Below are 72,089 nucleotides of genomic sequence, written 5' to 3'. Positions count from 1 at the left end.
AAACCAGACCAATCCAAACCAGACCAAACTAGGCCAAACCAGACCAAACCAGACCAAACCAGACCAAACCAAACCAGACCAAACCAGACCAAACCAGACCACACCAAACCAGACCAAACCAGAACAAACCAGACCAAACCAAACCAGACCAGACCAAACCAGACCAAACCAGACCAAACCAAACCAGACCACACCAAACCAGACCAAACCAAACCAAACCAGACCAATCCAGACCAAACCAGACCAAACCAAACCAGACCAAACCAGACCAAACCAAACCAAACCAAACCAAACCAAACCAAACCAAACCAGACCAAACCCTGGGAGATACAAGACAGAAAGACTTTGTTCATCAACTTAAAGAAGCAGAGCTACAAAGAGGTGCCAGTCTTCTAACATCTCTAAGGCCAACCAGAACACTGGACCAGCTGCTCTTAAATATCACATAACAGATGGAACCCTTCTCACTAAAGAGATGACGAGCCAGCACAGGCATAAGCTTACTGTCTATTGAGGTGGCGCCAAGAGGTGCGCCCAACGTGCTAACGTCCAACCTCAAAATATAAATGGAAATACCAAAGCCTGTAACAACATGTAGTCGTGTCTGATATCTTTCACCTCATCTCCCTGTTACTGTTTGTTTAGGTAGTTATAGACAGTGCAGCAACACAAGGCCACATTCCTCTCAGCCCTTCCACTCTCTCACGCTAATGTGTATTTATTAAAAGTAGACTGTTTCTTTCAATCTGTTATTTTCTAAACGTATCTGAGAATGTAGACAGAAAGGCTAAAACGGGCATGATAAATCTGAGTGGAAATCATTGATACATTCAGAAAGTATTTTTGCAACAAGTAGGATATTTATATTATGTAAAGTAGGCTAGGTTATGATATAAAATAGTGGTTTGTTAGTGATATGCAGATGGAGGTCTATACCTCAGCTATAGCCTACATATCCTAGATGACCAGCCTAAACCTGTTCAGATCAGTTCCCATAACGTTATAACAGTAACAGTAGCAGGAGCCTAGTCCTGATACAGATGGAGGTCTATACCTCAGCTATAGCCTACATATCCTAGATGACCAGCCTAAACCTGTTCATATCAGTTCACATAGGCTATCAGTAGCAGGATTGATCACCTACAAATCGTTTTTAAGTCCAAATAACAGGGAATGTAGCCTAGGCCAAATATTCTCACAACATTTCCTAAAGAGACCATCTGGGCCCGGTTTCCCTAAAGCATCTTAAGGCCAAGTTAATCGTTAGAACCTTTGTAGGAGTATTGTTAAATCTACAAGCTGTTTCCAAAACCATTGTTTCTTTATTTTTACTATTTTCTACATTGTAGAATAAGAGTGAAGACATAACAATTATGAATTATGAATATGGAATCATGTAGTAACCCAAAAAGTGTTAAACAAATCAAAATATATGTTGTATTTGAGATTCTTTAAATAGCCACCCTTTGCCTTGATGACAGTATCGTATCTGAAGATTATGCCTTTGTTAAATGTTTTAGATGGAACTGAAAGAATGTTGGTTGTTCAGGCCAGAGGGGGGATGTTTTATGATGTTATTTGAAATGTGCCGCTTGGAGGGTGACGCCCGAGGGGAGACTGGTGATTGGCCAGAAGAGGGGGTAACCCTTATTTTGGTATTGTCTATATAAGAAGGGTTTTAGACAATAAACCCCAGAGCAGCCCCTAGAATGGGAGGACACTGCTCTCCAGACCTCGCGAGTCTGTCACCCATGCTGAAGCTTGTGATCTGAATAAACTTTATGATCAACGTTCGGTATGAGCGGACTCCTTTTGTTCATCAGCAATAATGGCCACCATTCATCATATACGACATAATGGCGCCCAACGTGGGGCTGGGTTTGCGTCTCTTCTGTGTTTCAGTCAACCGCCGGCCTAACTCTCTCTGAAGCATGGCCGAAAAAGGGTGAGTGTCCTTACCGCTTCGGAGTTTGTTGGATTGGATATGACTTGTGTACACTGAAGAGATGTTCCATTTCGACCTGGCCTCGGTGACGTTGTTGCTGGTCGACTGGAGTCTGCTAAAATGTGATTTCATTGGTAACTATAGACAATGATAATTTAGAGTGATACGTTCATATTTCATTGGTAACTATGGGCAACGACAAATTTAGGAAAACGGTAGGAGACATTTATATTTCATTGGTAACTATGGTCAATTGTTGGTAAATTCAGATATGCGCATTCTTTAGAGCATTGCAGGTTTAGATAAGCCCTCGTGACACACGGAACGACCACAGGGTGGGCCAAAATCCTGGACATGCATTATGAGTGTTCAGGTTCAGTCTGGGACTGGGGGTTGGTGGGACATTTCTTGGGGATGGCTTACTCAACTTCTGTTCGACGGGATAGTTGCATTGGGGGGGATCGCTCACTGAAATAGCCATACCCACGGCAGAATAAATTTAGGGCAAACGAAACAGTAATCAATTAAAGACGCAATGCGGGGTTTTGTTACATGTTGTAGGCTGCAGTTAGCTAAAGGCTAATGCTAAAGGCTAATTGCTAAATGCTAATTGTGTTGCGTGCTGCATGCTAACGGATATCCTTAGAGGTCCACTGCGATGGATTCAAGCCTCTTAAACTTGTTTGTATGTGGTGGAACTGAAAGTTCTACGCAAATGTGAGCTCTGTTATGTGTAATTGTGTGAGTATAAGGTATAAAATAGTGACGCTGTAGCGTAATGCTATCGTTCTGTTGTGTGGTAAGCATGGGCTTAGGTGGATGTGCGCATGCGCTTGATTTTACGGGGCTAAAAACTACGACATGAGGCTGGGCTAAGCCTACAAAACAAAATGGTTGGTTAGGGTCATGGGTCCCATCTGGGGGCTGCAGGGAGACGGAGAAACACACAGACAGAGAGATTTTAGCACGAGTATTCTAGTTTAAAGATTGGTTAAAGATGAAATTTGTGGTGTGTCCTATTGAATTGATAAATTAAATATATGTTGGCGAAGAATAATGCATTGAATTAAATGACGGATTAAAATAAAAATGTTTTGTTAAAATAAAATAAAAATGTTTGAGCGATCTATTTAGTTCTGAGTTTAGTCTTAGAGTGAATAAGGTAGAACGAACGAATATTGAATGGTTGGAAATACTCAGTGATGGCATTAACTACTAAAATGTGATTCTGTGTCTCTGTTTTTTTCCTGTCATATGAGTGGAGCGATACGATACGACAGGAGAGAGGAGGGGTTAACGTGTGACTGACGTGCATCACGTGACAAGGTGTGACGAGGCAGAGTCAGACGAGAGGATCAGATCAGGCTAGTGCACAAAATCATCCTAACAAGATATGTGATGTTATGACAATTTTACATAGGCTTGGCAAATACTATTTCATTAAAAGTTGTATTTTGGTGGCTCTGTGTATCACTGGGGTTTGATTACAGATGTGTTGGGAATCCAGGATGGATTGAGGATTCTTCTGTAAATTTATGATAATTAGGGGTTATAGAGCAAGGGGTTAAAGGCTTTGTTTATGGGTATTTTAGTCTGAAGATGACTAACTTGCATTTACTTGCAGTTGATGGGTTGTGGTAATATAGCCACCACTAATTGATAAATTGGTGACATAGAATATAGGAATAAAAGAATTGTTTTAAATTATTCATAATTTTTGATTGAGGTTTTAATTGGTTTTTTATTTTTAATTAAAATGGTTTTTTGAATAAGGTATTTAATTGAATTTTTTAATATTCATATTTTATTTAATTTGATTTTTTGGGGGGTTCTTAGGGTTATATTAATAATTTAAGGGGGGAAGTCATAGCCATAGGCTATACAGTCTAAAATAACATAGGTCACAATAAAGGAATATAAAGGGCTTGATATAGGGGAAAATTGATTAAAATAGTCATTTTTTAATCAAAGTAGGGTTAGAGTAGTGTTAGGAGAGACTAATGGCAGATGTTAGTACACCTTTCTCACATACGGATTCAGCAGAAAGACATCATCCAGCAGGGTGATTATGGCATCAGAGATGAAGACGAATACGAGCAGAAACGACGATGAAAATGAATTCAAAACTCCAGAAGGAAGGAAAACCGGGATGTCTGGGAACTTAAGGAGATGAGGATGATGAAGATGAGAGTGATTGAGAGAGGTCATGGGTGGATATGACTCTGTGATCAGAAGGAAGTTGGCAAGAGAGAAACGAAGAAGGGTACACGAGATTTGATCTCTGATGGAAGTTGAAGATGAAGAAAGCGATGAAGATTTGGAGATTAAAGGTGCTTTATTTTCAAGAGGAGTTTGTCCTACAAGGACTGGCACAGAAGAAAAGTAAGAAGATGATGGAAGATGATATTTCGAGGACAGAACTTAGAACTAAGGTTGAAGAATACTGATATGTCAACGACGAGAAGGAACAGGACTAAGAAAACTGCTGAGAGGATCCCAAGAATTGGAGAAGAAGAAACTCTGAAAACTCAATCATACAACGGGTGGAGAAGATAAGTTTTGGTTATGAAGAATCAGAGTGAACCAAATCAACAATCACTGTTACAGCTTTAACTGAACAATATCCAATGCAATTGTACCAGCCAAGGGGGTACCAGTTGATTCATATCCAAAGCCAGTTTCTGGACAGACACATAATGGCACCTGTTAGTGTCTAGAAGATCTGGAAGGGGGGTGCATTGCTGAGAGCCTCGATTAGAGGAGAAGAGAAAATAGCTAACAGTTGAAACAACCGGCCATTAGAAGTGATAGTGAATAGTGGGAAAATGTATGTGTTCAGCCTAAAGAGGTTAAACATCTCACTATGTAAAATTATTAGGGTAGGATAGGGATTTGATGTAGTAAAACAGTTTAATTACTCTTAGGGAATCAATTGAGCTCTGCTATAAAAGTCAAAGAGGAAGTAAAAGAGACATACTGATATTAGGACAATATACCTATGGCATTGTTGGGAAAGAGATGCATGGTGTAAATTGAAGCGTACAATAAGATGTACACTAGACGACTGACTGTCTGGTAGAATATTTTAAAAAGTAGGGTTTTTGGGAATCATTTGCTTAAAAAGATAATATCATAGGAAGGATGATAATCTATTAGATTGCCTATTAGACAATCTGTCTGGGAAAATAAACTTAATAGGGTGATTATTATTCTGGGTTACATTCTTACACTAAGGGATTTCAGGCTAGGCTAAAAGGTGGTTAGTCGTTTTGCCAAGTCTGTGTGTAATGAGTCAGAAGCAGGTGGGGAACTTTCCCAATCACATATTCTACAAATTTGGTGGTAAGGAATTTTGTGAATAAATCAGTGGAAAAGTTTTTTTTTTAAGAAGGTTATGAGAGAAAAGATTAGATTAAAATAAGTTAGGAGTAGATTAGGGTTGGAAGAACTCTGAGACAGTAAGCTAAGTTTCAAAGTTAGTAGTAAGACAGAGAGAGAACAGTGAGGAAGGACATTTTAAAGTTTAGTGGGAAGATATGGTAGGAGTTTAAATCGGTTAGGAGCAGATGCATTGAGAAAGTATGTGTTGCTGAATCATTTGAGGGTGATTGAGTATCTATATTTACAGTTTCCAGCAGGGAGATCAAGGTCATTATAGGTGTATTTTGTGTAATCAAAAGTTTGAAAGTCAGGGATTTAGAGATAGGACTGAGATTTGGGGAAAAAGTGACACTAGTGGTGATGGATGGAAGTACAAGGAAAGAGTTCAAAGTCTTAGGGGAAAACTGGGGGAAAACTAGGAGTAAATAAGGACATTAACACTTCAGTCTATTAGAACAACAGGGAGAAGCAATTTAACTCTTTCAACATTGATAGGTATTAAAGTCATAAATATATTGCATTTGATTATAAGGGAACCAATACAGCACCAATGTTAGGGGGAAAAAATACTTATTAGGGTTTAGGATGGGGACGTTTCTCCCATATGGAGAGATAATTATGGAGAATAAGTATTGTTATCAGGACCAGGAGTAAAAGGAGGTATAGTTTAGAAGAGGGTTAGGAGTGACTGTTCACTTATGTTGCGTAATGTTACAGAGAAAGGTCAGGGAGAATATATGTGTACTTATTTAGGGCAAGCATTAGAATTTGTTCCGGTTAGGAATTATTGGTTAAAGGGCTATGTAATTCATAAAGTAACGCTTATAATGGAAGAGTTGAGGTCTGTGGTAGCCTCCACAGTCATTGAGGGAGTTCAGGAGGAGTAGAACTGAATGGACAGTAGTCACTCCAACAGTAGATAATACACCGAGGATAATGGGAAACTTTGCACTAGAAGTAATTAGGGTTGATACAGCAGCTAAATCAACTACTTTAATGGTAACTTTGGAAGGGATTAATGATACTATGGCAATAGCAAATATAGGAGTATGATATCGACAACAACTGTTCTGAAATTAAAGGGGGTTAGCAAGAAGGACTCAGGGGGTTATGTTATGGATGGAGAGTGCTGTCAATGATAGTACGAATAGGGTTAAAATAGGAGAACAGAGAGTAGTAGAGAGAATATAGATTCATCATGGAGATACGGGATGAGGTCTTTGATTTTAATGACGGAACAGGGAGAGGTATCTGATCAGTACTGCTCGTTCTTCTGTTGTGGAAATTAGAGATAGATTAACTCATTCTGTAAGATCAGTGAGGAATCTTGAGGGTCCATGTCTGTTGAGAATTCCATCCCAAACATGTTAGACGGTTGCGCAGCCTCTATCAGGTGTGGGTCAGTCTTATGATTTGTCATGACTGAGGTATTGGCAACAGTCATTGACAGATAAAATAATGTAGTTGTCAGAACAGTGGTTTAAGCCTAGGGTTAGGTGGAATTGGGTTAAGTGAATTAATATGGGAATTGTTAAATGGGAAAAGAATATCAGGTAACAATGGAATCCTGAAGTATTCAGGTGAAACATTGAGGGCTAAAAGTTGTTTTTGTTCTAATAAAACATATGAGGTAAGGGGTATGTTTATGGGAAGATCAGAGTGTGATGTTATATGATAAATTTGGATAAGCATGACCTTAAGGGTAGTAATGAGAAATATGTTACTTTTTAGGTATCAGGTAGTAAGAAGAGCAGGACTTTGATGGGTAAAAGATTAGCTGTTGCTTATGACTATGGGGAATTGGAGATATTTGGTGGGTTTGTGATGATAAAATATATATACTTATATTAGGAATGGACAGGATTTGGTTACATGTCAACGTTGAAGCTTCCATATGAGGCTTTTACTATTAAAAGAGGAGTAGCACCGAACACAGATCAATTTGAAATTAGAGTTCAAAATAGGATGAAAAGGGATATGTCATAGGCTTCAAGCCTATCATTGAAGAATAAGTCTAAGGGAGAAGGGGGGACTTTATTCATGGTATGGTGTAACATTTGGGAAGATCATATTGATAAATATTAGTTATACTTTGAGTCCAGATAGTTCAGATAAGATCACTGGGGTTATAGATGCATTATAAGGGATGTGTTTGGGAGATCTGAGAAGATTTGGTTGCAAGATCAATTAGGCCAGTAGGGGCAGTGATTGGTTAATGACAGCTTTGATAACACTGTGATGTTTGTAATGTGTTACTGATCTTTGAGAAAGTTATGATATTGAGATAGGTTGGAGAGTGATTCCTGGAGACAACACTCCGATGCCGGTGTTGACTGTTCCGGATCTGGAGGAAGATGGATGGACTACTGATGGATAAATATCATTTTTTTAATGAGTTGATTATTTAAAAAAAAAAAAAAAAAAATCCAATATTGGGGTGATTTTGATATGATTTATGAATCAAAGGGGGGGATAGGTTTATGTGATTCATACATCATTTATATATCATTTTTTAAAATTCTTAGGTGAAATTGAGGTTTAATTTGAAAGTGGCTGTTTTGCAAAAGATACTGTTTGGTCGTTTCTTTTCTTTTCATTCCAGAGGCATTTGGGAGAACATGGGGAGAGTGGAATATTCAGACAAAGACAATATGAAGGGACAATATGACTGGAGGAGATGAAACAAGGAGGGTGTGGCTGATTCCATCATCAACAAGTCCATTGGAAGAGGACACTACAGGGAGATGAAGTGTAGTGGACTACATTCCAGTGTTTGCAATGAAATATAGACATGTGTAATACATAATTGTGTAATAGTCTCAGGTATTAATTTTTGTAGAATGATGTTTGATGTTATTGAATACATGGGAGGATCTTAGATGTTTTTGTTTATTTCGGTGAATGTTTAGGGACAGAGAGGCTAGGAAGGGAGAGTTTCATTGTCCGGTCCTATGGGTTGACCAGCCGTACAATGGATGTTTATGGATAGGATTTTGTTTGCATGTTTGCAGGGGCTTACATGTGTATTTAATTGCATCATACTTTCAAATGCATTCACATGGTTAATGAGGTTATCTGGAGTACCGACGGTGGTTGCCTGGGGCAGAGGGACCGTGAGAGAATTTTACTGTCTTGATTGATATGGATGGATGGCTGCCAGACAGTTTTTCGCTCTTACACTCCATAGAGATTTCTTCATATGTCATAGTAATGTATTCATACTTCATAAACAGTTGTTCATATGTCATAGTAATGTATTCACACTTCATAAACAGTTGTTCATATGTCATAGTAATGTATTCATACTTCATAAACAGTTGTTCATATTTCATAGTAATGTATTTACACTCCATAGAGATTTCTTCATATGTCATAGTAATGTATTCACACTTCATAAACAGGTATTTCATAGAAAGGTATTTACACTCTAGAGGAGAATGTGTTTGGTTTAATGTTAAAGATACTCAATAAGATAAATGGTTAATAGTCATAATCTTATTCTGTTTGTTTTCGAGACGTTTATTTCGTCTCGAAAGGGGGGAATATCGTATCTGAAGATTATGCCTTTGTTAAATGTTTTAGATGGAACTGAAAGAATGTTGGTTGTTCAGGCCAGAGGGGGGATGTTTTATGATGTTATTTGAAATGTGCCGCTTGGAGGGTGACGCCCGAGGGGAGACTGGTGATTGGCCAGAAGAGGGGGTAACCCTTATTTTGGTATTGTCTATATAAGAAGGGTTTTAGACAATAAACCCCAGAGCAGCCCCTAGAATGGGAGGACACTGCTCTCCAGACCTCGCGAGTCTGTCACCCATGCTGAAGCTTGTGATCTGAATAAACTTTATGATCAACGTTCGGTATGAGCGGACTCCTTTTGTTCATCAGCAATAATGGCCACCATTCATCATATACGACAACAGCTTTGCACACTCTTGGCAATCTCTCAACCAGCTTCATGAGGTAGTCACCTGGAATGCATTTCAATTAACAGGTGTGCCTTCTTTTAATATGCCATTTAGCAGATGTTTTTATCCAAAGCGACTTACAGTCATGTGTGCATAAATGTTTACGTATGGGTGGTCCCGGGGATCGAACCCACTACCCTGGCATTACAAGCGCCATGCTCTACCAATTGAGCTGCAGAGGACCACATTTGTCATGTGTTCTTAAACAGATGAGGATGTCATTTGTTCTTAAAAGTTAATTTGTGGAATTTCTTTCCTTCTTAATGCGTTTGAGCCAATCAGTGCTAGAGGCGTCACTACAGACCCTGGTTCTATTCCAGGCTGTATCACAACCGGCTGTGATTGGGAGTCCCATAGGGCTGCGCACAATTGCCCCAGCGTCGTCCGGGGTAGGCCGTCATTGTAAATAAGAACTTGTTCTTAACTGACTTGTCTACTTAAATAAAGGTTAAATTAGAAAAGGTTGAGTCTCTAGATTCCCTTGCTGCTCTGGATAAATAATGAAATGGTTGTCATAGTGATTTAAACTGGGACTGGTTATCTCCAAAATCTGAGACCATGTCATTTGTTACATTTCACCCAATTGATAAAGGCAGCTAGAAGGCTGAACCCAGAAGACAACTCTAAATCAACACTTACTGATATTATCCTCAAATCCTTTCACTCATATTATAATGTATCTTTGTTCAACGGATGTCGGGAAGCCTATGATATCAATAGTGTAGCAAACAGCGGGTAGGGCGGTAAACCCAGGTCACTGGCGAAAAAGGCAAACACCCTACGCATCACAGCAATGGGAATTGTAACCTGACTCACACTGTCCCCTACAAAAGTCCCGTGCTTCGACTACTCAGACCCCTCACACATCCAGGCCATAAATTCTGATGGCCTCACAGACACCATACCACTTCTGACACCAATGTAGCGAACAGCGGGGCAGGGAAGCGAACCCAGGTTGCATGTGTAAAAGGCAAACAACCTACGCATCACGCCACTGGCGCCAATTGGGTTACTTGGTTGGAATTGTGACGTGGCTCATTTAGCGAGGATCACTACACTATAGTGGAACTATGATACAATTACAGTTATCATATGAAATGTTAAATGTAGAACTATAATATATGAATATATTGAATTTGATTTGCCCACATTCAGTTAGCTCCATTTTGTATGATTAAACTGACACGTACCTGTCTCAGTTGAAGTCGACTGTTAGGTCTGAGTGTTTTACTTCCATTCACTGTACTAAAATTACACCAGAAATTATATTTCTCTACCACTTTATAATAATCCATGGAAAGATTCTCACCTTGTAGCCTGAATTCACAACCAGAACATGTCAAGTCATTGAGATATCTACTGTTCTGCTGAGAGAGCACCTTCCTGATGACTAGCGCTCTGTATATTCTAATGGGTGAAGTCTGATCTGGAACGTGAAGCTAACTGAAATCTAGATAAGCTTTAGAAAACCAGTATATCTAGCTAGCATCATAGTCCACCCCTCAGGCTAAGTTCAGGTTACAGCATCAGGCAGACATCAACAGCCGAGTTGTAGGCTACAACCTAGGTCGTATTCATTAGTTTACTCCGCAGCCAACAGTTTTAAAATGTTGCATAAACAGTTTACTCCAAACGCTGTACAACGTGACATAAACGGTTTCTGTTGCCAAACGTTTTGCTACGGTGGGCACTAATGAACACACACAACCTGTTTTGAGGAACTGTAAGTTGTTGTTAGTCTTTCCACAGTATTTATTTGTCTCTCTTTCTCACGAAATACCTTCCTGAGTGAAAAGAATTAACAGTAGATTAGAAAGAGAAAATGTTGTTGCTTGTTGTGTTTTAAGCCTGTTTTGAGAAGACAAGTCTATAGACCTATGATACAGTACACTCTTAGAAAAAAGAGTTCCAAAAGGGTCCTCTGGCTGTCCCCATAGGAGAACGCTTTTGGGTTCCAGGTAAAACCCTTCTGGCTTCCATGTAGAACCCTCTGTGGAAAGGGTGCTACCTAGTACCAAAAATGGTTCTACAAAGGGTTCTCCTATGAGGACAGCCAAAGAAACCTTTTAGATTCTAGATAGTGTAGGAGCGATCACCCTGGGGCACACAGATGGAAACAGAACGAATTCACCCCACGCATCTAATTTATATCCAAAACATTTTAAGGAGAGTAGGCCTATTATAACACTGTCCACAAAACATATAATCAACTATATGAATACACATAACAATATCATCAACTATATTAATACACATAACAATATTATCAACTATATGAATACACATAACAATATCATCAACTATATTAATACACATAACAATATCATCAACTATATTAATACACATAACAATATCATCAACTATATTAATACACATAACAATATCATCAACTGTATGAATACACATAACAATATCATCAACTATATGAATACACATAACAATATCATCAACTATATTAATGCACATAACAATATCATCAACTATATTAATACACATAACAATATCATCAACTATATTAATAAACATAACAATATCATCAACTATATTAATACACATAACAATATCATCAACTATATTAATACACATAACAATATCATCAACTATATTAATACACATAACAATATAATCAACTATATGAATTCACATAACAATATCATCAACTATATTAATACACATAACAATATCATCAACTATATTAATACACATAACAATATCATCAACTATATTAATACACATAACAATATCATCAACTATATTAATACACATAACAATATCATCAACTATATTAATACACATAACAATATCATCAACTATATTAATACACATAACAATATCATCAACTATATTAATACACATAACAATATTATCAACTATATGAATACACATAACAATATCATCAACTATATTAATACACATAACAATATCATCAACTATATTAATACACATAACAATATCATCAACTATATTAATACACATAACAATATCATCAACTATATGAATACACATAACAATATCATCAACTATATGAATACACATAACAATATCATCAACTATATTATTGCACATAACAATATCATCAACTATATTAATACACATAACAATATCATCAACTATATTAATACACCTAACAATATCATCAACTATATTAATACACATAACAATATCATCAACTATATTAATACACATAACAATATCATCAACTATATTAATACACATAACAATCGTCGTCTTACCTTTTATATGTCTCTCAATAGAAGCAGAGTCTGGAATGATCATTCGGTGGTGGAAAGTTCCTTTAGTTTGTTCTGCTCATTTCCATATCAGGTTCTACCTGTTCTCTCTCCCACTCCCTGTCTCTTTATAGCTCTTACAATGTGCCTTGGCATACATTCTACAAGTGTCTGAAACTCTATTGGAGGGATGTTTAATCATTATTCCAAAATAAATTCCATAATTTTGTGTTTTGTTGATGGTTGTCTTCAATTGGGTTGAGACCTGGTGACTGAGACGGCCGTGGCACATTGTGAAACATCAGCAAGTTCAACAGTTTTCGTCACTGAAGCTCCTGCCAATATGCCCCAACAATCACAAATCATTAAGCTCTTCCCGAGCAGGGTCGCAGTCTCTCCTGGTTGCAGCTCCTCTCTCCCCAGGGGTAACAGCTCCTCTCTCCCCAGGGGTAACAGCTCCTCTCTCCCCAGGGGTAACAGCTCCTCTCTCACCAGGGGTAGCAGCTCCTCTCTCTCCAGGGGTAGCAGCCCCTCTCTCCCCAGGGGTAGCAGCTCCTCTCTCCCCAGGGGTAGTAACTCCTCTCTCCCCAGGGATAGCAGCTCCTCTCTCTCCAGGGGTAGCAGCTCCTCTCTCCCCAGGGGTAACAGCTCCTCTCTCCCCAGGGGTAGCAACTCCTCTCTCCCCAGGGGTAGCAGCTCCTCTCTCCCCAGGGGTAGCAGCTCCTCTCTCCCCAGGGGTAGTAGCTCCTCTTTCCCCAGGGGTAGTAGCTCCTCTCTCTCCAGGGGTAGCAGTTCCTCTCTCCCCAGGAGTAACAGCTCCTCTCTCTCCAGGGGTAACAGCTCCTCTCTCCCCAGGGGTAGCAGCTCCTCTCTCCCCAGGGGTAACAGCTCCTCTCTCCCCAGGGGTAGCAGCTCCTCTCTCCCCAGGGGTAGCAACTTCTCTCTCTCCAGGGGTAGAAGTTCCTCTCTCCCAGAGGTAACAGTAGTGGTAGTCATTGGTGGTGGTTGTAGCTGTGACTGGAGTGAGGCCTGTCCAGGGGCTTTTCTAGGATTTGAAGACAAAGCCAGTATGGGGGTTCAGGGCATTTCAACAGATAAATTCATGATTTTGGTTTACTTTGAGATGAACATTGAGAGATTAGAACATTGAGAGATATTTCTCAGGTAACTTGCACCTTCCCACCTGCCACAGCAGACACTGTCAGTCCTCAATTACAGTCGCTACTGTGGGTCTCTCTACTCTGGACCACTCTCGACTCTGGAACACTCTCTACCATGGAACACTCTCTATTCTGGAACACTCTCTACTCTGGAACACTCTCTGCTCTGGAACACTCTCTACTCTGGAACACTCTCTACTCTGGAACACTGTCTGCTCTGGAACACTCTCTACTCTGGAACACTCTCTACCCTGGAACACTCTCTACTCTGGAACACTCTCTACTCTGGAACACTCTCTACTCTGGAACACTCTCTACTCTGGAACACTCTCTACCATGGAACACTCTCTACTCTGAAACACTCTCTACTCTGGAACACTCTCTACTCTGGAACACTGTCTACCCTGGAACACTCTCTACTCTGGAACACTCTCTATTCTGGAACACACTCTACCCTGGAACACTCTCTACTCTGGAACACTCTCTACTCTGGAACACTCTCTACCCTGGAACACTCTCTACTCTGGAACACTCTCTACTCTGGAACACTCTCTACTCTGGAACACTGTCTACCCTGGAACACTCTCTACTCTGGAACACTCTCTATTCTGGAACACACTCTACCCTGGAACACTCTCTACTCTGGAACACTCTCTACTCTGGAACACTCTCTACTCTGGAACACTCTCTACTCTGGAACACTCTCTACTCAGAAACACTCTCTACTCTGGAACACTCTCTACTCTGGAACACTCTCTACCATGGAACACTCTCTACTCTGGAACACTCTCTACCATTGAACACTCTCTACTCTGGAACACTCTCTACCATGGAACACTCTCTACCCTGGAACACTCTCTACTCTGGAACACTCTCTACTCTGGAACACTCTCTACTCTGGAACACTCTCTACTCTGGAACACTCTCTATTCTGGAACACTCTCTACCCTGGAACACTCTCTACTCTGGAACACTCTCTACCATGGAACACTCTCTACTCTGGAACACTCTCTACCATGGAACACTCTCTACCCTGGAACACTCTCTACTCTGGAACACTCTCTACTCTGGAACACTCTCTACTCTGGAACACTCTCTACTCTGGAACACTCTCTACTCTGGAACAATCTCTAATCTGGAACACTCTCTACTCTAGAACACTCTCTACCATGGAACACTCTCTACTCTGGAACACTCTCTACTCTGTAACACTCGCTACTCTGGAACACTCTCTACCATGGAACACTCTCTACTCTGGAACACTATCTACTCTGGAACACTCTCTACCCTGGAACACTCTCTACTCTGGAACACTCTCTACTCTGGAACACTCTCTACTCTGGAACACTCTCTACCCTGGAACACTGTCTACCCTGGAACACTCTCTATTCTGGAACACTCTCTACCCTGGAACACTCTCTACTCTGGAACACTCTCTACTCTGGAACACTCTCTTTTCTGGAACACTCTCTACCCTGGAACACTCTCTACTCTGGAACACTCTCTACTCTGGAACACTCTCAACCCTGGAACACTCTCTACTCTGGAACACTCTCTACTCTGGAACACTATCTACTCTGGAACACTCTCTACCCTGGAACACTCTCTACTCTGGAACACTCTCTACTCTGGAACACTCGCTACTCTGGAACACTCTCTACCCTGGAACACTCTCTACTCTGGAACACTCTCTACTCTGGAACACTCTTTACTCTGGAACACTGTCTACCCTGGAACACTGTCTACCCTGGAACACTCTCTATTCTGGAACACTCTCTACCCTGGAACACTCTCTACTCTGGAACACTCTCTACTCTGGAACACTCTCTACTCTGGAACACTCTCTACCATGGAACACTCTCTACTCTGGAACACTCTCTACCATGGAACACTCTCTACTCTGGAACACTCTCTACTCTGGAACAATCTCTACTCTGGAATACTCTCTACTCTAGAACACATACATCTACAGTGTATTGCCAAAAACCACTCAAACAACTTCAATAGACTCTGACCTGTCCAATGAGCCAAAATGATTAATGAATCCCACAGTACACCAACTCTCTCTCTCTCTCTCAATTCAATTCAATTCAATTCAATTTAAGGGCTTTATTGGCATGGGAAACGTGTGTTAACATTGCCAAAGCAAGTGAAGTAGATAGTAAACAAAAGTGAAATAAACAATAAATATTAACAGTAAACATTACACTCAGAAGTTTCAAAAGAATAAAGACATTTCAAATGTCATATTATGTATATATACAGTGTTGTAACAATGTGCAAATAGTCAAAGTACAAATGGGAAAATAAATAAACATAAATATGGGTTGTATTTACAATGGTGTTTGTTCTTCACTGGTTGCCCTTTTCTTGTGGCAACAGGTCACAAATCTTGCAGCTGTGATGGCACACTGTGGTTTTTCACCCAGTAGATAAGGGAGTTTATCAAAATTGGGTTTGTTTTCGAATTCTTTGTGGATCGCTGTAATCTGAGGGAAATATGTGTCTCTAATATGGTCATACATTTGGCAGGAGGTTAGGAAGTGCAGCTCAGTTTCCACCTCATTTTGTGGGCAGTGTGCACATAGCCTGTCTTCTCTTGAGAGCCTTGTCTGCCTACGGCGGCCTTTCTCAATAGCAAGGCTATGCTCACTGAGTCTGTACATAGTCAAAGCTTTCCTTAAGTTTGGGTGAGTCACAGTGGTCAAGTATTCTGCCACTGTGTACTCTCTGTTTAGGGCCAAATAGCATTCTAGTTTGCTCTGTTTTTTTGTTTGTTCTTTCCAATGTGTCAAGTAATTCTCTTTTTGTTTTCTCATGATTTGGTTGGGTCTAGTTGTGTTGTTGTTGTTGTTGTCCTGGGGCTGTGTGGGGTCTGTTTGTGTTTGTGAACAGAGCCCCAGGACAAGCTTACTTAGGGGACTCTTCTCCAAGTTCATCTCTCTGTAGGTGATGGCTTTGTTATGGAAGGTTTGGGAATCGCTTCCTTTTAAGTGGTTATAGAATTTAACGGCTCTTTTCTGAATTTTGATAATTAGCGGGTATTGGCCTAATTCTGCTCTGCATGCATTATTTGGTGTTTTACGTTGTACACGGAGGATGTTTTTGCAGAATTCTGCATGCAGAGTCTCAATTTGGTGTTTGTCCCATTTTGTGAATTCTTGGTTGGTGAGCGGACCCCAGACCTCAGAACCATAAAGGGCAATGGGTTCTATAACTGATTCAAGTATTTTTAGCCAGATCCTAATTGGTATGTCAAATTTTATGTTCCTTTTGATGGCATAGAAGGCCCTTCTTGCCTTGTCTCTCAGATCGTTCACAGCTTTGTGGAAGTTACCTGTGGCGCTGATGTTTAGGCCGAGGTATGTATAGTTTTTTGTGTGCTCTAGGGCAACGGTGTCTAGATGGAATTTGTATTTGTGGTCCTGGCAACTGGACCTTTTTTGGAACACCATTATTTTTTGTCTTACTGAGATGTACTGTCAGGGCCCAGGTCTGACAGAATCTGTGCAGAAGATCTAGGTGCTGCCGTAGGCCCTCCTTGGTTGGTGACAGAAGCACCAGATCGTCAGCAAACAGAAGACATTTGACTTCAGATTCTAGTAGGGTGAGGCCGGGTGCTGCAGACTGTTCTAGTGCCCTCGCCAATTCGTTGATATATATGTTGAAGAGGGTGGGGCTTAAACTGCATCCCTGTCTCACCCCACGGCCCTGTGGAAAGAAATGTGTGTGTTTTTTGCCAATTTTAACCGCACACTTGTTGTTTGTGTACATGGATTTTATAATGTCGTATGTTTTTCCCCCAACCCCACTTTCCATCAATTTGTATAGCAGACCCTCATGCCAAATTGAGTCAAAAGCTTTTTTGAAATCAACAAAGCATGAGAAGACTTTGCCTTTGTTTTGGTTTGTTTGTTTGTCAATTAGGGTGTGCAGGGTGAATACGTGGTCTGTCGTACGGTAATTTGGTAAAAAGCCAATTTGACATTTGCTCAGTACATTGTTTTCACTGAGGAAATGAACTAGTCTGCTGTTAATGATAATGCAGAGGATTTTCCCAAGGTTGCTGTTGACGCATATCCCACGGTAGTTATTGGGGTCAAATTTGTCTCCACTTTTGTGGATTGGGGTGATCAGTCCTTGGTTCCAGATGTTGGGGAAGATGCCAGAGCTAAGGATGATGTTAAAGAGTTTAAGTATAGCTAATTGAAATTTGTGGTCTGTATATTTTATCATTTCATTGAGGATACCATCAACACCACAGGACTTTTTGGGTTGGAGGGTTTGTATTTTATCCTGTAGTTCATTCAATGTAATTGGAGAATCCAGTGGGTTCTGGTAGTCTTTAATAGTTGATTCTAAGATTTGCATTTGATCATGTATATTTTTTTGCTGTTTGTTCTCTGTCATAGGGCCAAAAAGATTGGAGAAGTGGTTTACCCATACATCTCCATTTTGGATAGATAGCTCTTCGTGTTGTTGTTTGTTTAGTGTTTTCCAATTTTCCCAGAAGTGGTTAGAGTCTATGGATTCTTCAATTACATTGAGCTGATTTCTGACATGCTGTTCCTTCTTTTTCCGTAGTGTATTTCTGTATTGTTTTAGTGATTCACCATAGTGAAGGCGTAGGCTCAGGTTTTCTGGGTCTCTATGTTTTTGGTTGGATAGGTTTCTCAATTTCTTTCTTAGGTTTTTGCATTCTTCATCAAACCATTTATCACTGTTATTACTTTTCTTTGGTTTTCTGTTAGAGATTTTTAGATTTGATAGGGAAGCTGAGAGGTCAAATATACTGTTTAGGTTTTCTACTGCCAAGTTTACACCTTCACTATTACAGTGGAACGTTTTGTCCAGGAAGTTGTCTAGAATGGATTGAATTTGTTGTTTCCTAATTGTTTTTTGGTAGGTTTCAACACTACTTTCCTTCCATCTATAGCATTTCTTAATATTATTCAGTTCTTTTGGCTTTGATGCCTCATGATTGAGTATTGCTCTGTTCAAGTAGACTGTGATTTTGCTGTGGTCTGATAGGGGTGTCAGTGGGCTGACTGTGAACGCTCTGAGAGACTCTGGGTTGAGGTCAGTGATAAAGTAGTCTACAGTACTACTGCCAAGAGATGAGCTATAGGTGTACCTACCATAGGAGTCCCCTCGAAGCCTACCATTGACTATGTACATACCCAGTGTGCGACAGAGCTGCAGGAGTCGTGACCCATTTTTGTTGGTTATGTTGTCGTAGTTGTGCCTAGGGGGGCATATGGGGGAGGGAATGCTGTCACCTCCAGGTAGGTGTTTGTCCCCCTGTGTGCTGAGGGTGTCAGGTTCTTGTCCAGTTCTGGCATTTAGGTCGCCACAGACTAGTACATGTCCCTGGGTCTGGAAATTATTGATTTCCCCCTCCAGGATGGAGAAACTGTCTTCATTAAAGTATGGGGATTCTAGTGGGGGGATATAGGTAGCACACAGGAGGACATTTTTCTCAGTTGAGATAATTTCCTTTTGAATTTCTAACCAAATGTAAAATGTTCCTGTTTTGATTAATTTAATAGAGTGAGTTAGGTCTGCTCTATACCAAATTAGCATACCCCCTGAGTCCCTTCCCTGTTTCACACCTGGTAGTTTGGTGGATGGGACTACCAGCTCTCTATAACCTAGAGGGCAACCAGTGGGTCCGTCTCCTCTATACCATGTTTCTTGTAGGATGACAATGTCTGTATTTCCGATTTCTTTGGTGAAGTCCAGATTCCTGCTCTTTAGGCCAAAGGCAGATGACCTCAGGCCTTGGATATTCCAGGATGAAATAGTGAAGGCTTTGTGTTCCATAAAGTGTCTAATGTTGTTGGTTGTGTGGTTTGGCCTCAGGCCAGTAATTGTGAGCAGAGCCTGCTGAGCATCTGGTACATGCCATTGGCTTGGGCTAGTGTAAGAGTGGGTGTTGGGCCTGTTTGCCTGCTCACGGCCTGGGCGTATGTGTGACTTCTCTCTCTCTCTCTCTCTCTCTCTCTCTCTCTCTCTCTCTCTCTCTCTCTCACACACACACACACAAACAAAAAAAATCACATCAAATCCCTATTATCAAAACAGCATCGTGCTTTTAAAACTCACATCACTGTGATTGATCCATTAGAAGAAAGAAGTTCAACAGGTTGAAACTGAGTGAAAAACATGGTTGTTGTGGATGTTGTATATTATGTATACACATAGGCTATATATGAGACCAAGCCCGAAAAAAACTAATGATAAAATAATGATTGAACCATTATACAATACATAACCTACTACATATTACGCACGGCAGAAAAACATTAAAAACAGAAAAAGGATTGAAGATGTCTTCGGTACATAATTGGTCTAGCCTTGACTCCAAATTTATACAAATTCTAGTAATGTCCTTTGAGTGATGACTGTATTATTATACATACTGGATGGACTGGTTACCTTATGTTACACTCCACACTTCCTATCCATGAGTCTGGGAGAGAACGTATAGGCCCAGGCCATGCTGTTGGTTCATCGATTGTGCAGGGCAGCTTACAGAGTTAGCCTTCCGGTTTACAGAATTAGATTTTAATATAGTCTAGTAATAGGAAGAAAACTAATATGTTCATAATTAATAGGCAGACATATTACCGTTAGCTACAGAATATCTCAACACCGTGCGTTTCCATCTCCTCCCCTCTATCCTTCATTCATTTTTCATTATAATAATAATTCATTCATTCATTATAATTCAACTGCTATTTTTCAAACTCTCCATGTTGGATCATATATAATTCAACCACTATTTTTCAAACTCTCCATGTTGAATCATATATAATTCAACAGCTATATTTCAAACTCTCCATGTTGAATCATATATAATTCAACCGCTATTTTTCAAACTCTCCATGTTGGATCATATATAATTCAACCGCTATTTTTCAAACTCTCCATGTTGAATCATATATAATTCAACAGCTATATTTCAAACTCTCCATGTTGAATCATATATAATTCAACCGCAATTTTTCAAACTCTCCATGTTGGATCATATATAATTCAACCGCTATTTTTCAAACTCTCCATGTTGAATCATATATAATTCAACAGCTATTTTTCAAACTCTCCATGTTGAATCATATATAATTCAACCGCTATTTTTCAAACTCTCCATGTTGAATCATATATAATTCAACCACTATTTTTCAAACTCTCCATGTTGAATCATTTATAATTCAACCGCTATTTTTCAAACTCTCCATGTTGAATCATATATAATTCAACAGCTATTTTTCAAAGTCTCCATGTTGAATCATATATAATTCAACCGCTATTTTTCAAACTCTCCATGTTGAATCATATATAATTCAACCGCTATTTTTCAAACTCTCCATGTTGAATCATATATAATTCAACCGCTATTTTTCAAACTCTCCATGTTGAATCATTTATAATTCAACCGCTATTTTTCAAACTCTCCATGTTGAATCATATATAATTCAACAGCTATTTTTCAAACTCTCCATGTTGAATCATATATAATTCAACAGCTTGTTTTCCGGAGCAGATCGTTACTAGTCCATATATGGCTATATCCTTTGTGACGTAGTGCTGAAAGAGGAGGCGTTTACTGACATCCGATTGGTTACTGACATTTTAATGGCACTTTCCGGCAACCTGATTGGTTACTGGCATTTAATGGCACTTTCCGGCAACCTGATTGGTTACTGACATTTAATGGCCCTCTCCGGCAACCTGATTGGTTAAAACGCCTCACGTGCCGCACAGCGCTTCCTCATTTGAAAATATCTCCCGCGAGGAATCCACGTAAAGAGAGACAAAATTGGAAAATCCTCGAAGAATATACCTACAGTATGTGAATAAAAAAAGGCGATCTCAGTTAGCCAATGCGAGAAAATCAGTGAATGAAAGAAAACATGAGCCTGATCAGCCGATCCAGGCAGTGGCAGTACAGGTAGAGGAGGAAAAGGAGGAGGCCGGCAGCAGCGCGTCGAGACGCACATTAGTTGAGATGAAGATGACAGCTAGCAGCGATCAACCAGACAGCAGACAGACAGACAGACAGCCAACAGTGGCTTTTATTACACATGTCACAAAAAAACCAACTTGTACATGATTTGATTTGCCCTAAGTGTCTAAACACTGGACTGAAAATCACCATAGACCCCCACCAACCAGGGATTCTGTAATTCTGTCATGATAGAATGTGCAGCCTGAGAAGGTGATCGTGATGCATTTAGGAGGAGTGTTTCCACTTCCTCCAGGCTGCAGGAGGGCTCCAGGGGAGATGTGGCATTTTATAGAAATGTGAGGATGGTTCTTCTAGCACATGAACTTGGACTTGGTTATGCAGCTCTAAAGACAATAAACAAAGTCCTAGGGATTCCTTCCTTGAGTCTCAGCTCATATCAGAGACATGACAGGAGAGTGACAGGTCAATAAAAAGGGAGAGTAGCCCATTATTGTCAGGTGACTTGCTGTGTATAAATAATATTTAGTAGCCAACTGTGATTACTGAGAAATTAGCTTTACATAAAGTAAATGCATGCTGATATGCTAATATGTACATAGGGTAACATGCTGATATGCTAATATGTACATAGGGTAACATGCTGATATGCTAATATGTACATAGGGTAACATGCTGATATGCTAATATGTACATAGGGTAACATGATGATATGCTAATATGTACATAGGGTAACATGCTGATATGCTAATATGTACATAGGGTAACATGCTGATATGCTAATATGTACACAGGGTAACATGCTGATATGCTAATATGTACACAGGGTAACATGCTGATATGCTAATATGTACATAGGGTAACATGCTGATATGCTAATATGTACATAGGGTAACATGCTGATATGCTAATATGTACACAGGGTAACATGCTGATATGCTAATATGTACATAGGGTAACATGCTGATATGCTAATATGTACATAGGGTAACATGCTGATATGCTAATATGTACATAGGGTAACATGCTGATATGCTAATATGTACATAGGGTAACATGCTGATATGCTAATATGTACATAGGGTAACATGCTGATATGCTAATATGTACATAGGGTAACATGCTGATATGCTAATATGTACATAGGGTAACATGCTGATATGCTAATATGTACATAGGGTAACATGCTGATATTTAGTCCTGCAGTTATGACTGTAATGTCGACAGACATCATAATAAGTACTTCCCCCCCCCACTTTAGTAGCAGAGATTCAGAGAGGGCAACAGCCAATGGGGAGTGCTGCAAAGCTAATTAGAATAGGCAGATATAGACCCAGACATGGCAGAGTTGCTGAAGGAGGATGAGGATGCCATCATAGACATTCATGGATCATTTGATGGCTCTTGGCACAAGAGAGGATTCACTTCCAACTACGGGATAGGTGTGTACATTGGTGCTGGTACCAGCCAGCCCTAGAAAATGGTGAAGATCCACCCAGTCTCAAAAGAAATGGAGGCCATACATTCTTTAATTGAGAGGATGCACAGAAAATGGTACCTGTATATCACAGGATGTCAAATGATAACGTCCTCAAAAGAATGTAGCACGGAGGAACCCAGAATGCAAATTAATATCTGAACTCTAATATGGTCGCGACGCCCCAAAACTGTCTTCGTGGGCAAAAGCCTCATTGCCAGTATGGCAGTAGCCACGTTCAATGAGGGAGCCACTGCTATATCAAATGGGATGGACTAATTGTGTATTGGCAGCACTTTGGTGACACTGGAAGCAATCAGAGAGGAGTTGTGAGAGCTGATGCTGCTTCAATGGAGTGTGACAAGGGGAGGCGCAGGTCACATGACACGGTCAAGAAAGTAAAGCAGCAATCTCTTAGATTGGCAATAGATCTTAGAAGGTGCCGGGTGTTATATGGCCCGAGTGTAACATGGTGATGTAGATCACCATGGTTGCCGATAGCAGCACAGATTGTGACATCGCCACCTCGTTGACCAGGGACTTCAACAACGGCCCGCTGTCCAATCATGTTTCGGGCCTCACCCTTCTCCTCTTTGTTAGATTGAAGCCTGCTTCATCGACAAAGATGAACTCATGGGGTCTGTCCAAGGATTCCAAGTCAAATATTGTCTGTGTAGAAATACAATATACTGTATGTAGGATTTTGTAAGTGGTCCAGAGACAGTGCTATACTGTAGAGTACAATTAGGCCTGCTGTATGCACTTCTGATTCACATATATTGTATCTACTGAAGAGTAATGTCATTCACATAGTATGTGTTAGTACTGTAGACAATCTGGATTACATTAAATGTTTCTGAATGTACACTTACTGGCACATACTGAGCTCGCCGTTCTTTCACCCTTGGTGAGTTGCGCTCAAAAGGTACTCTGTATACTTGTTTCATTCGCATCCTGTTACGATGGCGGACACGGTCAATTGTGGAAATGCTCACACTGTCGATTCCCTGGAAGTGTGTGTTGTCTTGTATCACTCGTTCCTGGATTTCTCTGAGTCGTATTGCATTATCTTGAAGGACAATGCCAACTATAACGGCCTCTTGCTCCCGAGTGAATATAGCTGTCCTTCCACCTGCATGTGGCAGCCTTGCAATTCTACAAAAAGTAGTAATGCAGTTACAAAACATATTCATGCAGTACAATACATACAGTGATTAACTTTACAAATGTCTATTGAAACAGCTGCATATAGTGTAGTACAGTAAATTTGCAATTACAAAAATACAGTAGTATACTGTACCTGTTCTCTTCTCTGAATGTCCTTACTATAGTGGACACAGAAAATCGGCTCAAATTGGGTTGCACTCTAAGTCCTGCTTCCCTCATTGTCAGTCCATGGACAAGAACATGGTCTATGTCGAATTTCATCAGATATTTCCACTCTTTGTCTTCCTCTTCCTCTTCGTCCTCCTCTTCCTCTTTCTTGCCCTCCTCCTCCTCTTCCTCCTCGTCCACCTGGCATACGCACTCGTCCTCGTCCTCTCACATTGTTTCTTCTATCTATTCTCAGACTTTCTCCTTCCCACCTTCAACAACCTGTTTGCTCTCTGAACTGCCTTATATTGGTTGTGTCGCATCATTTGAAACAGGTTAAATCAATTTTGAGTGGTTGTGTTCAATCAATGACATGTGTTCTCTATTTGTATTTGATTGTTGCCACTTGTGTTTACCAGTATGGATGACATGTGCATTAGAGTGCAGAATGTGTTTGGAGAATGAGAACGTGTTTAGAGTTTTGCTGAAAAGTCTAAGTGAGATCTGCATATTGTGTTTTACCATGTGAAATGGTTTAAGGTATTGACAACAGACTGCATAATTAGCTAAATGAGTCCAGGCAACTGAGAACTTTGTTCAGCCAATGGGTTTTAGTGTTTTAGCAATTGAGAAAAACACAGGGGGACAACAATGTCCAATTGATCAGGGAAACCCAGTTGGCAGGACGTTAATGCCACAGGGGGACAACAGTGTCCAACTGATCAGGGAAACCCAGTTGGCAGGACGTTAATGCCACAGGGGGGCAACAGTGTCCAACTGATCAAGGAAACCCAGTTGGCAGGACGTTAATGCCACAGGGGGACAACAGTGTCCAACTGATCAGGGAAACCCAGTTGGCAGGACGTTAATGCCACAGGGGGACGACAGTGTCCAACTGATCAGGGAAACCCAGTTGGCAGGACGTTAATGCCACAGGGGGACAACAGTGTCCAACTGATCAGGGAAACCCAGTTGGCAGGACGTTAATGCCACAGGGGGACAACAGTGTCCAACTGATCAGGGAAACCCAGTTGGCAGGACATTAATGCCACAGGGGGACAACAGTGTCCAACTGATCAGGGAAACCCAGTTGGCAGGACGTTAATGCCACAGGGGGACAACAGTGTCCAACTTATCAGGGAAACCCAGTTGGCAGGACGTTAATGCCACAGGGGGCAACAGTGTCCAACTGATCAGGGAAAGCCAGTTGACAGGACGTTAATGCCACAGGGGGGCAACAGTGTCCAACTGATCAGGGAAACCCAGTTGGCAGGACGTTAATGCCCTGGCATTTGCTGCCCAGTAATAATGCTTAAAGATGGGGAGGCCTAAGACGCCACTTTCCTTGGGCTTTTGCAAGTGGGCTTTACGAATACCATGGTTTTTGTAACCCCAGACAAATGACAAGATTGCCGAGTCCAAAGTCTTAAAAAATGACGAGGTAAGACAAATAGGAAGATTCTGGCAAAGATAAAGTGTAACAAAATGAAAATGTAAAGTTTCCATCAACCTGGGTGCAATGTAGACATCAAAGAACGGTGCAGTTCGTGGTAGAGTAGTGGGTGAAACCATTCACTTCAGGAAAAGGGGTGATATAAATAAAGTTTCCTTTAATTTTGTGTTACTGAATTCATAAAAACATTTGCTGCCATTGTAGTAAGGTTGGTAATACGAGAGGTCTTCGGACTTAGCATTTTTTGTACTATTTTCATTTGAAAGAACAACTAGTGGGTTTGGAGTGCCTCTCCCCTATTTGGGAAGTTGGTCTGCCCGCTCCTCGGTCTGAGAGAGATATTCTGAGAGCAGGTTCGTGTTCCTCTGTATATAAAAACGGTTTAAAGCTGTGTAAAATAAGTGTTTTGGAAAACTGGTTCATATATCCTAAAGTCAATAGCAAATGTGGCTATGTATATATTTATTAATGCCGTTAATGTATTGAAGACCTATTTCAGCAAGTGAACCAAGTTTTTGCTGGCTTAGCTAGCCACGTTAATGATGAGCTAACTAGCACTGTTGGTCACTGCACTACAACGTCACGCTAGCTATTGCCAGCAGGTGACTTATTGAAACTAAGTGAATGTTTATTTTCTTACTACCTTAAAAGGTTTATATAAAAGGGTTGTACTTGTGCTCTGTATTTATGGATTAATATTACTTCACATTGAAGGTATGTATCACTACTGTTGCTCCAATCTAAAATATATATTGTGTCCTACCTAACCAGTGAACGTGAGGCTGTGACCGTCCTGTCAATGCCTGTCATCACTGTTTGATATCTTTTACTGCAGGTATGCTTTTGTATATTTTTGTTATTTTCTAAACACAACGCATGTATACTATACGATCACTTTGTGGATTCAGTCTGAGAGAGATATTCTGAGAGCAGTGAAAGTGTGGATGTGACCGTCCTGTCAATGCCTGTCATCACTGTTTGATATATTTTACTGCAGATAAAACCCGAGTCAACCTGAAGTGTGGGTGTCCGTGTGCCTTTCTTCTGGGGGGATATGTGAAGTTGGTTACAAAAGGAACCTGGGAAGAGAAACCATTTTTATGGCATTAATGCGCCCCATCATAGAAAGAGGCAATATTCCCCAGCTCTCTATGTTTTGTTTTAGCTTTGCAACCAGATCACTGTAGTTCAGTTTGAAGATAAACTTTGGGTTTCTAGGTATGTTTAGTCCCAGGTAAGTTAAGTGATCATGCACCACTTTAAATGGTATCCTCTCTAGCTCACTTGTTGTAAAATTATCTGAGATACACATGGGGTCACTTTTTCCCCAATTTATTGAATTTCCAGACAGTTTGCCAAATGAATTGATTAAGTCTAGTAGGTTAGGGCCAGAGGCTACTGGGTCTGAGAGGTATAAAAGCACATCGTCTGCATATAACGAAATGATGCTTTCTATGTTTCCTACTTTAAGACCTTGGATATTAGGATGATCCCTTATTTGTATCGCCAGGGGTTCAAGGGAGACAGCGAAGAGCAGAGGACTGAGTGGGCAACCCTGCTGGACAGATCTAGGTAGTTCAAAGGGACTGGATTTGTCTCTGTTGGTCAGAATAGAGGATGTTGGGCAGGCGTAGAGCGTTTTGACCCAGGTGATAAATGAGTCTCCAAATCCAAATCTAGTGAGTGCTTGGAACATGAATGACCATTCTATTTGGTCAAACGCTTTTTGAGCATCTAGCGATATATAATAGCCTCCTTGGAGCCTTTCCCATGATTTGCATATAGAATGTTAAGCAGCCTGCGCACATTAGAGAAGGAGAACCTGTCGGGGATAACCCTGTCTGATCTGGGGGAATAATGCTTCTTACATGTTTGTTCAACCTAGTAGCGAGCACTTTGGTGATATTTTTTAAAATCGAAATTAAGCAATGCTATTGGTCTATAATTTGCAGGATCTGTTACCTCTGCCTTTTTTTTAAACAGAAGTCAAATATTGGCTTCATACAATGATTTCAGCAAAATATTATTTTCTGTTGAATCAGTGATCATCCTGAGTAAGAGGGGAGCGAGAGCTCCACTGAATGTTTTGTAAAATTCACAGCCAAAACCACAGGCCTGCAGCCTTTCCAGGTCGGGAAGCTTTTATTGCCTCGATTATTTCCTTTGTTGTGAAATTTGAGCTCTATCATCAAGTTTTGTCAGGCTGATGGAGTCAAAGAAGGCTGCTACATCAGAACTAGAAGCATCGGATATGGAAGAATATAACTTTGAGTCAAATTCTTTGAAGCAGTTGTTTATCTCTTTAGGATCTGTCAGCAAGATGCTCACCTTAGACCGGATTTTATGGATTGCTTTATTTGCCTGTGCATTCTTTAGTTGTCTAGCCAGCAACCTTTCCTGTTTGTCCCCTAGTTCAAATTGTTTATTTTTTCTCAACTTTAGTAGGAGGTTACTGACCTGAGAACCAAGAATAGAATTGTATTCATATTTTAATTTCAAAATATTGTTGTAGTCAACCTGAGAGAGTGAAGTTGTGTGTGTCTCCTCCAAAGCTGGGAGTTTTTTCTCTATGTCCTCCAGTCACATGCCATTCCCTTGTTTTATGGCAGACTCATATGACATAATATGACCTCTCATAACCACTTGAAAAGGTTCCCATAGTGTAGAATCAGATACCACTCCTGTGTCATTAGTCTTGAGGAACTCATTCAACTTGGCTGTCATGCAGTCAATTAATGCTTGGTCTGTGAGCAAGGAGGGGTTAAAACACCAACTGTAGTTCTGTTTTGGTAAAGAAAGATTGAGGGACAACATAATTGGCCTGTGGTCACTTATTAAGATGCCATGGTATTTGGAATGGAGCACATTGGGGATCAATTTGGAATCTATTAGGAAGTAGTGGATTGTAGAATAAGACTTGTGAACATGAGTAGAATGAGTAGTCTGTCTGTGGGATGTTGCCATCTCCAGATGTCCACTAGATTCCTGGATTAGATTAGATTATTAAGAGATGAATGAGTAGTCTGTCTGTGGGATGTTGCAGTCTCCAGATGTCCACTAGATTCCTGGATTAGATTAGATTATTAAGAGATGAATGAGTAGTCTGTCTGTGGGATGTTGCAGTCTCCAGATGGCCACTAGATTCCTGGATTAGATTAGATTATTAAGAGATGAATAAGTAGTCTGTCTGTGGGATGTTGCTGTCTCCAGATGTCCACTAGATTCCTGGATTAGATTAGATTATTAAGAGAGGAATGAGTAGTCTGTCTGTGGGATGTCTCTACAAGGTGTCTCTACAAGGTGTTGAAAGCGTTCCACAGGGATGCTGGCCCATGTTGACGCCAATTCTTCCCACAGTTTTGTCAAGTTGGCTGGATGTCCTTTGTGTGGTGTACCATGAGCGTGAAAAACCCAGCAGCGTTGCAGTTCTTGACACAAACCGGTATGCCTGGCACCTACTACCATACCCCGTTGAAAGGCACTTCAATATTTTGTCTTGCCCATTCACCCTCTGAATGGCACACATACACAATCCATGTCTCAATTGTCTCCAGGCTGAAACATCCTTCTTTAACCTGTCCCGTCCCCTTCATCTACAAGTGACATCAATAAGGGATCATAGCTTTCACCTGGATTCACCTGCTCAGTCTGTCATGGAAAGAGCAGGTGTCCTTAATGTTTTGTCCACTTAGTGTAAATTGCACAATAATGATACATTGATGGATTTTCTTATGTAGTCTATTGTTTTCTCTGTATTGAACCTACCTGCCACCCACCCACCTGGGGACTGTGGGTTATGAGACAACCCCCGCATCACTAGCTTGCATGTTCTGCAGCCTTGTAGAGACAGGGAGGGGATGACTGGGAGGCAGGTTGGCATTTATTGTCATGAATCTTGTCCTGGAGGCAGTTCTGAAAAGTGGTCACTAGCTGGCACAGGCATAAAGTAATAATATCTGATTTTAATGCTAACCTTAACCTCACTGCTAATCCTTACCTTAAATTAAGACCATAAAACAAAATTATTTTCCACAAATGTTTACGATATAGACAATTTTGACTATGCAGCTGGCATATCTAGAGGAAATTATGCAGTTCTGCCTCCAGGGCAAAATTCATGACAAAAGTCAACTTGTGACTGGGAGAGGACAATGTAAAATCGATAACGAAATTGTTTTCACCATTAACATGCTTTTTATGTTTAAAGTATGTTTTATTATGAAAAGTACAATATATCCATGTACAATAGTACAATTATGGAGAATATGTCCATATACAATTTGTTTTCCAACATAAAAGACATACAAAAAATGATCACATTGGTATTTTAAGTGTTATTGTAAGAGTTTCAATGTTTAAACAGAGGATACATCTACAACTTATCCAGAACGCTGCAGCCCGTCTGGTGTTCAACCTTCCCAACTTCTCTCATGTCACCCCGCTCCTCCGCACACTCCACTGGCTTCCAGTTGAGGCTCGCATCTACTACAAGACTACGGTGCTTGCCTACGGAGCTGTGAGGGGAACGGCACCTCCTTACCTTCAGGCTCTGATCAGACCCTACACCCAAACGAGGGCACTACGTTCATCCACCTCTGGCCTGCTAGCCCCCCTACCTCTACGGAAGCACAGTTCCCACTCAGCCCAGTCAAAGCTATTCGCTGCTCTGGCACCCCAATGGTGGAACAAGCTCCCCCACGACGCCAGGACAGCGGAGTCACTGACCACCTTCCGGAGACACTTGAAACCCCACCTCTTTAAGGAATACCTGGAATAGTATAAAAGTAATCCTTCTACCCGCCTCCCCCACCCCCACATAAAAAAAAAGTGGTTGTCCCACTGGCTATCATAAGTTGAATGCACCAATTTGTAAGTGTCTCTGGATAAGAGCGTCTGCTAAATGACTTAAATGTAAATGTAACATCAAAAACAGTATAAACAAAGTACAGTATGTTCTGAGTATGTTACCTCAACGTCAACTCATAACGTCCCACTATAACTTCATGGGAGTCTAGTGGATAGACTGCATGTTGCTTTGGGTGGATTCATCAACATTTGCAGAATATTCCTGTAATGTCAGATGGCATCTTGTCAGACGGCAACAGCCTAGTCGGCTGCAGACACTCATAAGGAGTTCAAGGAGTTTATTTGCCATTTGCAGGTATTTAAAGTAATACATACATTGTGATTCCTTGTTGGAGATCATATAGGACAGTACATACCAGTGGAGGCTGCTGAGGGGAGGACGGCTCATAATAATGGCTGGAACGGACCTAATTAAATGGCATCAAACACATGGAAACCATGGAAACCATGTTTTTGATGTATTTGATACCATTCCACTCAATCCGCTCCAGCCATTACAAGCCTGTCCTCCCCAACTAAGGTCCCACCAACCTCCTGTGGTACGTACACACAAACAGTAAAATATATCATAAGAACATCAATAAAAACTGCAAAGTGGTAAAAGATCATAAAAGGAAAATAAATGTTAAGTCATGTTCTAAAAGTCTGATGAAAACAGTTTAGGTTGATTGATTTAACAGGCAGATAGAACTGGGATAGAAGCTGTTCTGGAACCTGGGATCCAGAAACTGCCTAGCAACCATTGGTCCTCACTAGACTGGTGCCCTGCATGTCTAATTGTTCATTGGAGTTTATCAGGTTTTGAAGTGATGTCTGTGTTTGTGGGACCACTTAGTGCTGGAATGAGGTGTCTGTTTGTTCCCAATTCTATCAGAAATGATGGTCCTCATTTGAAGGTCCTGTGTCAAGGTCCTCACTATTATAGGAAGACGTATGTGTGTGTCCAGAGTGTGTGTGTCCAGAGTGTGTGTGTGTCCAGTGTGCGTGTGTGTGTTCAGTGTGTATGTAGTGTGTGTGCATCCAGTGTGTGTGTCCAGTGTGTGTCCAGTGTGTGTGTGTGTCCAGTGTGTGTGTGTTTGTGTGTCCAGTATGTGTGTGTGTGTGTGTGCGTGTGTGTCCAGTGTGTGTCTATGTGTGTCCAGTGTGTGTGTGTGTCCAGTGTGTGCGTGTGTGTCCAGTGTGTGTCTGTGTGTGTATGTGTCCAGTGTGTGTGTGTTTCCTGTGTGTGTGTGTGTGTGTCCAGTGTGTGTGTGTGTGTGTGTGTGTGTGAGTGTTTGTCCAGTATGTGTGTGTCCAGTGTGTGTGTGTCCAGTGTGGTGTGGCCAGTGTGTGTGTGTGTGTATGTGTCTAGTGTGTGTGTGTGTGTCCAGTGTGTGTCCAGTGTGTGTGTGTGTGTGTGTGTGTGTGTGTGTGTGTGTGTGTCAGTGTTACCATGGTTATTATTTACAGGGACACTGACGAGTCACCATGAACCCATTCAGTGTGTGTCCAGTATGTGTGTGTCCAGTGTGTGTGTGTCCAGTGCGGTGTGGCCAGTGTGTGTGTGGCCAGTGTGTGTTCAGTGTGTGTGTGTTCAGTGTGTGTGCGTTCAGTGTGTGTTTGTGTGTGTCCTGTGTGTGTGTGTCCAGTGTGTGTCCAGTGTGTGTGTGTGTGTGTCAGTGTCAGTGTTACCATGGTTATTATTTACAGGGACACTGACGATTCACCATGAACCCTAAACCCTGGATAGAGGGGCTCAGTGAATGTGGAGTGGAATGTGTTCAGGTGGGTCAGTGTGTCAGAGGAGACTCTGTAGAAGGACAGAGTGCAAGCTGGCCAGTCCAGATACACTCCTACTCTGTGGGAGCTGGAGGAGGGGACGTCTATGGTAGTGGACTTCTTATTATGCCAGACAGAGTAACTGTTGTCAGAGCAGACCAGACTCCAGGACTTGTCATTACATCCAATCACACAGTCATAACCCCCTCCTCTCCTGCTGATTCCTTTATATGCCACTCCTATACCAGCCCAACTCCCACTCCACTCTACTTCCCAGTAACAGCGCCCAGTCAGACCCTCTCTACACAGCACCTGTCTACAGCCCTCAAATCTCTCTGGGTGATCAGGATACGGCTGCTTCTCTCTCCTCCATGTCACCTTTCTGTTCTCCTCAGACAGAGAGAGGAATCTGTTTACTGTGTTTAGGTCCAGTGTGAGATCACAGACATCTGATGGATGAAACCAGACACAATATTAGAAATCATCATCATTCACATTAGAATGTTAACTCACTTTTCACTAATTCATTTAATGTAGATGTTTCTAGGTATCAAAAGGAGAAGTTAAGGTATTTTGAGACTTGTTGAATGATCATATGTTATACTGTATGGTAATATAAAACACACTTATTCCCATTAATTACACACACACACACACACACACACACAAACACACACCTGTATGCATGCATGAACACACACACATATTTCTAACGTAACACGAACACGCCACACAGACACAGACACACACATTGTCAAAGCAACTCTTTGTAAACTTTGGTGTCCCTGATTTGTGCTTCTGTAGAACTACAGCTGATATTTAATATGACCAAGTAAGTAATGATGGTGGTCTTTGACTTTGACTTCACTTGAATTAAGACTTATTCTTAGTCATATTCTTCACAGCAGTCAACACTCACATTTTCTAAGTCCAGGTTTCATTGTGTTCTCTCCACCATGTTCCACACTGTAGCGGTAAGCAGAAGAACAGACAGTCATTGAGGGATACACCTGAACTCACACACACACTCACACACACACACACACACACACACACACACACACACAAACACATGGTCAGCATATAAATTTGTCCAAGGGTAAGAATGTTTGTCTTAACTGAACATGTCTGACATGAATGTGTGTCCAGTGTGTGTGTGTGTGTGTTTCCTTTTGTGTGTGTATGTGTGGGTCCAGTGTTTGTGGTGTGTGTGTGTGTGTGTGTGTGTGTGTGTGTGTGTGTGTGTGTGTGTGTGTGAGTGTGTAGTGTGTGTGTGTGTGTCCACTGTGTGTATGTGTGTCCAGTGTGTGTGTGTCTAGTGTGTGTGACTTGTGTGTGTGTGTCCAGTTTGTGTGTGTGTGTGTCCAGTGTGTGTGTGTCTTGTGTGTGTGTGTGTCCAGTGTGTGTGTGTGTGTCCAGTGTGTGTGTGTCCAGTGTGTGTGTGTGTCCAGTGTGTGTCCAGTGTTTGTGTGTGTGTGTCCAGTGAGTGTGTGTCCAGTGTGTGTGTGTGTCCAGTGTGTGTGTCCAGTGTGTGTGTCCAGTGTGTGTGTGTCCAGTGTGTGTGTGTGTGTCAAGTTTGTGTTTGTCCTGTTTGTGAGTGTGTGTGTGTGTCCTGTGTGTGTGTGTGTCCAGTTTTTTTGTGTCCAGTGTTTTTGTGTCCAGTGTGTGTGTGTATCCAGTGTGTGTGTGTATCCAGTGTGTGTGTGTGTGTCCAGTGTGTGTGTGTGTTCAGTGTGTGTCCAGTGTGTGTGACCAGTGTGTGTTCAGTGTGTGAACACACACACACACACACACACACACACACACACACATACACACACACACACACACACACAGTCAGCATATAACTTAGTCCAAGTGGTGGTCAGAATGTTTGTCTTAACTAGCCTGATAACTCCAACATGTCTGATATGAACATTGACATAAACCCTCTACATACTTGAGTTTCTCCAGTCTGCAGTGTGGATCCTCCAGTCCAGCAGAGAGCAGTCTGACTCCTGAGTCTCCTGGGTGATTGTAGCTCAGGTCCAAGTCTCTCAGGTGTGAGGGGTTTGACTTCAGAGCTGAGACCAGAGAAGCACAGCCTTCCTCTGTGACTAGACAGCCTGACAGCCTGCAAAGAGTCAAATCACATTAAAACCACACTGCTATTCTTTGGTGGTGAAAATAGTGGCAGTATATTTTTTCTACATATTAAAATACATCAGTGTCCTGAAACCTGCCATATCTATTCATAAATTAATGTATCATTATTAGAAATTATTATAATATTGCTTGTAGAGAGAAACATGTATAGTACAAATATTTGAGTAGACTGACCAGAGCAGTTTAAAAAGCAGTATCAGTCAAAAGACAGAGAGTGAGGTATAAGATTTAGATTGTATTGACTATACAGTCCACACTATATCTATTTTGACAGGAATGCTAACATTTTAAATGTGGCTCTATACTCCAGCATGTTGGATTTGAGATCAAATGTTTCATATGAGATGACAGTATATAATGTCGCCTTTTATTTGAAGGTATTTTCATACATATCTGTTTCACCGTTTAGAAAAATGAAAGCACTTTATGTATCTAGTCCTCCTGTTTGAAGAAGTCATAAGTATTCTGACCAATTCACTTATAGTGTATTAAAGTAGTCAAAAGTTTAGCATTTGGTCCCAAACCCGTTGGTTGCATTTGCAGTTTGTTTTGGTTGTGTTTTGGGTTATGTTTTGCCCAATAGTAACTGAATGGTGGATGATGACTGGATTAATTTTCTGTCTAAGTGAGTAGATAACATGTTTCTAAACACTACTAAATTAATCCTAATGATGCCATGATTAATAAAAATAATGAATGAATCATGAATCATAATGAATGAGAAAGTTACAGAGGCTACAACAAAACATGCTAACCTCTCACCATTAACCTCAAATAAAAGGTGATATTCTGTTCTGTTGCCTAATATGAAACATTATATCTCAAATCCAAAATGCTGGAGCATAGCACCAAATTTAAAACTGTAAGCTTCACTGTCCAAACACATATGGTGTGGACTATGTGTGCCTGGTAAACACATGTGGATCTGGTGAACAGTTATCACTTGTTGACCATCTACAGGAATACTGACCTCAGAGTCTCCAGTTTACAGTGGGGATTCCCCAGTCCAGCAGAGAGCAGCTTCACTCCTGAATCCTTCAGGTCATTGTTACTCAGATCCAGCTCTCTCAGGTGTGAGGGGTTTGACTTCAGAGCTGAGACCAGAGAAGCACATCCTTCCTCTGTGACTAGACAGCCTGACAGCCTGCAAAGAGTCAAATCATATTAAAACCACACTGCTATTCTTTGGTGGTGAAAATAGTGGCAGTATATTTTTTCAACATATTCAGATATATCAGTGTCCTGAAACCTGCCATATCTATTCATAAATGGATGTATCATTATTATAAATGACAAATTATCAAAGTATTGCTTGTAGAGAGAAAAATGTATAGTACAAATATTTGAGTAGACTGACCAGAGCTGTTTAAAAAGCAGTATCAATCAAAAGACAGACAGTGAGGTATCAGATTTAGATTGTATTGAGTATCCAGTCCACACTATATCTATTTTGACAGTGAAGCTAACATTTTAAATGTGGCTCTGTACTCCAGCATTTTCGATTTGAGATCAAATGTTTCAAATGAGGTGACAGTATATAATGTCACCTTTTATTTGAGGGTATTTTCATACATATATCTTTCACCATTAGAAAAATAAAAGCAGTTTACGTATCTAGTCCCCCTGTTATAAACAAATATAAAAGTACAAATACAGTGGTGTGAAAAAGTGTTTGCCCCCTTCCTGATTTGTTATTTGTTTGCATGTTTGTCACACTTAAATGTTTCAGATCATCAAACACATTTAAATATTAGTCAAAGATAACACAAGTAAACACAAAATGCAGTTTTGAAATGAAGGTTGTTATTATTAAGGGAAAACAAAATCCAAACCTACATGGCCCTGTGTGAAAAAGTGTTTGCCCCCACTGTTATAACACAACTCAACTGTGGTTTATCACACCTGAGTTCAATTCCTCTAGCCACACCCAGGCCTGATTACTGCCATACCTGTTCTCAATCAAGGAATCACTTAAATAGGACCTGCCTGACAAAGTTAAGTAGACCAAAAGATCCTCAAAAGCTAGACATCATGCCGAGATCCAAAGAAATTCAGGAACAAATGAGAAAGAAAGTAATTGAGATCCATCAGTCTGGAAAAGGTTATAAAGCCATTTCTAAAGCTTTGGGACTCCAGCGAACCACAGTGAGAGCCATTATCCACAAATGGCGAAAACATGGAACAGTGGTGAACCTTCCCAGGAGTGACCGGCCGACCAAAATGACCCCAAGAGCGTAGCAACGACTCATCCAAGAGGTCACAAAAGACCCCACAACAACATCCAAAGAGCTGCAGGCCTCACTTACTCAGTTAAAGTCAGTGTTCATGACTCCACCATAAGAAAGAGACTGGGCAAAAATGGCCTGATGGCAGAGTTCCAAGAGGAAAACCACTGCTGAGCAAAAAAAACATTAAGGCTCGTCTCGTTTTTGCCAGAAAACATCTTGATGATCCCCAAGACCTTTGGGAAAATACTCTGTGGACTGACGAGACAAAAGTTGAACTTTTTGGAAGGTGTGTGTCCCATTACATCTGGCGTAAAAGTAACACCGCATTTCAGAAAAAGAACATCATACCAACAGTAAAATATGGTGGTGGTAGTGTGATGGTCTGGGCCTGTTTTGCTGCTTCAGGACCTGGACGACTTGCTGTGATAAATGGAACCATGAATTCTGCTGTCTACCAAAAAATCCTGAAGGAGAATGTCCGGCCATCTTCAGCTTGTGACCTCAAGCTGAAGCAAACTTGGATTCTGCAGCAGGACAATGATCCAAAACACACCAGCAAGTTCACCTCTGAATTGCTGAAGAAAAACAATATGAAGACTTTGGAATGGCCTAGTCAAAGTCCTGACCTGAATCCTATTGAGATGCTGTGGCATGACCTTAAAAAGGCAGTTCATCCTCGAAAACCCTACAAGGTGGCTGAATTACAACAATTCTGCAAAGACGAGTGGGCCAGAATTCCTCCACAGCTCTGTAAAATACTCATTGCAAGTTATCACAAACGCTTGATTGCAGTTGTTGCTGCTAAGGGTGGCCCAACCAGTTATTAGGTTGTAGGGGGCAATCACTTTTTCACACAGGGCCATGTGGGTTTGGATTTTGTTTTCCCTTAATAATATCAACCTTCATTTCAAAACTGCATTTTGTGTTTACTTGTATTATCTTTGACTAATATTTAAATTTGTTTGATGATCTGAATCATTTAAGTGTGACAAACATGCAAACAAATAAGAAATCCGAAAGGGGGCAAACACTTTTTCACACCACTGTAAAACTGTAAGCTTCACTGTCCAAACACATATGGTGTGGACTATGTGTGCCTGGTAAACACACGTGGATCTGGTGAACAGTTATCACTTGTTGACCAACTACAGGAATACTGACCTCAGAGTCTCCAGTTTACAGTGGGGATACCCCAGACCATCAGAGAGCAGCTTCACTCCTGAATCCTTCAGGTCATTGTTACTCAGGTCCAGCTCTCTCAGGTGTGAGGGGTTTGACTTCAGAGCTGAGACCAGAGAAGCACAACCTTCCTCTGTGACTAGACAGCCTGACAGCCTGTAATAGTAAAATAATATTAAAACCACAGTGCTATTCTTTGGTGGTGAAAATAGTGGCAGTATATTTTTTCAACATTTTCAGTTATACCAGTGTCCTGAAACCTGCCATATCTATTCATAAATGGATGTTTCATTATTAGAAATGACAAATTATCAAAGTATTGCTTGTAGAGAGAAAAATATAAAGTACAAATATTTGAGTAGACTGACCAGAGCAGTTTAAAAAGCAGTATCAGTCAAAAGACAGACAGTGAGGTATCAGATTTAGATTGTATTGAGTATACAGTCCACACCATATCTATTTTGACAGTGAAGCTAACATTTTAAATGTGGCTCTGTACTCCAGCATGTTGGATTTGAGATCAAATTGTTTCATATGAGGTGACAGTATATAATGTTACCTTTTATTTGAGGATATTTTTATACAAGTCTCTTTCACCTTTTAGAAAAATAAAAGCACTTTACGTGTCTAGTCCCTGTAGTATATTAAGATTATGAATATTCTGGAGGAACAAAGAGGGGATGTTTATCTTAGTTCAAAAGTAGCCATTTGTAGGGTGACGCCCCAGGGGAGACAGGTGATTGGACAGCAGAGCGAGCAACCCATATTTTTACATTGTTTATAAGTATATGCTGGAGGCAGGGGGTGTTAAAACAGACAGATTATTTTGGGACGCTGTTTCTCCAGACACTGCGGGTCTGTAAACTTATGCTGACATCTTGTGATATGAATAAAACTTCTAATCAAAGTGCAGCCTAAGCGGACTCTTTGTTTGACAGCAATGAGCACCAGCAGCGACAAGATACACTACAAATGGGGGCTCGTCCGGGATCTGTACGCATCGTTCTTTGTCCCATTCCTGAATCTCGAGGTGACTACCGCTCAAGCCGGCTATAAGGTGAGATTTCTCACAAAATTTGGGCATTAGTTGTTCCGCTGATTTATGAGAGGGCATTGAAGGGTGTACAGTGTAAATTACTTGGGTTTGTGCTGATGTGGTGTTATTGCTGTCGACTAAGGGTCTGTAATAATTATTCTAAAATTTGGTTGCATTGGTAAACGGCGCAAATAATAGGAAGTCTAGAACAATTGATTGGTAGTGAATAAAGGCAGATATACGTATACATTAGGGCACTGCACCGTGTAAGACCCTAGGGGGGGGGCATCCAGGATGGGCCGAAAATCCTCTTGCGCGTTAGATGTGTATTAGGTGTGTTTTAAAAACTCGGGTTGATGGAATTTATTGGATTGTGATTATTGCTCATCTTTTGTCTGACGGGATGTCTGCTTGGGGTAATCTCTCTGTAGATGGTCATTGAACTCACGGCATCACAAACGGTAGAGAATAAGACAAAGGAAAGGGCAGTGCAGGTTTCTTGTTACAAGTTGCACGCCACATGATAAATGCTAATGCTAAATGCTGGTTGTGTTTCATTCCACATTGTACATAAAGGCTAAATGCTAATGCTAATGCTAATGCTAAATGCTGGTTGTGTTTCATGCCACATTGTACATAACGGCTAATGCTAAATGCTAATGCTAAATGCTAATTGTGTTGCGTGCTACATGCTAACGTGTGACCTAAGAGGGCCATTGCGATGGAATAAAGCCTCTTAAATTATGTTTGTGTGTGTAGAATTCAGGGTTCTATGCGATTGTGAGCTCTGTTAAGTGTTATTGTTTGATTATAAGGGGTAAAATAGAGGGGCTGTAGCGGAATGCTAACGTTCTATTGCCTGGGAATCGTATCGTTGAATGTATTGCGCATGCGTTTAATTTTACGACACTACACTACAAAACGTGGGAGTTTATGGCACGAGATTATGAGACGTTTGTTTTACGGTACTAAACTACAACACGTTGTTTACTAAAACTACAACAAGGGGAATTTTGGGTAAATGGGTCATACTTCTGTTACACTGCAGGGGGAGACAGAAACACAGACGAGGGAACAAAGAGGAGAGATTTTAACACAAATGGAATCTTCTAGTTGTTAAAGCCGCTGTTGTTTGAAAATGAAACTATTTCTTGAGACATATTGAATTGATAAATGAGAGAGATATGTTGACGGATTAAAAATAAAAATAATTAAATAAAATAAAATGACGGATTAAAATAAAATAAAAATGTTATTGAGCTATCTATATTTATTCCTGAGTTGATTCTTAGAGCGAATGTGAACAAAGAAATATTGAATGCTGGAAGTAACTCAGTGATTGCATTAACTACTAAAATATTTTTCTGTGTCTCTGTTCTTTTGTCATATGAGAGGAACGATAGGACGAGACGAGAGGAGAGAGAGGGAGAAAGAAAGAGAGGTGCTGACGTGACATCACGTGACAAGGGGAGGATCGAGTCAAAAGGTTTTGAGGCTGGTTCTGTTTGCAAAATCTTCCCGTACAGGATATTTGATGTTATGACAATTTCACAGAGGCTTGGCAACAGACTGATCATTTGAATAAAATTTGCATTTTAGAGTCTCTGGGCATCACTTGGTTTGATTACAGTTGTGTTGGAAATCGAGTACTGACATTATTCTGTAAAATTAAAATAATTGGGTGCTTATAAAGCAAGGGGGTTTATGGGTATTGTAGTCTGAAGTTGACTACTTGCATTTTGCTTTCCGGATGGGTTGTGGTAAGATAGCCACTAATTGATAAATTGGTAAGATAGGATATAGAAATAAAAAAAATGTTTTAATTATTCATAATTTTTAATGGATTTTTTAATGGATTTTTTATTTTAATTAAACATATTTTTTGATTAAAAATTTTAATTGAATTTTTTAATATTCATATTTTTGTTGATTGATTTGTATTAATAATTTTTTGTTTGGGATTGTTTGGTTTATATTAATAATTAAAGGGGGGAAGCCATAGGCTATATAGTCTAAAATAAAATAATTCACAATAAAGGAATATAAAAGGGTTGTTACAATGGGGAGAAAGGACAGCAAGGCTATGAAGGTAATTACACCTGCTGGTATATTACAAAATAGTAATCCTTTAACTAAAGTATTGCTAGGTTATCCGGCAAATGAAACAAAAGTTGCCCTTTATTCTCAAACAAAAACTGATAAAAGATTCCAGCGATAAGATAAACAAAGGTATAGAGAAAATGCTAAAGGAAGAGAAGGCGACAGAAAAACTAATGGCAGAAGTTAGTACACCTTTCTCACACACGGATTCAGCAAAAAGACCCCCACCTTATGAGAAGGAAGTAGAGCTTAGGGATGTTTATCCTCAGCTTCCAGTGATCATCCAGGAGGGTGATTATTGCATCAGAGATGAAGATGAACGAATAATAGATAGAGGACAAGCAGAAATGACAATGAAGATGAATCCAAAACTCCAGAAGTAAGAAAAAACCGAGATGTCTGGAAACTAAGAGAAGAATGAGGTTCGGGAAGATGAAGACTTAGAGATTAAAGGTGCTTTATGTTCAAGAGGATTTTATTCAACAATGATTAGCAAAGAAGAAATAGAGATATAGACTGATGCGTATCATGCCTGGATGAAGAGAATAGTTTAGAAGAAGTAACACAACTGGATGAACAGCTCAAGAAGAGAAGATACAGAAGGAGAAACTGCTGAGAAAAGGATCCCAAGAATTGGAGGAGAAGAATACATTGAGGCCACTAGTAAGAAGATGATGGAAGATGATATTTTGAGGACAGAACATAGAATATAAGCTGTTGAAGAATCCTGATATGTCAACAACAAGAAAGAACAGGACCAAGAAACTCTCAGAAAACTAAATCAAATACAACTTACAACTGGTGGAGAAGCTTTGGTTATGAAGAATCAGAGTGAACCAAATCAACAATCACTTTTACAGCTTCAACTGAACAAGGCCAACCGCAATTGTACCAGCCACCAATGGGGTACCAGTGGTTTCATATCCACAGACAGTTTCTGGACAGACACAGAATTGGAGAGGAAGAGAACGAGAAGGCTTAGAAGGAGGAGGAAGATTTCAGCCACACTTCCAGCAACTTTCAGAAGAGTGTTATAATTGTGGACAGGTTGGTTACTTTACCTGTTAATGCAATGCGCCAGGAGGAAACAACAGAGGAAATTTCTGAGGAAGATAAAGGAGCAAGTGAAGATCACCTGTTCTCTAGGTGTACCCTTAAAGTATTCTAGAGTGCCTAGAAGATACGAAGGGGGGTGTCAGCTGATAGCACCGATTAGAGAAGAAGAGAAAATATCTAACAATTGAAGTAAAAACAAAGGACTAGGAGAGGTGAATAGTGGAAAAACTTTTATCTGTGTTCAGCCTAAAGAGCTTAAACATCTCACTATGTAAAATTAACTAATTAGGATAGGGATTTGAGGTAGTAAAACAGTTAATTACTCTTAAGGAACCAATTGAGCTCTGCTATAAAAATCAAAGAGAAATTAAAATAGACATACTAATATTAGAACATATACCTATTGCATTGTTGGAAAGAGATGCATGGTGTAAATTGAACTGTACAATAAGATGTACACTAGACGGCTGTCTGGTAGAAGATTTTAAAAAGAATAGGGTTTTTGGGAATCATATTTGCTTGAAGATAATATCATAGGAAGGATGATAATCTGTTAGACTGCCTATTAGACAATCTGTCTGAAAAATAAAGTTAAAAGGGGTGACTGTTATTCTGGGTTACATTCCTACACCAAGAGATTTCAGACTAGGCTAAAAGGTGTTTAGTCGTTTGCCAAGTCTGTGTGTAAAGAAGTCAGAAGCAGGTGGGGACTTCCCAATCACATATTCTAAAAATTTGGTGGTAAAGGATTTTGTGAATAAATCAGTGGAAAAAGGTTTTAAAGGTTAGGAGTAAAGATTAGATTAAAAAGTTAAGAAAACTAAGATTGAAGGAACTCTAAGACAGTAAACTAAGTTTCAAAGTTAGTAGTAAGAGAGAGCGAACAATGGTGAAGGACATTTTAGAGTTTAGTGGGAAGATAGATATGGTAGGAGTTTAGATCTGTTAGGAGCAGATGCATTGAGAAAGTATGCGTTGCTGAATGATAAGAGAAGATTGAGGGTAATTGAGTATCTATACTTACAGTTCCCAGCAGGAAGATCAAGGTAATTGTGGGTGTGTTTTTTTTATATAATCAAAAGTTTGAAAGTCAGGGATTAGAGGTAGGACTGAGAGCTAAAAAAAAGTGACACTAGTGGTGATAGAGGGAAATACAAGTAAGGAGTTAAAAAAATTGATGAAGTGACAACAATGACATTAACACTTCAGCATATTAAAACAACAGTGAGAAGCAATTTAACTCTTTCAACATTGATAGTTATTAAAGACATAAATATATCGCATTTGATTATAAGGGAACCAATAGCTCCAGCACCAATTTTAGGGGGAAAAATACTGTTATTAGGGTTAGGATGGGGACGTTCCTCACACATGGAGAGATGATTAGGGAGAATAAGTATTGTTATCAGGACCAGATGTAGAAGCTGTTGCACCTAGTCAAAGGAGGTATAGTTTGTACAACGATATGAGGTGGAAGAGGGTTATGAGTGATTGTTCATTTATTTTGCGTAAATGATAAGAGAAGATTAGGGAGAATATATGTGTACTTATCTAGTGCAAGCATTAAAATTTGTTCCGGTTTAGAATTATTGGTTAAAAGGCTATGTAATTCGTAAAGTGACGCTTATAATGGAAGAGTTGAAGTCTGTTGAAGCTTCCACAGTCACCGAAGGAGTTCAGGAGAAGTATATTACAGTAGCCACTCCAACAGTAAATAATACACAGATGATATCGGTAACTTTCCCACTAGAAGTAGTTAAGGGTGTTAATACATCAACTAAATCAACTACTTTAATGGTAACTTTGGAAAGGATTAATGGTACGACGGCAATAGCAAATGTAGGAAGTATGACACAGACACAAACAACAACCTTTCTGAAATGTTACGGATGGAGAGTGTTGTCAATGATAGTAAGGATAGGGTTAAAATAGGAGAGCAGATAGTGGTAGAGAAGAATATAGATTCATCTGAAATAGTGAAGGATACTATCATGGAGGTACAGGATGAGGTCTTTGATTTTAATGACAGACAAGGAGAGGTAACTGATCAGTACCGCTCGTTAGGGAAGAGAGAAACTAAATGCATATGGGTTTGATTCTTCTGTTGTGAAAATTATAGATGGATGGGCAGGTAGGAATCTTTGGTTCCAGCAGCTAGCTCATTCTGTAAGATCAGTGAGGAATCTTGAGGGTCCATGTCTGTTGAGAATTCCAGAACAGATAAAATAATGTCGTTGTCAAAACATTTGTTTAAGCCTAGGTTTAGGTGTTCTGGGTTAAATGAATTACCCTATGGGAATTTGTTAGATGGGAAGGAAAATCAGGTAACAGCGAACCCTGAAGCATTGAAGGTGAAACCATTGAGGGCTAAAAGTTGTTTTTATTCTAATAAAACATATGATGTAAGGGGTATGTTTATGGGAATATCAGATTGTGATGATTATATGATAACTTTGGGTAAGCGTGACCTTAAGGGTAGTAATGAGAAATATAATGTTACTTTTTATGTTCCAGTTAGTAAGAAGAGCAGGATGGTTAAAAGATTAGCTTTTGCCTGGCAATGTGACTATTGGGAATTTTAGAGATATTTGAAGGGGTTTGTAGTGATAAAGCATATATATTCTTACCCTATGTATGGACAGGATGTTGTTACATGTCAACGTTGAAGCTTCCATATGAGGCTTTTACCATTAAAAGAGGGGTAGCACCGGACACAGATAAATCTGAATCTAGGTTTGGAAGTAGGGTGAAAAGGGACATGGCGACATTTCATAGTCTTGAATCCTATCATTGGAGGATAAGTCTAAGAGAGAAGGGGGGACTTTTTCCATGGAATGGTGTAACATTTTTGGCAGATCATATTGATAATATTACCTATACTTTGATTCCAGATAGTTATAGATGCATTGAAGAATATAAGGGATGCGTTTGGTAGATCTGAAGGAGCTGGATGGTCAGCGAAGTCTTGGTTGCAAGATCAGTTAGGCCCAGTAGGAGCAGTGATGGTTTACGATTTAATAGCAGTTTTGATAGCACTGTGTGTGATGTTTGTAATTTGTTACTGACCTTTGAGAAAGCTATGATATTGAGATAGGTTGGAGTAGTGATGCCTGGAGACAACACTCAGATGCCGTTGTTGACTGTTCCTGATCTGGATGAAGAGGGACAAGTGGGACTGGATGGAGTATTGATGATAAATATCCTTTTTGAATATTTGATCATTTTTCAAAAAAAAATCAATATTAGTGTGATTTTAGTATGATGTTATGAATCAAAGGGGGGAAGTGTATGAATGAATCACATTATCCTATTTCATTATTCTATCATTTATATATAATTTTTATATTCTTAGTTGATATTGATGTTTAATTTGAAAGTGTTGTTTTGCAAAAGATACTGTTTGGTCTTTTCTTTTCTTCCAGAAGCATTTGGGGGAATATGTAGAGATTGAAATACTCAAACAAGGACAATATGAAGGGACAATATGAAAGGAGAATGACTGGAGGAGATGGAACAAGGAAGGGGTGGAAAGGTTCCGATTCCATCATCAACAATGCATTGGAAGTCGAGGCTACGGGGGAGATGAAGTGTAGTGGACTACATTCCAGTGTCTGCAATGAAATATAGACATATTTGCATGTGTAATACATCATTTGTGTCATAATCTTAGGTATTAATTTTTGTAGAATGATATTTGATGTTATTGGATACATGTGGGGTTCTTAGATGTTTTTGTTTATTTCGTGAATGCTTAGGGACAGGGAGTATAGGCAGGGATAGAAGTCCACTGTAGGGTCCGATGGGTTGACCAGCCTTAGAGTGGACATTTTTTTGGATAGTATTTTGTTCGCAGGGGCTTACATGTGTATTTAATTGCATCATAGTTTCAAATGCATTTATAAAGATGTATGAAGTCATCGGGAGTACCTAGGTGGTTGCCTGGGGCAGAGGGGCCGTGAGAGAATTTTACTGTCTTGATTGATGGATGGATATCTGGAAAGATGGCTGCCAGACAGTTTTTTCGCTCTCACACTCCATAAAGATTTGTTCATATTTCATAGTAATGTATTCACACTTCATAAACATTTGTTCATAGTTCATAGAAAGGTATTTACACTCTAGAGGAAAATGTTTTTGGTTTAATGTTAAATATACTTAATAAGATAAATTGTTACTTGTCATAATCCTGTTCTTTTTGTTTTCGAGACTTTTAGTTCGTCTAGAAGGGGGGAATATGTAGTATATTAAGATTATGACTATTCTAGAGGAACAAAGAGGGGATGTTTATCTTAGTTCAAAAGTAGCCATTTGTAGGGTGACGCCCCAGGGGAGACAGGTGATTGGACAGCAGAGGGAGCAACCCATATTTTTACATTGTTTATAAGTTTATGCTGGAGGCAGGGGGTGTTAGAAACAGACAGATTACTTTGGGACGCTGTTTCTCCAGACACTGCGGGTCTGTAAACTTATGCTGACATCTTGTGATATGAATAAAACTTCTAATCAAAGTGCAGCCTAAGCGGACTCTTTGTTTGACAGCAATGAGCACCAGCAGCGACAAGATACACTACATCCCCCTATTTCAAGAAGTCATAAGTATACTGACCAATTCACCTATTGTGTATTAAAGTAGTCAAAAGTTGAGTATTTGGTCCCAAACTCATTGGTTGCATTTGCAGTTTGTTTTGGTTGTGTTTTGGGTTATGTTTTGTCCAATAGTAACTGAATGGTGGATGATGACTGGATTAATCTTCTTTCTAAGTGGGTAGATAACACTACTGAATGAATCTTGATAATGCCATGATTAAGAAAAATCATGAATGAATCATGAATAATAATGAATGAGAAAGTTACAGAGGCTACAACAAAACAGCTAACCTCTCACCATTAACCTCAAATAAAAGGTGACATTATATACTGTCACCTAATATGAAACATTCTATCTCAAATCCAAAATGCTGGAGCATAGCACCAAATGTAAAACTGTAAGCTTCACTGTCCAAACACATATGGTGTTGACTATGTGTGCCTGGTAAACACATGTGGATCTGGTAAACAGTTATCACTTGTTGACCAACTACAGGAATACTGACCTCAGAGTCTCCAGTTTACAGTGGGGATTCCCCAGTCCAGCAGAGAGCAGCTTCACTCCTGAATCCTTCAGGTCATTGTTACTCAGGTCCAGCTCTCTCAGTTGTGAGGGGTTTGACTTCATAGCTGATTCCAGAGAAGCACAATCTCCCACTGTAATTCGACAGCCTGACAGCCTGGAAAGAGAAAAATCATATTAAAACAACACTGCTATTCTTTGGTGGTGAAAATAGTGGCAGTATATTTTTTCAACATATTCAGATATATCAGTGTCCTGAAACCTGCCATATCTATTCATAAATTAATGTATCATTATTAGAAATTACAAATTATCAAAGTATTGCTTGTAGAGAGACAAATATAAAAGTACAAATATTTGAGTAGACTGACCAGAGCAGTTTAAAAAGCAGTATCAGTCAAAAGACAGACAGTGAGGTATCAGATTTAGATTGTATTGAGTATACATTCCACACCATATCTATTTTGACAGTGAAGCTAACATTTTAAATGTGGCTCTATACTCCAGCATTTTGGATTTGAGATCAAATGTTTCCATATGAGGTGACAGTATATAATTTCACCTTTTATTTGAGGGTATTTTCATACATATCTGTTTCACCATTTAGAAAAATATAAGCACTTTGCCCGTCTAGTCCCCCTATTTGAAGAAGTCATAAGTATTCTGACCAATTCACTTATAGTGTATTAAAGTAGTTCAAAGTTTAGTATTTTGTTCCAAACTCGTTGGTTGCATTCGTAGTTTGTTTTGGTTGTGTTTTGGGTTATGTTTTGCCCAATAGTAACTGAATGGTGGATGATGACTGGAGTAATTTTCTGTCTAAGTGAGTAGATAACATGTTTCTAAACACTACTAAATTAATCCTGATGATGCCTTGATTAAGAATAATCATGAATGAATCATGAATAATAATGAATGAGAAAGTTACAGAGGCTACAACAAAACATGCTAACCTCTCACCATTACCAATAACAGAGGGGGATGATCCTTGTTCCTCTGTAACTTTCTCATTCATCATCATTCACGATTCTTCATGATTCTTCATGATCATGGTAGCATCCACATGAATGTAGAAGTGTTCAGAAACATCTTCTATTCTTACTGACAATACAAGTGAAGTGACTCCAAAATGACAGGACATTATTCACCATTCAGTTTCTATTGGGGAAAACATCATCCAAAACACAACCAAGTCAAACTGCAAATGTATTCAACAAGTTTGTAGAATCACAAGCTTGATGTAATCACTGTGGGTAAGGAATATGGGACCAAATACTAAACTTATGACTACTTTAATACAATATAAGTGAGTATGTCCAAATTATTACGACTTTTTCAAATGAGAGAACTAGACACATCAAGTGTTTTCATTTCTAAACAGTAACACAGATATGTATGAAAATACCCTCAAATACAAGGTGACATTATATACTGTCACATAATATGAAACATTATATCTCAAATCCAAAATGCTGGAGCATAGCACCAAATGTAAAACTGTAAGCTTCACTGTCCAAACACATATGATGTGGACTATGTGTGCCTGGTAAACACATGTGGATCTGGTGAACAGTTATCACTTGTTGACCAAGTACAGGAATACTGACCTCAGAGTCTCAAGTTTACAGTGTGGATCCTCCAGTCCAGCAGAGAGCAGTCTGACTCCTGAGTCTCCTGGGTGATTGTAGCTCAGGTCCAGCTCTCTCAGATGTGAGGGGTTTGACTTCAGAGCTGAGACCAGAGAAGCACAGCCTCCGTCTGTGACTAGACAGCCTGACAGCCTGCAATAATAAAATCCTATTAAAATCACACTGCTACTCTTTGGTGGTGAAAATATGTTTGTTCAACATTTTCAGATACATCAGAGTCCTGAAACCTGGAATATCTATTCATATATGTATATACAGTTGAAGTCGGAAGTTTACATACACCTTAACCAAATACATTCAAACTCCGTTTTTCATCATTCCTGACATTTAATCATAGTAAAGATTCCCTGTCTTAGGTCAGTTAGAATCACCACTTTATTTTAAGAATGTGAAATGTCAGAATAATAGTAGAGAGAATTATTTATTTAAGCTTTTATTTCTTTCATCACATTTCCAGTGGGACAGAAGTTTACATACACTCAATTAGTATTTGGTAGCATTGCCTTTAAATTGTTTAACTTGGGTCAAACGTTTCGGGTAGCCTTCCACAAACTTCCCACAATAAGTTGGGTGAATATTGGCCCATTCCTCCTGACAGAGCTGGTGAAACTGAGTCAGGTTTGTAGGCCTCCTTGCTCGCACACGCTTTTTCAGTTCTGCCCACAAATATTATATAGGATTGAGGTCAGGGCTTTGTGATGGCCACTCCAATACCTTGACTTTGTTGTCCTTAAGCCATTTTGCCACAACTTTGGAAGTACGCTTGGGGTCATTTTCCATTTGGAAGACCCATTTGCGACCAAGCTTTAACTTCCTGACTAATGTCTTGAGATGTTGCTTCAATATATCCACATAATATTTTCCTTCCTCATGATGCCATCTATTTTGTGAAGTGCACCAGGCCCTCCTGCAGCAAAGCACCCCCACAGCATGATGCTGCCACCCCCGTGCTTCATGGTTGGGATGGTGTTCTTCGGCTTGCAAGCATCCCCCTTTTTCCTCCAAACATAACGATGGTCATTATGGCCAAACAGTTATATTTTTGTTTCATCAGACCAGAGGACATTTCTCAAAAAAGTACGATCTTTGTCCCAATGTGCAGTTGCAAACCGTAGTCTGGCTTTTTTATGGCGGTTTTGGAGCAGTGGCTTCTTCCTTACTGAGCAGCCTTTCAGGTTATGTCGATATAGGACTCGTTTTACTGTGGATATAGATACATTTATATATGTTTATATAGGCCTCCTGTACCTCAGTTGGTAGAGCATGGCGCTTGCAACGCCAGGGTTGTGGGTTCGATTCCCACGGGGGACCAGTATGAAAAATTTATGCACTCACTAACTGTAAGTCGCTCTGGATAAGAGCGTCTGCTAAAATGTAAATGTAGGACTTGTTTTACTGTGGAAATAGATACTTTTGTACCTGTTTCCTCCAGCATCTTCACAATGTCCTTTGCTGTTGTTCTGGGATTGATTTGCACTTTTCGCACCAAAGTACGTTAATCTCTAGGAGACAGAACACATCTCCTTCCTGAGCAGTATGACGGCAGCGTGGTCCCATGCTGTTAATACTTGCGTACTATTGTTTGTACAGATGAACGTGGTACCTTCAGGCGTTTGGAAATTGCTCCCAAGGATGAACCAGACTTGTGGAGGTCTACAATTCTATTTCTGAGGTCTTTGCTGATTTCTTTTGATTTTCCCATGATGTCAAGCAAAGAGGCACTGAGGTTGAAGGTAGGCCTTGAAATACATCCACAGGTACACCTCCAATTGACTCAAATGATGACAATTAGCCTATCAGAAGCTTCTAAAGCCATGACATCATTTTCTGGAATTTTCCAAGCTGTTTAAAGGCACAGTCTACTTAGTGTATGTAAAATTCTGACCCACTGGAATTGTGATGAAGTGAATTTTAGTGAAATAATCTGTCTGTAAACAATTTTTGGAAAAATTACTTGTGTCATGCACAAAGTAGATGTCCTAACCGACTTGCCAACACTAGAGTTTGTTAACAAGAAATTTGTGGAGTGGTTGAAAAACAAGTTTAATGACTCCAACCTAAGTGTATGTTAACTTCCGTCTTCAACTGTTTACTCTACTGGCTGTGTAAGGGCTATTTGACCAAGAAGGAGAGTGATGGAGTGCTGCATCAAATGACCTGGCCTCCACAATCACCCGACCTCAACCCAATTGAGATGGTTTGGGATGAGTTGGAACGCAGAGTGAAAGAAAAGCAGCAAACAAGTGCTCAGCATATGTGGAAACTCCTTCAAGACTGTTGGAAAAGCATTCCAGGTGAAGCTGGTTGAGAGAATGCCAAGAGTGTGCAAAGCTGTCATCAAGGCAAATGGTGACTATTTGAAGAATCTCAAATATAAAACATATTTTAATTTGTTTAACAATTATTTGGTTACTACATGATTCCATATGTGTTATTTCATAGTTTTGATGTCTTCACTATTATTCTACAATGTAAAAATTTGTAAAAGTAAAGAAAAACCCTTGAATGAGTATGTGTGTCCAAACTTTTGACTGGTAATGTATATAAATGAATGAATGTATAATTATTAACAGTAGATAACATGTTTAGAAACACTACTAAATTAATCATTGTGTGTGTGTGTGTGTGTCCAGTGTGTGTGTGTGTGTGTCCAGTGTGTGTATGTGTGTGTGTCCAGGTTGTGTGTCCTGTGTGTGTGTCTCCAGTGTGTGTGTGTGTATGTGTGTGTGTCCAGTGTGTGTTTGTGTGTGTGTCCAGTGTGTGTGTGTTGTCCAATGAGTGTGTGTCCAGTGTGTGTGTTTGTGTGTGTGTCTAGTGTGTGTGTGTCCAGTGTGTGTGTATAGTGTGGGTGTCCTGTGTGTGTGTGTGTGTGTCCAGTGTGTGTCCAGTGTGTGTGTGTTCATTGAGTGATACAGGAATACTGACCTCAGAGTCTCCAGTTTACAGTGGGGATTCCCCAGTCCAGCAGAGAGCAGCTTCACTCCTGAATCCTTCAGGTCATTGTTACTCAGGTCCAGCTCTCTCAGGTGTGAGGGGTTTGAGACCAGAGAAGCACAGCCTTCCTCTGTGACTCCACAGCCTGACAGCCTGTAAAGAGTACAATTATATTAAAACCACACTGCTATTCTTTGGTGGTGAAAAATGTGGCAGTATATTATTTAAACATTTTCAGATATATCAGTGTCCTGAAACCTGCCATATCTATTCATGAATGGATTTATCATTATTAGAAATAACAAATTATCAAAGTATTGCTTGTAGAGAGAAAAATATAATCATTTTTAAACCACACTGCTATTCTTTGGTGTTGAGTAATTTTCTGTCTAAGTGAGTAGATAACATGTTTCTAAACACTACTAAATTAATCCTGATGATGACATGATTAAGAAAAATCATGAATGAATCATTAATAATAATGAATGAGAAAGTTACAGAGGCTACAACAAAACATGCTAACCTCTCACCATTAACATCAAATAAAAGGTGACATTCTGTACTGTTGCCTAATATGAAACATTATATCTCAAATCCAAATTGCTGGAGCATAGCACCAAATGTAAAACTGTAAACTTCACTGTCCAAACACATATGGTGTGGACTATGTGTGCCTGGTAAACACATGTGGATCTGGTGAACAGTTATCACTTGTTGACCAACTACAGGAATACTGACCTCAGAGTCTGCAGTTTACAGTGGGGATTCCCCAGTCCAGCAGAGAGCAGCTTCACTCCTGAATCCTTCAGGTCATTGTTACTCAGATCCAGCTCTCTCAGGTGTGAGGGGTTTGATCTCAGAGCTGAGACCAGAGAAGCACAGCCTTCCTCTGTGACTCCACAGCCTGACAGCCTGACAGAGAGATCATCATGATTTCACAAACACACTGTTAATTTAACACCAGTAGTGTAGAAGGAGTCAGGCGCCTGAAGGAGTGAGTAGTCATGCTGTACTTCGCTCCGCAGGTAATATGACACATTACATTACAATGGAACGATTTGATTAGTGTAATGTTAGCTAGCTATATAGTTGTATTTGTATCAAAGATAAAGGTGTAGTATAGAGAAACTATCGAGGTTAGCTAGCCAGCTACATTCGTTCGCAGCGACGCCGTTTTTCAAACAAAGTCAACACCGCAGCCATTGCTAGCTAGCCAACACTACCAGCTAGCAGTACTGTAGCAACTAAATACAATATCCTTTTAGCCAGCTACATTCGTTCGCAGCGACGCCGTTTTTCAAACAAAGTCAACACCGCAGCCAATGCTAGCAGCCAACGCTACCAGCTAGCAGTACTGTAGCAACTAAATACAATATCATTTTAGCCAGCTACATTCATTCACAGCGACGCCGTTTTTCAAACAAAGTCAACACCACAGCCATTGCTAGCTAGCCAACACTACCAGCTAGCAGTACTGTAGCAGCTAAATACAATATAATTTTAGTCAATGAGAATTTTGCAACATAAAGCTTCCCTTTCTGAACATTCGAGATGTGTATTCCACTTGTGTAGCTAGCATGACTGACTTTGTGCTAGCTAGCCAACGTTTAATAATTGCTGCGTTATGAAAGGAACTAGACACAGACACGAATTATCTGTTTAGTGTGTTAACACACTATTGGTAGTTTGTTGTAACCAAGTATTGGTGCTAAACCGTGTGTTATTGGATGCTAGCATGCTAGTTAGCTATGGCGTCATAGGATACGGTGCCCAGGGCGGTTTTCATGGAAGAATACTGTACCAAGTTAGCTAGCTGAATAAAGTAAGTTAGAGTCTATTCCTAGAGACATTGAACCGCTGTAGTTTACAACAATTATAATTTCTAAAGTGGAAGTTGGGAGAGTTATATTCGGGTGTTTCAGTGAAACAATTATAGTTTCTGAGGTGGAAGTTGGGAGAGTTATATTTGGGAGTTTTGGTGAGTGAGGCCCCACTCTCTCCTTTCCCAGATGTTTAGTTCATTTCATTCCTATCTCCTCTGCATTATTGTAGCCATTTGCTGCAGCCTGTCAACGATGCCTCTGCCTATCCCTGTTCTCTCCTCTCCACACACGCTACACAAACGCCTCACACCGCGTGGCTGCTGCCTCTCTAACCTGGTGGTCCCTGCACGCACCACCCACCTGGAGTTCCAGGTCTCAGGCAGCCTCTGGAACTGCCGTTCTGCTGCCAACAAGGCAGAGTTCATCCCAGCCTATGCTACCCTCCAGTCCCTCGACTTCTTGGCGCTGACGGAAACATGGATTACCACTGAAAACACTGCTACTCCTACTGCTCTCTCCTCGTCTGACCATGTGTTCTCGCATACCCCGAGAGCATCTGGTCAGCGGGGTGGTGGCACAGGAATCCTCATCTCTCCCAAGTGGACATTCTCAATTTTTCCCCTAACCCATCTGTCTATCTCCTCATTTGAATTCCATGCTGTCACAGTCACTAGCCCATTTAAGCTTAATATCCTTGTCATCTATCGCCCTCCATGTTCCCTTGGAGAGTTCATCAATAAGTTCCTTTCCTGAGGATGGCTCAACCCTCACAGTTCTGGGGGATTTCAACCTCCCTACGTCTACATTTGACTCATTTCTCTCTGCCTCCTTCTTTCCACTCCTCTCCTCTTTTGACCTCACCCTCTCACCGTCCCCCCCTACTCACAAGGCAGGCAATACGCTTGACCTCATCTTTACTAGATGCTGTTCTTCTACTAATCTCACTGCAACTCCCCTCCATGTCTCCGACCACTACTTTGTATCCTTTTCTCTCTCGCTCTCCTCCAACACTACTCACTCTGCCACTACAGAGATGGTAATGCGCCGCCGCAACCTTCGCTCTCTCTCTCCCGCTACTCTCTCCTCTTCCATCCTATCATCTCTTCCCTCTGCTCAATCCTTCTCCCTCCAATCTCCTGATTCTGCCTCCTCAACCCTCCTCTCCTCCCTTTCTGCATCCTATGACTCTCTATGTCCCCTATCCTCCCGGCCGGCTCGGTCCTCCCCTCCAGCTCCGTGGCTTGATGACTCATTGCGAGCTCACAGAACAGAGCTCCAGGCAGCTGAGCGGAAATGGAAGAAAACTAAACTCCCTGCCGACCTGGCATCTTTTCACTCCCTCCTCTCTACATTTTCTTCATATGTTTCTGCTGCTGAGGCCACTTTCTACCACTCTAAATTCCAAGCATCTGCCTCTAACCCTAGGAAGCTCTTTGCCACATTCTCCTCCCTGCTGAATCCCCCCCCCCCCTCCTCCCTCTCTGTGGATGAGTTCGTCAACCACTTTGAAAAGAAGGTTGATGACATCCGATCCTCGTTTGTTAACCCTCCCGTTGTCCTAGGGTCAAAATGACCCGCCACTGTGTTGAACCAACTTTATTTAATTTTTATATTTTTGGGATCATTTGTGAGAAGGAGGCAGTGAGACTTTAAAGAAAGTATCACTGCCTCCATCTCACAAATGATCCAAAAAATATAAAAATTTTATAAAGTTGGTTCAACACAGTGGCGGGTCATTTTGACCCTAGGACAACGGGAGGGTTAAGTCAAATGACACTGCTGGTCCTGCTCACACTGCCCTACCCTATGCTTTGACTTCTTTCTCCCCTCTCTCTCCAGATAAAATATTGTGACTTGTGACTGCAGGCTTCAAGAGAGCGAGAGTTGCACCCCTTCTCAAAAAACCAACACTCGATCCCACTGATGTCAACAACTACAGACCAGTATCCCTTCTTTCTTTTCTTTCCAAAACTATTGAGCGTGCCGTCTTTAGCCATCTCTCTTGCTATCTCTCTCAGAATGACCTTCTTGATCCAAACCAGTCAGGTTTCAAGACTGGTCATTCACCTGAGACTGCTCTTCTCTGTGTCACGGAGGCTCTCCGCACTGCTAAAGCTAACTATCTCTCCTCTGCTCTTGTCCTTCTAGACCTGTCTGCTGCCATTGATACTGTGAACCATCAGATCCTCCTCTCCACCCTCTCCGAGCTGGGCATCTCCGGCGCGGCTCACTCTTGGATTGCGTCCTACCTGACCGGTCGCTCCTACCAAGTGGCGTGGCGAGAAGCTGTCTCCGCACCACTTGCTCTCACCACTGGTGTCCCCCAGGGCTCAGTTCTAGGCCCTCTCCTATTCTCGCTATACACCAAGTCACTTGGCTCTGTCATATCCTCACATGGCCTCTCCTATCATTGCTACGCTGACGATACACAACTAATCTTCTCCTTTCCCCCTTCTGATAACCAGGTTGCGAATCGCATCTCTGCATGTCTGGCAGACATATCAGCATGGATGACGGATCACCACCTCAAGCTGAACCTTGGCAAGACGGAGCTGCTCTTCCTCCGGGGAAGGACTGCCCGTTCCATGACCATCGCCATCACGGTTGACAACTCCGTTGTGTCCTCCTCCCAGAGTGCGAAGAGCCTTGGCGTGACCCTGGACAACACCCTGTCGTTCTCCGCTAACATCAAGGAGGTGACCCGATCCTCCGCACACTCCACTGGCTTCCAGTTGAAGCTCGCATCTGTTACAAGACCATGGTGCTTGTCTATGGAGCTGTGAGGGGAATGGCACCTCCGTACCTTCAGGCTCTGATCAGTCCCTACACCCAAACGAGGGCATTGCGTTCATCCACCTCTGGCCTGCTGGCACCCCTTCCTCTGCAGAAGCATAGTTCCCGCTCAGCCCAGTCAAAACTGTTCGCTGCTCTGGCACCCCAATGGTGGATCAAGCTCCCTCACGATGCCAGGACAGCGGAGTCACTCACCACCTTCCGGAGACATTTGAAACCCCACCTCTTTAAGGAATACCTGGGATAGGATAAAGTAATCCTTCTACCCCCCCCCCCCCCCCAAAAAAAAAATAAAATAAAAATAAATAAATAAATAAAAATAAATAAATACAATTTTCTCTAAACTTAATATTTCTTCCTGATGATTAGTACTTAAATGTCATTTTATGTACTCACAGAGCAGCTCTGGAGGCCTTGACCACTGGCAGCAGCCTCAGAAGACCTTCCTCTGATCTGGAGTATTTCTTCAGGTCAAACACATCCAGCTCCTTTTCCGAAGTCATCAACACAAAGACCAGAGCTGACCACTGTGCAGGTGACAGTTTGGCTTCTGAGAGACTTCCTGATCTCAGGTATCTTTGGATCTCCTCCACTAGAGAATGGTCATTCAGTTCATTCAGACAATGGAACAGATTGATACACCTCTCTGGAGAGGGATTCTCCCTGATCTTCTCCTTGATGTACTTGACTGTTTCTTCATGGCTCTGTGAGCTGCTACTTGTCTTTGTCAGTAGACCTCGTAAGTGCTTCTGATTGGACTCCAGTGAGAGGCCCAGAAGGAAGCGGAGGAACAGGTCCAGGTTTCCTGTCTCACTTTTTAAGGCTTTATCCACAGCACTCTTGTAGAAGGTAACTTTACGCTTGTGTCTGATCCTCACAGAAAAGTTGCTGGACATTGATTGAGGTTCATCCATTAGATTCTCATTGTTGTTGATGAATGAGATGAACACATATACAGCAGCCAGAAACTCCTGAATGCTCAGATGCACGAAGCAGTACACCTTGTCCTGGTACAGCCCACATTCCTCTTTAAAGATCTGTGTGCACAATCCTGAGTACACTGAGGCTTCATTGACATCAATGCCAGCCTCTTTCAGGTCTTCTTCATAGAAAATCAGATTGCCCTTCACAAGCTGTTGAAAAGCCAGTTTTCCCAGTGACGGAATGCTCTCTTTATTCCAGTGTGGACCTGTCTCTTTTTCCCCAATATACTTTTCATTCTTCTGTTTGGTATGAAACTCCACAAGGTGTGAGTACATCTCAGTCAGAGTCTTGGGCATCTCTTCTCTCTTATGTTTCAGCATGTGTTCAAGGACTATTGCAGAAATCCAACAGAAGACTGGAATGTGGCACATGATGTGGAGGCTCCTTGATGTCTTTATGTGTGAGATGATTCTGCTGGCCAGGTCCTCATCACTGAATCTCTTCCTGAAATACTCCTCCTTCTGTGGGTCATTGAACCCTCGTACCTCTGTCACCTGGTCAACACACCCTGAAGGGATCTGATTGGCTGCTGCAGGTCGGGTAGTTATCCAGAGGAGAGCAGAGGGAAGCAGATTTCCCATGATGAGATTTGTCAGTAGAACATCCACTGAGGTTGACTCTGTGACGTCACAACAGATCTTGTTCTTCTGGAAGTCTAGGGGCAGTCGGCACTCATCCAGACCATCAAAGATGAACAGAACTTTGTACTTGTCGTAGTTGGAGATTCTTGATTCTTTGGTTTCCTTTGAGAAGTGATTGAGAAGTTCAATCAAAGTGTGTTTTTCCTCTTTCATCAAATTCAGCTCCCGAAAAGGGAATGGAAATACAAATTGGACATCCTGATTTGCTTTTCCTTCAGCCCAGTCCAGAATGAACTTCTGCACAGAGACTGTTTTTCCAATGCCAGCGACTCCCTTTGTCAGCACAGTTCTGATAAGTTTGTCTTGTCCAGTTAAGGGTTTGAAGATGTCGTTACATTTGATTGCAGTCCCTGGTGTTGCTTGTTTCCTGGTTGTTGTCTCAATCTGTCTCAGCTCATGTTCATTATTGACCTCTCCTGTTCCACCCTCTGTGATGTAGAGCTCTGTGTAGATCTTATTGAGAAGTGTTGGGTTTCCTTGTTTAGCGATCCCCTCAAATACACATTGAAACTTCTTCTTTAGATTAGATTTGAGTTCACGTTGGCAAATTACAGCAAGATCATCTGAATGAAGAAATAACACAGAGGATATTAATATTACGTCTTTTTTAATGCCTACAGTATTCTAGGACTGTTATAAAAAAAATTTATTATAATAATTTATTCGCTTAACTGACTGTATAAATGTGTAAATGTTTTCATAATGCATTACAGACTGGTGTGACTGATTATATTATTATTGGTATTATCTCTCTCTCTCTCTCTCTCTCTCTCTCTCTCTCTCTCTCTCTCTCTCTCTCTCTCTCTCTCTCTCTCTCTCTCTCTCTCTCTCTCTCTTAATTAATCAACACAACACATCCCTGCTGCTACTTGATGAGGTCACTAGTTGTTATGTTAAGGCTGCTACAATATCATTGAGGTACACAGCTACTTTAGCTGTACTTTAGCTACAGCTTTTAAATGTTTGTTATAAAACAGCATTCAACATGAGGCAGACAGCTCTTACATATCTCCAGTGTGTCAGCAAGCTCCTTCTGGTTCATTTTCCTCAGGACGTGCAATGTGATCTTCAGAGCCCCCTCTCTGGCACTGCTCTCCTGCTTCTCATCTTCAGCATCCACCACTTCCTTATCCTGCTTCTGACTCTCAACGCCTTCTGGGAGTTCTGGACTAAGAATCCTCTTGAACATCTTCAGCTCGTTCTTCACAAATGTCATAATATTCTCTTCAAGCAACTGAAATAAATCAAGTAAATAAGTTAAGCAAAAGACTAAATGCTTTCTCATTAACAGATGAATGAATGATTGACAGATCAACTTTACTTGAGGTAAACAAAAACATATGTACATAACATGACCACATACACTGAATATGGAGGCCAGGTCTGTTTGATGACTCTGGGAAGACTGAGCACTGAGAATCTCTGACTCTGATCTCTCCTGTTGGTTTCTGGGGACAAAACATGAGATTACATCTCCTCATCCAGGGAGTGCACACACACACACACACACACACACACACACACACACACACACACACACACACACACACACACACACACACACACACACACACACACACACACACACACAGGGAGGGAATGTTGTGTTTGTTAAATATTGTTTCAGGACTATGAAAATGGAAAAAAGGATTAGCCTATGGATTTTGAAAACAACAAAAATAAATGGGAAAATGGGAGAGGAGAAATGACTAGATACAGTGTTGTTTAACTCACTGACCATGACCCATGAGTTCTTCTTACTTTTGTTCAGTAGAAAAGTCTCCCTCTCTGAAGTATATAGGAGGTTCCATAGACTTGTCACTCTTCATGGACACACAGCTGGGTACAGGGGAGGCTGGTCTCTCCTGCTTGATTGGGCTTCAACACAACAGAGACAAACATTACATCTCTCATCTACTCTGAACTCAGATGGGGAAACATGAGAAGAGTTTCATTCCAAAACGCTATATATACATTTTCAGAAATGTTTGTAAATTAGCTTTTATAGTTTAAAGTAATTATGAAAGAGATTGGTGTGTTTTTTCACTATCTAATCATGGCAGGGGGTTGTTCAATGAAATACATGTTTTTGTTTAAAAATCTATCACTTGATGGGGTTTTTTCAGAGAGACAAATAATCATGTTTTTGTGCAAAATGCTATATATATATATAGAAAAAGGTATATCATACACTACAGTTGAGGAACAGTGGGAAAGTAATTCTGCTTTGAAAGATGATAAACTTGTAACTTCACTTTTGAGAAAATGGCCTTTGATTGTTTTGGTTCATCTACTGGAGAGCTCTTCTTTGTCTACAGTGGTGTTACTTTGGCATATATATATATATATATATATATATATATATATATATATATATATATATATATACACAGTGGGGAGAACAAGTATTTGATACTTGGATATTTGGTTTTCCTACTTACAAAGCATGTAGAGGTCTGTCATTTTTATCATAGGTACACTTCAACTGTGAGAGACGGAATCTAAAACAAAAATCCAGAAAATCACATTGTATGATTTTTAAGTAATTAATTTGCATTTTATTGCATGACATAAGTATTTGATACATCAGAAAAGCAGAACTTAATATTTGGTACAGAATCCTTTGTTTGCAATTACAGCGATCATACGTTTCCTGTAGGTCTTGACCAGGTTTGCACACACTTTAGCAGGGATTTTGGCCCACTCCTCCATACAGACCTTCTCCAGATCCTTCAGTTTTCGTGGCTGTCGCTGGGCAATACGGACTTTCAGCTCCCTCCAAAGATTTTCTATTGGGTTCAGGTCTGGAGACTGGCTAGGTCACTCCAGGACCTTGAGATGCTTCTTACGGAGCCACTCTTTAGTTGCCCTGGCTGTGTGTTTTGGGTCGTTGTCATGCTGGAAGACCCAGCCACGACCCATCTTCAATGCTCTTACTGAGGGAAGGAGGTTGTTGGCCAAGATCTTGCGATACATGGCCCCATCCATCCTCCCCTCAATACGGTGCAGTCGCCCTGTCCCCTTTGCAGAAAAGCATCCCCAAAGAATGATGTTTCCACCTCCATGCTTCACGGTTGGGATGGTGTTCTTGGGGTTGTACTCATCCTTCTTCTTCCTCCAAACACGGCGAGTGGAGTTTAGACCAAAACGCTCAATTTTTTGTCTCATCAGACCACATGACCTTCTCCCATTCCTCCTCTGGATCATCCAGATGGTCATTGGCAAACTTCAGACGGGCCTGGACATGCGCTGGCTTGAGCAGGGGGACCTTGCGTGCGCTGCAGGATTTTAATCCATGACGGCGTAGTGTGTTACTAATGGTTTTCTTTGAGACTGTGGTCTCAGCTCTCTTGACCAGGTCCTGCCGTGTAGTTCTGGGCTGATCCCTCACCTTCCTCATGATCATTGATGCCCCACGAGGTGAGATCTTGCATGGAGCCCCAGACCGAGGGTGATTGACCACATCTTGAACTTCTTCCATTTTCTGTTCAAATATGTTTTATTGAACACACACAAGAATAGTGTATAGGTATGAAAGACATGTGTACAGTTGTTATCTAAACATAAGAGAACAGACATGAACAACAAGACCCAGAGTTCTGGACACAAAACAAATATGACAAAACACGACATACAGAACAGGGACAGGTAGAAAGAAAAAGGTTAAATGTAACCCCCCCACTTATACCCCCCTTTATCCCCCCCCCCCTTATTCCACCCTATTCCCCTCCCGACTGCTCGAGTGTCGGGGCCAGCACACACTGCCCAAAGGTAGATTACAATATGACAATTGAGAGTGCGTTAAAAAGTACAAATTCACAGCGCCGACTGGTCCAGGTAAGAGAGGAAAGGCTGCCAGATTTGATAATTTATTGTTCAGAATATATCTAATTCTTTCTAAGTGTACAGTTTTTGCCAATTCGCTGAGCCATAATTTGGTAGAGGGCGCTTCCCTCCTTTTCCAAAACAACAAGATTAATTTTTTTGCCAAAATGAGACTGTAAGAGATGAGTTGTTTTTGGGAGTTAGTTAATCCATTTAGGGAATCGGACACTCCCAGGATTATCAGAAGCGGGTCTGGGTCTATTGAAGTCTCCAGAACTTCAGAGAGGACCCCAAAAATTCCACACCAATAACCATACAGACTAGAGCATAGGGCAAAGCAGTGGAGTAGTGTACCCTGCTCAGCCTGACATTTATCACAAATAGGGGATGTATCAGGAAATATCCTATGCAGTTTAGTTTTGGAATAGTGTAATCTGTGTAATACCTTAAATTGTATGAGACGATGTCTGGAGTTAATGGAGCAGGTGTGGATATACTCCAAGCTATTCTCCCAGTCTGCCACCGAAATATCAGTCGCTAGTTCTTCCTCCCATTTTGCCTTAATGGCATCAGTAGAGGGTGCGCTAACAGATTGAAAAGCGTCATATAGACGAGATATCAGCTTGTCTGAGGTGGGGCATATTTTTATGCATCCGTCAAACATGGAAGGTTTAGCATTCTCAAATGTTGGGAGGTGTTTTCTAACATAGTCTCTAATTTGTAGGTATCTGAAAAAGTTACTTCTGGGAAGGTTATAAGTTTCCCTCAGCGCTTCAAAGGAAGCAAAGGTCCCTCCTATATATATATCCCCTATGGTACTTATCCCCAACTCTCCCCATCGCTCAAAGGTGTTATCAAGGTTAGAGGGGGCAAAGGAGGGATTCCTGGCAACAGGGAGCATGAATGATATTGGTCTAAGCTCAAAGTGGACTTTAATTTGCTTCCAGATTCGGACTGTGCTACGTATAATAGGATTGTTACGGTAAAGTGACATCTCCAGATTGACAGGTGACAAAATCACAGCACCAATAGAGAAGGGGTGACACTCCTCCCTCTCCATGCTAAGCCAGCTGGATGGCGGGGGTGCGTCATCCAGCAAAAACGTAACAGCGCGGAGGTTGCGGCCCAATAGTAAAATATAACATTTGGGAGAGACAATCCTCCTTCCATCTTGGATTTACACTGGTGTTTTTTACCTATCCTGTGTGTTTTATAATCCCAGATGAAAGGATTGATAATAGAGTCCAGTTGTTTATGAAAGGATTTAGGTATGAATACTGGTATAGGTAGAGCAGTTGTAGGAGGAAGACCATTTTATTCTGTATCCCGAGAAGGTACCAAACAAATTAATCACCTCATGAATAGCTGGAATACTAGCTTGGGGTTCTGTTACATAGAGGAGAAAATCATCTGCATATAGGGAAATCTTATTTAGAGTATCTTTAGTATTATAGCCGTGTATTGCTGAATGAGATCTGATCGCTTGAGCGAGAGGTTCAATAATTAGGGCGAAGAGCATAGGCGACAGCGCACAACCCTGCCTTGTCCCTTTGTGAAGGTTAAATCGGGGCGACAGTGATTGGTTAGTGAGTATTCTCGCACAGGGGTTCCTATATAAAAGCTGGATCCAATTTATGAACCCATCTCCAATATTACATTTCTGTAGGACCTTGAATAGATAGGGCCACTCAACTTGGTCAAAGGCCTTTTCGGCGTCAAGAGATATAACGGCAAGGTCCACGTTAGGTAACCTCTGAGAATACATAATGTTGAAGAGGCGCCTGAGATTGAAGAATGAGTTTCTGTTAGGGATAAAGCCGGTCTGGTCCGAATGGACCAATTTGCCAATTAAAGTGCTAAGCCTGTTAGTCAGAGTTTTTGCTAAAATCTTTTGGTCTGTATTAAGGAGGGATATTGGTCTGTATGACCCTACCTCTTCCGGATCTTTACCCTTCTTATGTATAACTGTAATAAACGCCTCATCCAAAGCCGATGGGAGACCTCGATCCTCATTGGCCCAAACCAACATTTTGTGCAGGTAGGGCGAGAGCATGTTGCTGAATGTTTTATAGAATTCACCAGGGTATCCATCTGGGCCCGGGGTCTTGCCACTCTTTAGAGATTTAATTGTTTCTCTAATTTCTTCAAGAGATATTTCCTTATTCAGGAAGTTAGAGTCTTCCTGGTTTAGGGCAGGAAGATTACAGTCCTCCTAAAGTTTTGCATAATTAAGTGGTTAGGATCCGCTTTAGATGTATATAGAGTCTCATAAAACTGACGGAATCTGTCAGTGATGTCTTTTTGGGGAGGAGAGTAATTCCCCAGATGCAGATTTAACTTTGTGAATCATTCGGTCACTCATATTTTTTCGAAGTTGTCTGGCGAGTAATTTGTGTGGTTTGTCACCAAACTCAAAATATTTTTGCTTGGCATAGAGAAAAGATTTAGCAATTTTAGCCGAGAGGATCTGATTGTATTTAAAATTTAAAGACATAATTTGTTTATGTTTCTCCATAGATGGATGTCTAGCATTCTCCCTGTCCAGTAAGTGAATTTGTCCCTCCAGTTCTACCAATTTTTTCCTGTTTTGCCTACTCCTGGCAGTCTGAAAGGAGATGATACAGCCTCTCAAATAAGCCTTCAGCGTTTCCCACAATAATGCTGGGGAAGTCTATGTGTTGTCGTTGGTATCAAAGAAAAATGTAATTTGGTCTTTAAGATGTTCACAGAATGTTGGTTCTGTGAGGAGCTGAGGGTTCAACCTCCAGACCCTCTCGTTTGGTATGATGTCACCCAATCTCAGGGAGAAGGTGAGTGGACTGTGGTCAGAGATTATAATATCATGATATCTCACATTACAGGTATAGGGGAGTAGTTTAGCATCAACCAAAAAGTTGTCAATTCGAGTATATACATTGTGAACATGAGAGTAAAAGGAGTATTCCCTACCCATAGGATTAGAGATCCTCCATATATCAAATAAGTTCGAATTTTTTATGTAGGTATTCAAGAATTTGCCTGAATAGGAGGTAGGGGTTCGCCGTGTAGAGGATCTATCCAAATATTGGTCTAGTACACAGTTAAAGTCCCCTCCAATGACCAGATTAGTATGGGAGATATCTGGAATCAGGGCAAGGACTCTTTTGAAAAAAAGAGGGGTTATCAATGTTTGGCCCATAGATATTTAGTAGAGTTACAGAAGTAGAATGGATCTCTCCTATTACGATCACATAACAACCCTCTTTATCCACAATAGTGGTTTTATGTAGAAAGGGAATTCCTTTCCGTACCAGAATCGCTGTGCCTCTCGTTTTGGCAGAGAAGTTAGAGTGATACACTTGCCCCACCCACTTACATTTAAGTCTGTTATGAGATTTGTTTTTCAGATGGGTTTCTTGCAAAAATATAAAATCAGACGAAAGTGCTTTCAAGTGGGCTAGGACCCTGCCTCTCTTAATTGGTTCATTTAAACCCTTGACATTCCAGGAAGTGAATGTAAGTCCCGCCCTCCTTTCATTTGTAGTTCCTATGGTGGCCTGCATAACATGTAACTCACTAAAAAGGTAAGAAAGCGCACCAAACCATCATGATCAGCATATGTAGCACCTACACCCGAGCAGTATCCAACCCTCCCCTCCCCCCCGCAAGCACCTTTACTCTCCACCCTGTTCCCCTACTTTCCCCAACCTTTAGCCCCCCCCCCCATCAACCCACATTTAACAGGCATACACACATAGGACAGAAAAAAACATGAAAATAAAAATAACAAACACATTGTCTGGCCGATGCCAAAAAAGCACGGCGCGACCTCGAACAAGAGGTAAAACACAAATAAAATCCCAACTATACGCTCACCTCTCACTATCCTAGAACTTCTACTAACATATGAACTGAGGAGGCTCCCGCACTTAAATTGTTCAATTAGCATCTAATAAACCTAAACAGAATAAGTTGCAACTTAAACATATTGCGCACTTAAGGTTCATCTTGGGTCAATCCCTGAGATAAGCAAGATGTATCATCACAAGATTCTATTGCTAAGCAATGCCGGTCTAAACCATCAGTAACCGACATAGACAGCAGTACAGTTACATATTGTGGATTAGGAGATGGGAACAAGAATTTTGATAAATTGAACGTACCCCCCAATAAAAAATACAAAAATGGAAATACAAAAATGGAAAAAAATGTTAAATAATAAAAAAAAAAATTTTTATTTTCAAATAATAAAAATAAAAAAGTGATTTATATATACATATGTGCACACATACACATATAAACATCCACACACACACACACACATACATACATACATACATGTGCATACCTACATACATACACACACACATACGTATATATATACGCACACACACACACACACATATACACACGTATACACACACACATACATACACACACACACAAACCCCAAAAAATATATACATATAAAATAAATATTCTTAAATATATACAGATACATACACACGCATCCACACCTACATCCATACACACACAACTACATACACAAACATGCATACCCCAGAATAATAATCTATATTCATTTAAAATATACACATACATAATACTAAAATGCTAAGAGAAAATAATAATAAAGTACAAATAATTATTATTATATGTACGCACAGGAATAATGTAAGAATTGAAAAATAAATAACGAAACAAAACAAAAATGGGGGAATATAAGTATATCCATCCGAAAGTGTCAATGATCCGACCTGGAAGGCCTCCCAAACAGGCATCGCTCTAAACCCAGTCGGAATGAAAGTGAAATTAACGTTAAGTGAGAGCTCTGACCGCCCTCCATTGGTCAGCTCATCATCGTATTACATGTTTGGTAGCCCTTGCTGAGACCGTTTAATACGGTTTCACCCGTTATGGTATGGTATGGATTCGAGTCCATGAGCAGACCTTAACACACAATGACAAGGCACTCTAACCTGTACGGGGGATTGGTGTATATTCCCGGATAAACTTCTCTGCGTCCAAAACCGAGGAGAGCCAAATCTTCTCCACGGAAGGCGGGGTAATTCTTAGTCTTGCAGGGAAGAGCAAGGCTGGGCGAAGATGGAGTTTGTAGAGTTTGGTCATGACATCTCTGTAGCCAGCGCGGTGCTTTGCCACATCGGGCGCATAGTCCTCATAGACACGAAAGGGGTGCCCTTTATGTAACAGGTTGCCCCTCATTCGAGCCTCACGCAGGATAAGATCCTTGGTCTTGAAACTGTGACAACAGATGATTACTGGGCGAGGACGCTGGCCCGGTCCAGGCACTGGGACAAGGGCGCGATGTGCACGGTCCAGTAGGGGATCCGACGCCAAAACATCCGGTCCCATTGCATCCTTCAGTAGCTTGGCGAAGAAGTCGGTGGGGCGAGAGCCCGCCTCCACCCCTTCTGCCAGACCCACAACGCGACGGTTATGATGCCTGGATCTGCCCTCCAGGTCGACCACTTTCACAGAAAGCCTCTGCACATTATCCTGCAATGACGTGCATAGCTTCTCTAACTCGTCGATCCTACCAGCGTTGAATTCAGAAGCTTTCTCAAGGTCCACAATACTCTGGCCCTGTGAAGCGACCGTTCGAATGGTGCTCTCGATTTTAGTGTCCAGTTCAGCAATAGTAGCCTTAAGATCCTCCGCTATAGCAACACGTAGTTCTCCCAAAGCCCGGGTAAGTTCTGTAAGTGTCACGTTGTTACCTGTGCCTTCCGCCATGTTTGTCTCATTATTTGGTGGGGAGTAGGCCTCTGATGTGGATTTATTGTCCTTTGGTCGCTTATTACTAGGCATTTTCACATAGAAAGTTACAATATTGTATTAGAAAGCAAAGTTTGTTGTAACAAGTGCAATAAAGTAAGTTAGGTTAGATTATTTCGCAAAAAAGTTGCCGTTCACTCCAACATGCTAGCTCCGCCCCCCAACTTCTTCCATTTTCTAATAATTAAACCAACAGTTGTTGCCTTCTCACCAAGCTGCTTGCCTATTGTCCTGTAGCCCATCCCAGCCTTGTGCAGTTCTACAATTTTATCCCTGATGGCCTTACACAGCTCTCTGGTCTTGGCCATTGTGGGGAGGTTGGAGTTTGTTTGATTGATTGTGTGGATAGGTGTCTTTTATACAGGTAACAAGTTCAAACAGGTGCAGTTAATACAGGTAATGAGTGGAGAACAGTAGGGATTTTTAAAGAAAAACTAACAGGTCTGTGAGAGACGTAATTCTTACTGGTTGGTAGGTGATCAAATACTTATGTCATGCAATAAAATGCAAATTAATTACTTAAAAATCATAAAATGTGATTTTCTGGATTTAGGTTTTAGATTCTGTCTCTCACAGTTGAAGTGTACCTATGATAAAAATTACAGACCTCTACATGCTTTGTAAGTAGGAAAACCTGCAAAATCGGCAGTGTATCAAATACTTGTTCTCCCCACTGTATATATGGTTAATTAACTAAATGTATGGATGGCGCCGGAGAAGATGGCTGCCGTTTTACAGCCCTCTAACCAATTGTACTATTATGTGTGTTTTTTCGTGTTATTTGAAATTTATTCTGTACATAATGTTTTTGCCATCATCTCTTATAACCAAAAAGAGCTTCTGGATATAAGGACAGCGATTACTCACCTCGTATTGGACTAATATTTTTTCTTCAATGAGTCGGACACGAAGGATATCCTACATGACACCTGACAAGGCCCATAACCCTGTCATTCGCAGGAGAAAGAGACACAGACATCGTGGACGTAGGGCGGGGTGCCTTGTAAGGATCCGACGGCGAACGAGTAAACTGCCTCTTCCATCAATCCTATTAGCCAATGTTCAATCATTTGAAAATAAATTAGATGACTTAAGATTATGGTTATCCTACCAACGGGACATTCAAAACTGTATTTTCTTCGTTGTGGCTGAACGACGACATGGACAACATACAGCTGACGGGATATACGCTACATCGGCAGGATAGAACGGCTGACTCCGGTAAGACAAGGGGTGGCGGTCTGTGTATATTTGTAAAGAACAGCTGGTTCACAAAATCAAATACTAAGGAAGTCTCAAGGTTTTGCTCGCCTGAGGTAGAGTATCTTATGATAAGCTGTAGACCACACTATTTACCAAGATACTTTTCATCTATATTTTTCATAGCTGTCTATTTACCACCACAAACCAATGCTGGCACTAAGATTGCACTCAACGAGCTGTATAAGGCCATAAGCAGACAGGAAAACGCTCATCCAGAGGCAGCGCTCCTAGTGGACGGGGACTTTAATGCAGGGATACTTAAATCCGTTCTACCTAATTTCTACCAGCATGTTAAATGTGCAAACAGAGGGAAAAAAATACTCTAGACCACCTTTACTCTACACACAGAGACGCATACAAAGCTCTCCCTCGCCCTCCATTTGGCAAATCTGACCATAACTTTATCCTCCTGATTCCTACTTATAATCAAAAACTAAAGCAGGAAGCACCAGTGACTCGGTCAATAAAAAAGTGGTCAGATGACGCAGATGCTAAGCTACAGGACTGTTTTGCTAGCACAGACTGGAACATGTTCCGGGATTCTTCAGATAGCATTGAGGAGTACACCACATCAGTCACTGGCTTCATCAATAAGTGCATTGATGATGTCGTCCCCACAGTGACCGTACGTACATACCCCAACCAGAAGCCATGGATTACAGGCAACATCCGCACTGACCTAAAGGGTAGAGCTTCCTCTTTCAAGGAGCAGGACTCTAACCCGGACCCTTATACGAAATCCCGCTATGCCCCCGACGAACCATCAAACAGGCAAAGAGTCAATACAGGACTAAGATTGAATCGTACAGCCGCGAGCTGCCCAGTGACACAAACCTACCAGACGAGCTAAACCACTTCTATGCTTGCTTCGAGGCAAGCAACACTGAAGCATGCATGAGAGCACTAGCTGTTCCGGATTACTATGTGATCACGCTCTCCATAGCCGATGTGAGTAAGACTTTTAAGCAGGTCAACATTCACAAGGCTGCAGGGCCAGACGGATTACCAGGACGTGAACTCCGAGCATGTGCTGACCAACTGGCAAGTGTCTTCACTGTCATTTTCAACATGTCCCTGACTGAGTCTGTAATACCAACATGTTTCAAGCAGACCACCATAGTCCCCGTGCCCAAGGACACTAAGATAACCTGCCTAAATGACTACCGACCCGTAGCACTGACGCCTGTAGCCATCTATAATTGGTTATTTTATTCTAGCACAAGCGAGGGGCATGTTGAGGTACATTTGCTAACCGGGAGGGTTGCATGATGTATTTATTGGCGGGCTGGAAGACACACTCTTGTCTTTTCTATTCCGAGGTTGTTTAATCGCAATATTAGATATTTCATAATGCATGTATACTAGGGTTGAGGTTAGTGCGTCTGACTAGTGATTATTTACCCGGGGTTCAACACCTACTATAGTCACTATTTAATTGCTCTTCCAAAAGCATCGCAGGCCTAATACGAGATATATAGCTAACTAAAGTAATGAGTGACCATTTTAGAAAATCATGCATGCTATTTTGTGTCAATCATATTGCTGCTTGTAGCCTATAACTGATGCTTTGTGGTCTTATGCTGCCATCTATTGGAAATATTTAGCAATTAAAAGTTATTAATTCACATACAGACATTGGTGAGGCAGCTGAGAAATAAAGTGTATTAGATCAGTCTCAAACCTGCCCCACGCCAATTGCTGGACTTTCACACAGAGGTTACTAGGTCACCCAATTCAAACCACATTTGAAAAATAAAACAAATGTGTCTTATTTATCAAGTGTTCTGTTTTGCAATTATACATATAAGAAAATAACAACAAAATAATCAAAACGCTATTTAATACTATAATTGTATTTACTAAGATAATATTATTACTAAAATAGTTTCTAAAAGTGTTCTAGGATACCCTACCCTAGAATTAGGGGTTAGGGTTACGGCTAAAATAGGTTATAAGTAGGGTAAGAGTTTCTGTATAGCACTTTGTGACATCTGCTGGTGTAAAAAGAGCTTTATAAATACATTTGATTGATTGTTAGGTTTAGGGTTTATATGGCGAAAAACAGTATGGGTTTATGGCACTCTTGCTCCTCCTTGTGGCCGTATGTGGGTACTACATAACTCATTCATGACACTTGCTAGGCTCATAATCTGAGGTAGCAACTGCGTCAGATCTACAAATCCATTAGCTAGACCACCAGATTAGACAACAATCACCCCATTATACCCATTTGGTTTGCAACTCAGTGAACCTGCGAAGCATTCGCTCAATTTGATGCTATGAAGGAAGAGTTCGATGCATATCAAATTACCCAGCAGCCACTTAGAAACAACAAGTCCTCAAATAAAATGGTTATTTCTTAATTAAAAAATGTCCTCTGGCTGTTTAAATCGACCACATCTTGAAAAAGAGGACAGGGACATGCGTTTTGTTTAGATTGTACACTTTTTTCTTAAAACAAATATGTTTAACCATGACCAGAAAATGTTTAATGTTTGATGGCTATCCGCCAGCCATCAACTCTTAAACTGTGTCTCACCTCACTATAGGTGACCACAACATGTACTCAGGTGAACAGTGTGCATGCTCACCAAGTAGCTATAACCTTGTTAATAATAAGTTACCTGAGGTAAACCTACAGGGTTAACGCAGGCAGGTCTCTTTGATAACAATAGTGAAGCTGGCATTGTGACGCAGAACAATAGGCTGGGAATAGAACGTTCTGAAGGCGAGTCGGTGTCACAGAGCTCAATAGAACTAATATGAGCTGGTAGGGTGAAAAATGCCCAAACATAAGGCCTGTTTTTTCGCGATTACTTCATAACCAGGGACAGAAGGTAATATTATGAAACTTGGCTCAATGGCGGATGCAATTAACTAATTTTATCAGAAAACAATATTCAAAAGTTCAGTCCTTGGACACAGAGGGGTTAAATGGTAAAGTTACTGTCCATCTAGTGAAGAGAGGAGAACCGGACAGAGGGAGCGTAGGCCAGCATCCATCAAGAGAGAGGGAGAAGCCCTCCA

General features: G+C 40.8%; 1 protein-coding gene across 1 annotated transcript; it reads right to left on the bottom strand.

The window, feature by feature from the left end:
* Positions 1 to 32,443: 32,443 nt before the first annotated feature.
* On the bottom strand, positions 32,444 to 67,757 carry LOC311114219 (NACHT, LRR and PYD domains-containing protein 12-like; the record flags this gene model as incomplete). The annotated part of the gene is made up of 11 exons (XM_084189485.1): positions 32,444 to 32,965; positions 34,466 to 34,631; positions 35,634 to 35,770; positions 37,409 to 37,415; positions 38,083 to 38,226; positions 47,356 to 47,529; positions 48,980 to 49,153; positions 51,947 to 52,053; positions 52,699 to 52,867; positions 56,968 to 58,810; positions 66,980 to 67,757. 11 exons carry the CDS (start codon positions 67,755 to 67,757, stop codon positions 32,444 to 32,446), a joined length of 4,221 nt encoding a protein of 1,406 aa, XP_084045611.1.
* Positions 67,758 to 72,089: the final 4,332 nt, after the last annotated feature.

This window comes from Coregonus lavaretus (genome assembly GCF_964263955.1).
Source record: "Coregonus lavaretus genome assembly, contig: HAP1_SCAFFOLD_612, whole genome shotgun sequence".
Taxonomy (NCBI): domain Eukaryota; kingdom Metazoa; phylum Chordata; class Actinopteri; order Salmoniformes; family Salmonidae; genus Coregonus; species Coregonus lavaretus.
This window is presented reverse-complemented; position numbering and strand designations above follow the sequence as displayed.